Source organism: Henckelia pumila, chromosome 4 (genome assembly GCF_033568475.1).
Source record: "Henckelia pumila isolate YLH828 chromosome 4, ASM3356847v2, whole genome shotgun sequence".
Lineage (NCBI taxonomy): Eukaryota > Viridiplantae > Streptophyta > Magnoliopsida > Lamiales > Gesneriaceae > Henckelia > Henckelia pumila.
This window is the reverse complement of record NC_133123.1, coordinates 33058195-33130283: the sequence shown is the minus strand read 5'-3', so window position 1 is coordinate 33130283 and position 72089 is coordinate 33058195. Positions and strand designations below refer to the sequence as shown.

Here is a 72089-nt window from a genome sequence, read left to right as displayed (position 1 = left end):
TTATAGTCCTAATCAGGATTCTGAACCTTTTCAGGCTTATGATCAGTGGGGAAATGTTATTTGCCATGGCGATAAAGGAGTAATAAGAGAGGGGCACAAGAGTTTTCCGAGTGGACATACTTCATGTAAGCAGTAAAAATCGATTGATAGCATGTTCATATTTTCTATGACAAGAAATTTTACCTTTATGACCATTTTTTTTTTTGGAACATGATTGCTAATTGGCGCCGTCTTGGAATCTGACATGCAGGTTCTTTTGCGGGCTTGAGCTTCTTATCCCTGTATTTATCTGGGAAGATAAAGTTGTTTGATCGGCAAGGGCACGTCGCAAAACTCTGCCTAGTTGTGCTACCTCTACTTGCTGCATCTCTTGTTGGCATTTCTCGAGTAGATGATTATTGGCATCATTGGCAGGACGTGTTTGCCGGAGGTCTACTAGGTCTGTCTGTTCATTTTTTCTTTATTAAGCAACTGAAGAGTAAATAATATTCTACATTGGTTCTTAGCTTATTGAGTCCAATGGTGCTTTGCGACAACCTTTTCAAAAGTTAGAGCTCATGGTAGATCATCCAAACAATAGCATAATTCGCCCAAGCACGTTACGTGGTGATTAAGAATATATATGCTGGTCGAAAATTAGACAACAAAAAGCTGCCTAGGCCCAACTTGATAAAATTTATGAGAATTATGTTCTAGCTATCTTTAGAATGCTATATCTTGGCTCTGATGTGATGCTGAAGCGACTTTTCCAGAAATACGCTCATGAATGGTGGTTCGAACAATAAGTTTTATATTAACACAGGAATGCTTTTATTTGTAGGTTTGGTAGTGGCAACACTTTGCTATTTGCAGTTCTTCCCACCACCGTATCATGTCGATGGTATCTTCTTCATCTTGAGAACTAGTCTAGTAATTTGATCTTATAGCGATATGCAAGTTTTTGGCATGAATGGCTGCTTATGTTAATTGTTATCATGATTGAATCGCGACACTTGTTTGATGAATCGTAGGTTCCAGAACCTATGCGTATCTGCAAATGATGGAAGATTTGGGTGCAAATACTGCTGCGCAGACAGGGGAGACCGAGATTGAAATCCAGCCGAGTGAAGGCACTTCTGGCGAATTCATCGAAGATGTTGAATCCGGAAGGAGATAATTTAGCTTATCATGACTATAATTTTTTCGACTACGTTTTATGTAAATAAAATTTAAATACATGTAAATATGCCTCTGATCTCAGTCTTATTTTAGATAAAATTTGATAGGCTTCAGAAGCGGACTCAACTGTATAGTTGTCTATACAATAGCTGTTTGTTTGTTTATCACCTATCCTGCTATACTGCACAAGGCAAAAGATTCGTGTAGGTTCGAAAATCGTCGATGGATCGGAGCACTCGATACTATCCTTCGGGCAGTGCCTGAAGAGTGCATCTAAGAACCTAAATTTTTTTCATTCGAGATGTTCGACTAAATCCAACAGATCATCTGAACACTTCATATTTTAAAACCGTTTAATGTGTGTAATTCAACTAGAAAAGGAATTCAAGGATCGACTAAATCCGATGTACTAGCATCGACTAAATCCGATAGATCATCTAAATAAATAGTTCTGGTATTGGTTAATATATGTAATTCATCAGATGTAGCATAAATAAAACAGTTTTATCAGCGATCATTGAGCCTTTTACTATCCGGTCCTTAAGAACAAGGACACCTACTAGTTATTCTAAAAAAATGAACAAGGACACGTATTTTAGATGGAAATATTTCGTTAAATTGACTATCCTTTTTTTTTTTTTTGGATGAAAATAAATATATTTTGAAACGCTGCCATTTGCCCATTCAACCGTTTAAATTTAAATATTGTCAAATTGATCCAAAGATGTGGTTGACACGTAAATTAGTCGATCCATTAAATATTTATTGCTTAGGCCGTTACACTTGCTAAGTCGAGCTAACGATTTGGAGAGGGAAATTGTTTGGCAGTAAGATAATATATATCCACTAAATTTAGTAATAGACTCAAATCGTTTTATGTACCCGTGTCCATTTATAAGCTTTGCGTGCTAGTATAGTAGTAATATTTTATTTATTTAAATATGGCATTTCTGATATTTCTAAATTAATGCTTTTTTTTATATTTTTTGTTATGGGTAATAAACTATATAAAAGTTGTAAAATAAAAAAATTAAAATATAAATAAAGGCCGGATTGAAGATTTAAAAAGAAAAAAAATCATTTCAGGAAAATAAAAATATTAATAAATAAAATTATATCATGAAAATATAATTGTAATTTCAAATAAAGATTCACCAGATCAATAAAACATAATTAGTATACGACATCAAATTTGATTAAATATAGTAAGATGTAAAATAAGAAATACAAAAACTCTTGTGAGATTGTTTTATAAGTTAATTTTGTGAGACAGATCTCCAACTTGACAAATCACATAGAAAATCTTATTTTTTGTGTCAAATACATTAAATTTTTATTGCATTTATGGCTTAGGTCCGTCAATCCATCTCACATATAGATGAGTAATATTGTTTCACAAAAAGTCTACTCAATAATAAATACTTTGAATTGCACGCGTACGTGCTTGTGCAATCCATTTTTGCGTAAACATTGCATCGTTGTGTGCTTGTATAATCCATTTTTTATTACATAATTATAAAAAAATAAAATTAAAATTAAATAATTTTTAAAAAACAAAGAATACATATGATCAACATACTAATTTGGTGTGGTCTCACACTTAATACAATAAAATAGATAGAGTAGATGATAGATTTTAATTTCAATTAAAATTTAAAATATTAGAATTTAACTTTAATAAACAATAATTAGTTGTTCGAAAATAATATTAATAAATAAATAATAGCTTGTATGAACCTAAGCGAGAGAAAAAAAATAGCAAATATATTTTGTGCTAATAGTGAAACCAATCATATATCATGAATTCATATCATATTTTCAATATTTGTATCGATTTTCATTCAAGAAAAAACATGGGAGCCCAAAGAATATAAACAACTATTTTTTCTGACAGAGACTGATAGTGCATTTGAGTTTAGGTATTATAAGGACTAAACATCAATTTATCCTAAAAGATTTAGAAGTTATATTGAATATTTAGAAAAAAATTTAATTTTGATATTCTACATTAAAAACATACTCTATTGTTTTCCAAAAAAAAAAAATACTCTATTGAATTTGTGAACACGGCATATCAATATCTTTATGTGTCAAATAATGTTATTATTTTTTTATATATTATATAATATTATCTAATTATTGAGACTCTCTATGACGCACTGCCTTCTAGAAGTCTACGCCTTGCGCCTTGTGCTTTTTGAACACAATTTGTCAATATCAGCAATAACATTAATTTACATGTCCCTGGAACCACAGGTGTTCACATTAATAAATAATTCAGAATCAACGCCAAGCTTTTTAAAAAATTTGCTCGTTGTGTGCTGGAAATTTTGATTAAAATTAACTTATAATGTTAGTATCAGAACGAGTTTGACCAGTCAATCCGTCAACCTTAGTTTGAACGAACTTGTTATTTCAAGGATTCAAAGCTTGGATTATTATCAAGGTTTTTGACATGATCATTTTAGCTATATCGTATGTTTGGTAATATTTTGAGTTAAGGTAATGTTTTGTACAGTTTTTAAGAAGTACTTTTCAGCTTTTTTTTAACAAAATTTTGAATTTTTAGTTAAGAAAAAGCTGAAAGTAATTTTTAGAAGCTAAAATAGATTACAAAACTATTTAACTTGAATAGATGAATTTGATTCGAATAGATAGGTTTGATCCGGGAAAGAATTTGAGAGATACATTTCAGATAAAACTTTGTTGACATCGTGTAACTTGATATATAAAGGACTTGAAATGCAGTTCAATTTTATCAATTAAAGCAAGTCAATAATTTTGAAATCGATCTCTCAAATATTATATCAGTCCAAGCACAATTAGTACAAACTAATTTTTTCAACAACCAGTACAAAAAAAAAAAAAAAAAACATTTATACGCTAGGAAGAACAATCGATTTGCTGGAGTGTCATCATAAAATCTGCAATCGGTATCGAATCGCCGACGCACCGTAATTTAAAATCTTCCAACGAAATGATGCAGATCATAGAGTATTTATGGTTCTTTTAAAAAGTTTAGAATCTGTTTTCTAATTTTTTTTTTCCATATTTAGTTTGATTTGATATTATAGACCACTCAATAATTTATTTCATTTTAAGCTGTACAAACCCACAAATTTCTATGCTTGGGGTCCACTAGCCCATCTTATTTAGTTATTTATATACAATCTTCTAGAAACAGTACTTTTTTAAAGTTAAATTTGTTCCTTAGTCAACATTACATGGCCAATTACGTCAGACTAAAGAATGGAAATAGAGAAAAGTGGAACGACCCGCATTGTATTATGAGAAAACGCATTCGGCTAGAGACTGTTATTTTTATTTTTTATATCCATCCATTATTGTCATGTCTTACGTATTTAAATTATATATATAATTAGTAAAAGTTACATGTGATGCATGTGTTAACATTTTTTTATTATCGATAAGAATTATTAAATAAATTAGACGAGAAGAAATTAACATGTATCTAATTAATGATTTTCATGATATTTAGTCAATAGTAAAATTCAGTGTTTATATATATGATATGAATATGTTGTTGTGTTTTTTATTTATTGTTTTGGATTAAACGTGACTCCGTTTGAATTAATCTATTTCAATACTGATGTGTAGTTTAATTCAAATATATATATTTTAATAACGTTTGAAAATGTAATATTTCTAATATATTAATATGAACTCATGATTTAATTATTTGACACAATAGGTCCTTACACAAATTTTACGAACGCCGTTGTTTTGAGCTGAACCTTTCCTATTCTTAGTCATAAAGAGATGTAGTGAGTAATGCTAATAAATAATTTTTGTAAATATTTATTTATAAAAAAATAAAAATTTTACCTTCAAAACACGTACTTCTAAATTACATAAAACTATAACTGATTTATTAATCTCCATCTTTTGTAAAAATATTCTTTCTTTAATTGCAAAATTATCTCATAAAAAATAATATATTGTTATAATTTTTAGATTTTATGAGGAGGAAAAATATTTAAATTTTTTAATTTCAACTTTTTACATATATGATATGTGTGTTGATGTGTTCTTTAATTATTATTTTGAATAAATTTGACTTCATTTGAATTGATTTATTTCAATATCGGCATGTAATATAATTAGTATATATATATTAATAACGTTTACAAATATGATATTTTTATATGTATATAGACTCGTGATATAATTATTTAATTCAATAGGTTATTACTCAAATTAAAATACATAAGGTTTTTTGTTGAAAAAATATGTTCATTCCATCTACAAACAAATAACAAACAAAATATTTGGTGTTCAATATTTTAGGAAACTGAATTATTATTTTAATTAAAATATTTGTGAAATTGTTTTTTAAAATTTTTGTGAAAAAGATTTTTTCACTTTATCTAACGAAAAATAAAAACCAAAATATTTTGGTATTTTAATCTTTTTGAAAACTGAATTCTTAACTAATATGCACACACTTTGTCAACTCTGACATTATCATAATAATTGATTTTACAAAAACATCATCATAGATTTTAACAAAGTGTGTACAAACTAATGACAAATTAGAAAATACACAATGAAAAACTTTGATTTTGGTTCACATTTTTATAATTGGTATATAGATATAGATGGTATAGATTATAATATAATGAACCTATCTTATTCTAAGTACTCCTATTTTTTAATCTATTAACTTGTCCATGTTTTGATTTGGTCCATTGATTTTTTAAATTTAGTTTTGGTACACTAACTTTTATTTTTCAGTGATTTTGGTCCAACTGCACACGTGTAAGTTAGACATTGACATACGTTAGCATTTTCCGACGTGTGCCAAGGTCGAACAGACACGTATGCGCAGTTGGACCAAAATCACTAAAAATTAAAAGTTAATGTACCAAATCAAAATTTAAAAAATTAATTAACCAAAACCAAAACATGAATAACTTAATGAATAAAAAAAATATTTCCCCTAAATAAAATACATGTTGGAGTTCCGTTCAAATCAATAATAATTTAAAATACGAATCAAACAATATCCGAAGAACCTAGAAAAACTCGTGAAACGTCTTCGGTCACACACCAATGTCATACTCGAAGCTTTAATTTGTGACCAAACTTTAAAAAATTAAGTAGTCTCTAATTACGAAGTTCTAAATTGGTTACCGATATTCGTGGAAATCAAGACAAAAAAATTACGCAATTAATTATTATTTACTTAGAAAATTCTATTACCGGCTTTATTGACCAGTTGACCATGGCTCACCCCACCCCCGAAAGCTACATTATTTTCCAACCTCCATATAAACCCCGAAAACTTCACCTCAAATCTCATCATCTCAAAAAGAAAAAATTAAAATAACCCACAAAAAACATCAACACAAATCCAGCCAAGGAGGAATGGAAATAATCCCATTGACGAAAAGCCTGAGCAGGCAATGGAGAAGAAGAGGATACAGTCGGTTATCCCCAACGAGAAGAAGCCTGAAAACAGCAAGATTTGGTGGGAATGTGAAGCGTTCATGGAAGGTGAGAATCGCACGTAAACTGCGCCTGGTGCGACTCGTTTCGCCGTTGAAACTGTGGCACAGGTTCAAGAATGCGTACACGAACATGATGCTGAGTTTGGCCAACACCTCGCACACAGCCAACAGCGGGAATTTGTTCGGACAGAAGAGAATCCCCAAAGCTCGTGATAATCTTAAGCCCACTTATTCCACAACTGAGTTCGAAAACAGATTGGTCCTTGAGATATATAAATCCATGGTGGCTTCTCTCGAGTTGGGCTACAACAAGTAGTTTTTTTTTTTTATATATATATACACTTCCAAGGGTTTTGTTTTATATGTCTAGTTTCGTGCATGATTCGTTCGAGAACTCCTGTTGAACATGGAGGATGCCTGAGTTCGATCAAGGCCGAAAATCGGCCGATGCTAATCGAAGATCGATCATCTTGTTTTTTAATTCGATCGTAGTAGTTTATTTAAAAACTTGTATCTTCCCTTCTAAGCATGTGAAATTTTTGTGTATATAAATTATGTAATTTGTTTATAATATGTAACATTCTGTCAATAAATCTTTCATATTGTTGGAACAACGGAACCTAGGGCGGATCTAGGAATTTTATTAAGGAAGGACAGTCGAACAGAACTAAAGAATATATATATATATATATTTATATATACTATCATTACATAACAACAGTTAAATATAATAATGAAATTTAAATAATATTGTTAGATTTTAAATTTAACTTACAATTTACCGTTTATAACATGAATTTTTTCTGAAAATAATTAATAATAATAACTTCATTCGACAAATTACATAATATATATTTTTCAATATAAGAAATTAATATTCGTAATAATTTTCACAGAAAAAAAATTTTCTTTTCACTGCAGTTGTTGCGACTGATAAAATCAAAGTCAAACTCAGAAACTTATAAGCTAACTATTCTTGCTTCAACAATTTGTTTTTAGGTTTAAAAACTTTAAAACCCAGTTGTGTATAGGTTTAAAAATTTAGCGTCTGGACTTTAATTTTTTTTAAGATTATGAGCCACAAATTTTCGTGCCACTTTGCACACATTAACAATGAAGCTTAACTTAATTTTTTTAGTCTCTATTGTATTTTCGTATTTGGTTCCTAATTTATGTTCATAATTATAATTTTATTTTAAATTTAAGAATATTATAATAATTTTATAAAAAACAATTAAGGTGGTGGGTGGGGGGGGGGGGCGCCTTACTGGAGCCGCCCGGACGGACCCCGATATCATTCCATTTATTAACTCATGATCATTTTTTTGATCTACCAATGTGGAATTTTGGTTGATATCCCAACAATCCTCCCCTCAAACGAAGTCACACCATTATTCACATGGTCCGGACCTCCCCTCAATCCATCCTCCAATCGAGGCTACTCCACTTCACTGCATTGAGACACACGCCTTACATGAATTCCTGAGAGTATACTCGCATGTCTTGAATAGCATATGAAGGAGACGTCTCATGTTGACAGACTTAAAAATGTCACCCCTCGAGAGCTTAACATGGATCTTACCGGGAACCTCACCTCCTTCGTTTAATTTCGAGGCCTAACATGAATTCTTGAGAGCCTCACCCCTCGAAAGCTTAACACGGATCTTACCGGGAGTCTCACCTCCTTCGTTTAATTTCGAGGATTCCACCGACATTGGTTCGATCAGACCATGGCTCTGATACCACTTGTTGGAACAACGGAACCCGATATCTCACATTGGTATGATATTGTCCACTTTGGGCATAAGCTCTCATGATTTTACTTTTGGAACCACCCAAAAGACCGCATACCAATAGAGATATCATTCCATTTATTAATCCATGATCATTTTCTTGATCTACTAATGTGGAACTTAGATTGATATCCCAACACATATTAATCGTCTTCGAAAAGTAATCATCTTTAAAATATGATGAGAGCTAGTCATAATTATATGTATTCAGAACTATGGTGCGGAGAAATTCAAATATTTTTTTGGTGATGTTTGTTGCTTAATGTTCAAACTTCAACTTCAGCCAATGTATACTTGTAAGAGACGTATTGCTGTTAAAGCTAACTTTATCAAGCTGCTAATTTGGCTTTTTCCATTACATTGAACAAATCAAAAATTACTTTCCAATATTAGTTTTTTGGGAAAATGTAAACTTTATTTCTAATTTATATTTTATTTTCTTATCTCAGAAAGACTTCAATTTTTAACTTGTCTATTTGTTTTTATTGTTGTAGTAGTCTATTAACTTTTTAAAGTTTGTTTTAACATACCAACTTTTAGTTTGAGACTATTTTGGTTCAATTGCTGACGCGATAGCTTAACGTGTTAGCATTTTCTATGTTAGCTAATACTTTTTGGTGTATATAAACAATTGGACCAAAATAGACGAAAATTAAAAGTTAGTGTATCAAAACTAAAATTTTAAAATTTTAATAAACCAAAAAATAAATAAGTTAATGGAATTTTTTTTTTTTTAAATATTTTGCCTTGGTTTTTCTTCTTCTTCTTTTTTTTTTTTTTTTTTTTTTAAGATCCTTGGTTTTTCTTCTTGGAAGCGAATAATGTCAGAGAAGCCATACGTTTCATTTATATCAATATAAATTGTAAGATGTATATTCAGATCATTAAAAATGAACACTGTACGTTTTATAAAAATGAACACTGTACGTTTTATAAGGTATATTTGTCGTCAGCCATTTTGGTATTTCATATTATTAAATTTTAGACTTAGTCCATTATTTTTGTTTTTGACAATTTTTTATTTTTGTTTTTTTATATGACACTGGTGTGGTATCACCATGTCAATACCAGACAAAAAAAATATTACAATTGTAAAAAAAATAAACATACATGCCTAATATTGAAATTTGAAATTTTAAATTTGATGGTGTAGAAAAGTAAAACCAGAAAGAAGAAAATAGGAGTATATAGGAACAAGATTATAAATTTTTTTCTAATTAAAATTCTTAAACCATATATGAATATGAAGGACCAAAATATATGGATTGCCACCCACTTATCGAGTCCAAACTAGTCCATACAAGCCACTGGGCCATATTACAGTTATAATGGGCCTATTCATAATTCATCAATCAAATCAAAAGGTCCAACAAATTCATTCCAGTCCAAACTAGTCCATGCAAGCTTGGATTATATTATTTTATTTTAAAAATTACTAATAGATTCCTCCAAACTTATAGAGTTAGTTAGAGTTGTGCTTAAGAAGCAACAATTGTGGTGATATGATTGAGGAAGGGTTTGCTTAGGCTGGTTAAGAAAACATTTTTCTATCCACCTTACAATCATTATATTTAACTAAATACCACTTTGTACACCATATCTTCACACTAAGTAACATTCCATTTTTACAAATGATCTCACAAATTTAAATAATGATCAAACATACTTCTTAGAATTTCAAAATTAACCCATTTCATAAATGTTTGATCGAGCATCGAACCGATTCAATAAATTTTATCGTATATGGATTTATTTTACTGGTTTTAATTTAACTTATTTTTTATTTACAATTTGGTTTACACTTAGAGTTAGAAATTATTAATCAAATAAATTTATTTTAGGCCGTGGGACGGATTGATCCTATGAACTTAACAAATTTTATGTATAATTTGATGAGTTAAGATGTTCCAGCCCGTAACGTATGCAACTCATAGTTAGCCAAGATGCTATTTTCGATGATTTGAGAAATTGAGCTCCCATCTCTACATATAATTGTGTGTGTATTATAATTGTACAATGTGTTTTTGGCAAATAAAAATTTTATTTATTCTTTTAAAAAATGAAAGAAAAAATCTAAATCGAAACCACCTATGATTAACAAATTTCAACGGCTGTGATTGTTTTAACACATCTTCCCAAAGGCTTTATATTCTCCCGCCAATTCAACCATCTCCTCTAGAAGTGTATCCCTCTCCTTCAAAAAATTTGGGATTTCGGCGAATTCTCGAGCATGTAGGCGATTTCTGCGGAAATCTGCGTAATTGGAGGTTTGTTGCTGGAAATCTCTACTGAAATGCAGAAGGAGAATACTCTGTACGATGATTTCGCGAACTCCGCCGCCGGAAAATCGTCCGACTCGTCCTCCGCCGTTACGGCGCCGATGCATTTCTCTCGGAGCAATCCGTTTATGTCTCCTAGATCGACGACTTTCCTGAACCTCAATAACTCCTATTCGACGCTATTTCGGAACTACGGTCCGCAATCTCTCTCCGACGCGGTCCCCTTTGACGCCGCCCTAGCCTCCGCCGATCGTCATGTGCGCAGTTCCAGCAGTATCATGGAGTTCCAACAGCTCTACAACCGCTACACACTCTGTATCGGCCAGCTCCAAGATTCGATCGAGGAGGTTGACGCACTCCGCCGCGAGAATGACTCTCTCCGCATCTGCAACACAGATCTCGGCCGTCGTCTCGCTCTACTCACCTCTCGTGATCGCCTATTCTCTGACTTAAACTGCCTTAACATCTCCTCTCCCGTTGTCAATTCTCCTGCAGCTAGCATAGCCGTTCCTCAACCTCATATTGAACACAATCACATCGAGCAGAAGAGTACCGAAAGAGTCTCTCTTCCGAAGAGCATTGCGGTGCGCTCCAGTGGATATCTGAAGATGAATCGCCCGGGTCAAGAGACGACTCGCCAGAAATCTGTTGGCCAATCCAGTCTTGAATCGGTGAGTTACTATGCCTCCAATTTTGTATTCGGCTCATTCCACGTGAACTGATTTTTGATTGTGACCTCACTTCTCACATTTCTCATTGGTATTATTCATTTTTTGATTGTCAGTATTATTGCATCTGTAATTTCATAGCCAAATTTGCAAAGAACACAAACACCAACACACACACAAAGGGTGCTATAAATTCAATGCTCTATGCAAATAATCTTCCTTATTGCTGGACTGAAAATGAGTTACTATGTTTATTGTTTCGATTTTGTTGAAATCAATCTCAATTAGTTAATAACTTGGCATGTGATGTATGCATGTTATCGAAACTGTGGTCTTGATCACGTGTAAAATTGGGAGCAGCAACGAGTATATGTCCCAGGGTTCAAAAAAGAAGAGGAAGCGCTAGAATTCGAGGTGTACAACCAGGGGATGTTCAAAACAGAGCTTTGCAACAAATGGCAGGAGACTGGGGCATGTCCCTACGGGGAGAACTGCCAATTCGCTCATGGAATCAAGGAATTACGCCCGGTGATCAGGCATCCACGCTACAAAACTGAGGTCTGCCGCATGGTGCTTACTGGAGACATCTGCCCATATGGTCATCGCTGCCACTTCCGCCACTCTCTCACGGAGCAGGAGCGGCTCATGCCAGCGGCATCACCACAATGATCGACGAAAATTCAGCAAAGAATTCCGGGTTTGGTGTTTTGGCTGTTTTCTTGCATAATTTTGACACGAATATTTGATAGTGTTTAGCTATTATGAATAGTACATACACAATAAGAACGAAAGGATACTGGATATATTGATACTGCTGTGATGTATTGATGTACAACTGTTGATAACACTCGGATATAAATGTTTGATACAAGGTCAAATTTTGTAGGCCAAGTTTGGTCGTGTAACTTCATGCATTTCACAGACTCTTTTGTTTACTGTATAGCTTGAATTCGTGTTTACATATGAGAGGAAATTAGAATACTATGTATGTTGTGATTTTAACTCTAATCTTTGTATAGTTTGAGTCAAATATTGAATGAAACAAACTGTGTAATCAGCTAATGTTTCAATCTTCGCACCAAATGGTGTCTTGGAGTTCGATATTATAGATATTAGATAGCAAACGTGCAATTTCCTCGTACAACTGCTAAAGCGATTACGTTCAAAAAGTGATCACACCCATGGGGTCTCATGTGAGATAAAACGTGGTTTTATATTTCTATCAGCTCGTCTTCTCCAATTTGTTCGCAACAACCGGTTGGTGGATGTTCCTGGCCAACTGGATTCGGCTGCAACTAGGAAAGCAACAGGGGTACCCACGATTAACGTAGAGGGTTTTGGTACCTAAGTTGAAAAAAAAGATTCAATTGTTACTTGTTAGTAGTGTCTGGGAATGCTTCCAACAAGTATTTTTGACTTTTTCCTTCACAAAATTTTCAAGAAGTATTCCCAAACAATATCTTAAATTCTTCGACACACTTCTGTATTAGAGTAATTCCAGTTGGGTAACATAAAAATTCACAAAAAGGGAAGTATTGTTGATTTTGATGATGTTTTTATTCTTGAAACGTTAAGACTCCGTTTGAATATGTACTTATAAAACGTTTTTATAAAAATATTTTTTAAAAACTTTTTATAAAATATTTTTAAAGTTATTTTAAGAATAAATATGTGTTTGAACAACTATTCAATAAAACATTTTAACATTTCAAAAGTTATGTTTTTCATAAAAAAAGTTATGTTTTTCATCTTTGCCTTTCATGGTTCCTTGGTAAAAACATCTAAAAACATCTTTCAAGTGTTCTTCAAAAGCTATACTTGGAGAACATTTTTTAAAAAATAGTTTTCAAAAACATTTTACCAAACATTTATCCAAACACATACTTTAAGTTTTTTTTACTTATAAAATACTAAAAACGTTTTTAAAGTACATGTACAGATGGAACCTAGTTGTTTTAAGTTAGAAAAATTTGATGATTTACTATTGGAATATAATCTGCGCTGGTACAAGATTAGAGAATCTAAGAATGTCAAAAAAATAATAATAAAGAGAAAAGGAATTGAAATAATTCAAATAAATTTATTCAATTTACAATATCTTCTAAATGTAGCTCAATAACATTCATATAATCACATTTTAATTTCTCAAAACAAAAACATAAATAGAAATAGAAAAAATTTGTATTTTCCTCCCCGTGGGAGAGATTATAAAAATTTTATCTTGAGAAATCACAGCAGCGACAAAGTGAATAAAAAACTACAGCATAAAAAAATAAAAACAACCATGTAACGACTAAATAATAATAATAATATAAAAGAAAACCACACAAAAAAAAAGAAAAAAGAAAAAATGGCAACAATGGCGGACTAACAAATATATCTTGGATGGAAATAACCACTCCCACGACACATTTACGCTTTATTCTTGATGAGCTCTTATCTTGAAGGGTTATAATGGGTATGGGCCGTTTTACAAATACTGACTGTCGATGGTTTATAGCTCATCTGATACCAATATCTCAAGTTTGGGACGAAGTCTCAGGTTCGAGACCCACAACTCAAAAAAATAAAAATAAAACAAATACCGACTATATAAGGGTCTAAAAATAACATGAGAGATTTTAGGATGTATATTCGTATTAATCAATCCCGATTCTCGATTATTCCATGCTAAAAAAAATCATTTATACGCAAAGGGAAAAAAAATAAAAATCACTTGCAAATCAAGGTTGTGTAGTGTTTAGGAGTACTTCGATAATAAACTTTTCAGAAACTCTCTAAACACTACCTAAATGATATCCTTATAATAGGCTTCTCACATGGGATTATGTTGTATTCTCGTTTGGGGTTTACGGTTCATTTCAACCTACCTTTACAAACACTACCTCATGATATATCTAAGGATCCTCATTTAACAATACATGTGGGGTCCACTAAAAAATAATGGACCCCACATTTATTGATGAATGAGAACCATTAGATGTATGTCAAAGCAGTACCTGTATAGGTAGGATCTAACTTACCGGGGTTTACATCGTCAAATGAAAATAACTTTATAATAATTGCATTTGTACCAAATTAATTTACACCACACGAGAGATATGAAAGTCATTGGGATTGGATTTTTTAGTTTAGTTTTAAAAAATAATATATAAAGGAAACTTATATTTCCGAAAAAAAACATTATACATAAAAGTACAAAGTTTTCCGTATATGATAGTATGTGGAGTGTTATTCTCACTCCTAAAATTATTTCTCCCACTCCATTACTAATATTTTTCTATCTTTACTTACAAATTTACCCTTAATTACTCATTTTTTATTTGACTAAAATGTCATTAATTAATTTCCTATTCTATTTACAAGATTTCAATCATACCATTTCTAATTTTCTCTTTCTTCGTCTTCTTTCCTTTATTATTATTATTTTTTTAAAGTACACCATCCATCTCTTAAAAAAACATTATCCAAGATTTTGAAGTTATTGTTTACTGAAACTTTATTTTATATAAGTAAAGTAATATATGAAAATATTACAATAATATTACAATAATCCACTCATATACCTATCAAAATATAAATTTTAAATTAAAAATAAAAAATCAATTTAAACGGGAAAAAACGTTCCAACTAAAAATCTGAAAAATAAATAAAACTTCTTGCTCAAAAATTGGACTAATTCAGAATTTTAAAAAAAATAAAAATTGGATTAATTCTTTAAAAAATTTTAGCATGCGAGTATACGAAATATCTAAGTCTATCACATAATTTCACACATATCATTCATTAAGTTGAATTTTAAACATAAATCTCATATACCACCAAAAATTTTGTATAATATTTTGTGAAAAAAATTGCAATGTCTTTTATTATATGAGAATTGAATCTCATTCCAAGAAATTATATTGAAAGCAAAAAATATATAAAATAAAAGTCTCGAAGAGAAAATATATAATTATCGTTCACATGAAATTGTATAAATCGTAATAATAATTTCCTTTGATTTTTTTTTTTGAAATAATCAATTTAATTGTTTGATCTAATTTATCGATAATGTCTATATTTGGAAGCGATAATTTTTTTCCCACTGTAAATTATATACTATATTTATTTTTAAAAAAACAAGTGACAGAAAGTGTAAATAATTAGAAACCGTGAAATTAAAATCTTGAAAATTGACTAGGAAAAGTTAATGGCTATTATAATTATGATGGTAACTAAGTGGGGGAAAATTTGTAAGTCGAGAAATTATATAAATAATACAAATGAAGTGTGAAAAACAATTTTTGAAGTGAGAATAACACTCTCTCGATCGTATATATGAAACAATACACAACGGTAGAATTGCATCATTGGTGTCATAGATATTGAGAAAGGAATGCGGATTCATGCTCCTTGATTCGAATATCGTGATTGATATTTCGAAATAAATGTAGTCATGAATGTAATGAAATTATATAAATAAATAATTATATATATCTACATTGAAAATGAGAATATTTTTTTTTAAAAAAGTTGTATCTAGAGCTTAACTTGTTAATTTATTAAAAATCAGATATTCACGTAAACATCTGAATTTTTTTTTTTTTCCAAAAAATAATGCTACAAGTTGGATTCTCTTATATCCTAAGATGCAGCGGAACAAATCTGTATATTTTTGTAACAAACATGCATCTCCAATTAGAAAGATCTTAAAATATTATATGTTCAATTAAGGTAACTAATTTGCATGCATGTTTCACTTTCTACTTTGATCATCTATGATATCCAAATTGTGTCTTACTTTTATACTTTTCACTTTATGTAATCTTTGTCATTTTTGACTTGAAGTTTTGACATACATGCTAATACACATCGATATTAAAATAATCTCCTACCGATGCAACAATATTAATTAGTGTCAAACCTACGGTAAAAATAAACCCAACTTTTTTTTAAAAAAAAATACTAAAATCTGACAATATATAATACAACTACACACGAATTTAAGAAGCACTACTGATTGATTAATTGATTAATAATGATGGAAGAACAGTATTTGTTTTCCAAATCAAGAAATGCACGGCCAAATTAAACATTTTGGCAGTGTATGCATGACAAGTTCCGAATAAAATTCGACCCTTTTATGGCAAGTTGCTCGACTTTTTATATGGACAGTCAATTTTGTATTGGCCATGCCTGAATAAAAGCAGATACTACTTTTGCTAAATTAATATTCCAATCATCTTCGATATCAACGGTGGAAAGTACCACGTAAAAGCACTCAGAATTAGTGCTACAAAATTTATATCAAATTCAAGTTTTTTTTTTTTTTGGGGACAAAATTATGAAACTCACTGCTCAGTGCTCACATACCTTTCTTGATAGATAAATATGAAATAAGTGTGTTTAAATTAATGTGCAAATCCATCATGAATCTTTATGTGAAAATTTTATAAGTAGTTGAATAGTTGTAATTTTTTTTTAAAATTCAAAGTTAAATTTATTATTATAACTAGCTACTTAAGCTACAATTAACAGTGTGACGCAAGAGCTAAATCTCATCAAATTCTCAATCAGTATATCCTATATGTCACTCCAATAATAAATCATGCATATTGTATACATGCATGTGAATTTGTTTTTATTTTTATATATATATATAATAGAAATTTAACGACAATTTGGATAATTTAAATTAAATAGAAAATTGCATTTTTTCCCCATGTTAATGATATTTATATGTTTTTGTAGTTATTTATCATTGTTGTATAAAAAACGACAGTATGGCAATTAATTGCATTTGCAGAGAGCTAGGTAACTAAATATGAGGACATACTCTATATATATGATACTGAAAATGTCGGTCTCATATACTTAGGCACGCTTAAAATAGTATTAGATTAGATTAGATTAGATTAGATTAGATTAGATTAGATATTAAAAGTGTCATTGTGACTTGTGATATATATATATATATATATATATATATATATATATATAAGTCGAGGCATATATAAATGATACAAATATTTTCAAGAATAATTTTTAGATGTTCTTTTAGAAGCATGCATGTTAAACAAATATATTCTACAATTGACTGAGAGGCATGAGCTTGCATCATAGGGGCTACGGGCATGGACGGAGCTAAGTGATGGGAGTTGGTCGTTGCACCAGCCTTTTTCAACTTTATTTCATCTATAATATATTATCTTGTAAATTTACAACTAAGAGTTATTTTTTAAAATGGTTTTATAGGCTATTTTGTAGTGGAAAAAAATTAGATAGATTATCATATATAACAAAAAATGGTGAGAATTGTTTTGGCAAGTAGCTTTAGTGATTGACATACGAAAAAATCTTTATAATCCAATTTTTCTTATCAAGTTGGGAAACGAAATATTTGACTTAACAAAGATTTTATATATAGCTGATATTAACATTAATATACAATAGTGGTGGCTTATATACATCGATATATATAATTCATTAAGAGCAAACCTCATACAATGATACCAAAGTAAGTTCACCCATCCCATCAGAATTTAGTATCAATTCAGCACAAAAACTCATGTGACGGTCTCACAGATCAATATTGTACTTATTTGGATTATCCATAAAAATATATTATTTCTTATGTCAAAAGTATTATTTGTTAGTTAATTTAAATGGGTAGAGTTGACCCAATTTAGAACAACAATTTTGGTCGGTGTTATGGAAAATTTGTAGTTATTATATTCCATAGAGTTACCGGCCCAAGGTCAGAAAAATTTCAAAAATAATCTTACCATTCCATTACAAATTGTTCATTAATGCTGAAAAAACCTGTCTAATCTCAATTTTTTTAGGAATATATATATATATTATGAATATTTTTACATGGAACGTTTCAATTTTAGTAGTGTACATTTGAGTCCTAGATAATATATATGGTTACATATACAGCATAATATTTCTTAATTGTTTTTTGTTTTTTCTCCTTTTCTATTTTACACAATTTTGGTGATTTAATTTCAACAAAATCAGTGGACCAAAATTGCAATAAAGCAAATATATAAAGATCACGAAAATCGAAAACTTTCATGTTTCGTTCGTATAGCCTTATATTTGTCTACACCTAATGAAATGAATGGACATGGCCCTTGCATGATTCTTTAGAGGAAGGTGCATGAGACATCAAAACCCCCAACCCCATGTATAGAAAGAATGTTTGAATAAATTGTGTAGGATACAAGAATCTTGATTATCGGAAGATGATACATGTATGGAAACTAGCTAGTGGAAGAAAAGGGTGACGACAAGTAGAAAAAATGAGACCCACCTCACATGAAATGTGGCAAAGAGATGATTAAATATAAAAGTTTTTAACGCATTATGTAATGTCCTCCAATTAAATGGTTAGAAAACCCTAATATCCAACGAAAAAGACTTGTCGTACCACCATAGTGTGGTGTGTTTGGGGTAAAGAACCCAAAGAAAATACCATATTGATGAGATGATAAGGCATTTGTGATGAGGGATTCTTCTAGTCCATGCTCGTAGGCCCAACGCTTGAAAACAAATTTCCTCGATTCGAATTTCTTTTTCTCTATTATTTGTTTGTCCCTGCTCCAAATTCCGCATATATGTTCCCCCCACTATTTCTATTTGTCTCAGTCATCCAGGTCAAAAAAATTGAGCCAAATCGAGTCCGGAGAATTTCTCCCTCACTTGGTGTTTTCCTTTTTCTGCACAAGTTCTCTTGAACAGTTACATCGATCCATCCTTTTTCTTTCGGAAACAAAAAATATTAAGTTTTAAAAAAAAGACTCATCACTTGTACATTTCGAGTATTTTAAAAATTTTGCCATTGAAGTTTAGTGGCTTTTTGAGAATATTTTCTGGTAACTTTGAACAATTTATTTCCGAGTGAGCAAACATATATATGTATGTTTTGATTTTATTTGGCTTAATTAGCTAAACAAGAAAATTGGCAGATAGAAACTAGGGTTGTCCCCCCAAAAATAATTTGCACAAGTTTTTGGTATTTTTCTAGAAAAAATTGCAGATAGAAACTATGGTTTCCCCAGATCTTGTCTTGTAAAAGAATATTAATTAATGAGCACACACACACACACACACACACACACACACACACACACACACATATATATATATATATATATATATATATATGTATATGTATATATGTATATATGTGTATATATATATATATAAATATTTCTACTTGCTTCATTTAAATTTCCCAAGCCATATATATATATATATATATGTAATATTTGGCGTTACAAAATCAATTGATTTATTAGCTGGAAAAAAAAAAAATTCTATCTTGAAATTATTGATGGATATTTTTTTTAGCTCAAGTGGTCTATTTTGAGTAACTTGTCGATCATGTCGAGTAAAACCAAAATCCAACTCCCCAACTATCTCATTAAATTTGAAAACGCGAACATTCTTAAATGAGTGCTAATTAAATAGAGAAATATATATGATTGTGGTCCTAGCGTTGGCCACAAAAACACAAAGCATGTTTGCTGGTAGTATAACCTCTCCATTGATATTCGACACGTTAAATTTCTAATTGATTTTAGCCATTCCGTACATTGAGACCTAAACCATGTTATTAATTAGTCCCCTACTCACGTGAACTCGAGTAGTACATGTTTAGATAAGTGAGATCGTAAACTTCAAATTCTCCGTTTAATTACATGTTTATTTAGCATTTCACATTGATTAAGATGAATTTCAAATTCACTTAATAATGATATCATTTGAAATTTATTTTATTTTGTATTTATATCACTGATATGTAAATAATAAAATTATAATCGAAATCCATGTATATCAAATCCGTAAATTCAAACGCTAACTCGAGGTAAAACTCATATATAATCGCATGTCTTCAAAGCAAGAATGGAAGCAAAAGCCTCAACCACTTTCCCTTTTATCATCGAGCCGAATTTATTGACTCTAAATCAAATCATGCTCTGTGATTTCCAGCCGTATACGGATAAGACAAGCATATATATATATATATACAAATAATATTTAATCCTAAGAGCCGAAATCAGGGAATATGTGGTCTTAACAGTACCCATACATCCAATTGTGCTCAATGATAAGCCTAAGCTCCAGCTGCGCTGAGAAAGTGATGATTCTTGCCCGCAACCAAACATATTTGAAAGCTAAGGTTCTTATTCTCAATTATATTGATCTACTGTCCCGGATTTATATATATATTTAATCTTTTCTTGCCTGCATATTATATATATATATATATATATATTATAATATTGGTTGGATCGTGCCCACAAATCTAATGCTCTTAAAGGCTGGATCTTTCTCAGTTTCTTGGTTTGTCAAAGCATGTTTATGCTGAATTTAATAATGCTAATAAAAAGCCAAATGCCGGGGTTTCTTTATTATCCAAATCAAAGAAGTAAGCACGTACAATTTTTTTTTCCTCTATAAATACTACTGGTTTCTGGGGTTTATTCCAAATTAATCATACAAACATACTATATATAATATATGGTCACTCTTCAATTCTGCTCTCTAGAAAAAAAAAAGTTTCGGGCCTTCTTCATTTCACTTACTTCTTCGATGTCACCGCGCTTATTTTGGCCTGTAGATTTCACTGTTTGATCTATTGTTAATTTTCTTTGTAAGGAGTGATTTTAATTTGTATGGAGAATTAGTGTTGATCTTTGTATATATATATATATATATATATATATATATATATATATGTTAAAAAGTGGTGGCTGTGAGAGAGTTGTTGACAGAAGATAGAGAGCACCGATGACGAATTTGCGAGGCAGTCCGCATCTTTCTCCTTTGTGCTCTCTAGTCTTCTGTCATCATGCGCCCCTCCAAGCCCCTTTTATGTTTCCATATAAAAAAAACATATAATTTCCGCCGTTTTTGCACAATTAATATCGTACTCAAACACTTCATTTTTTTCCTTTTTTTTTTTTTTCTTTTTGTGGCCTTTTTACTCAGTTATATGACCTGAAGACTAACATATGTATGTATGTGAAGCACTTGTGTTTTCAGGTTCTGGGCAAAGTGTAGTAATTAACGAGTACACTGCGATGAAAAATGCGGCTACGGCTACGGATTTCTGCCCTAAAACAAGAGGTTCTGTGGCGAAGTAAACTTGATGAACTAATAGGTACTGTTTCCATCTTAACGTGTTCCTATATTATATGTTTGATACAGAAATTTCATGAATATATACTGGAGTTCTTGTGTTTCTTTAATAAGCTGTTTCTATTGAGAAAATGTTTACAAAGCACGGACATGATTTGAATGCTTCAATTACATAAACGGATTTGTGAGATTAAATTTTTTTTTTTTTATTTTGATTTGTCAGTGTCTTTATATAATGCCTACAAAATGTTCTGGATATTATGTGGCCGGAGATACAAAGTTACTATCTTGAACGCATTTTGTAAAAGATTTTTTCTTGATATTTTTTTGAAAAATATTGTGTCCATTTTGTGAAAAATATATATAGCATTCACTAAATGTCGATATGATGATGAATAATTTGATCTTGATTCACTCTTTAATGTGAGGCGTGTTTAATTTGTTTTAATTTTAGGGCAATTTGCATTTGTCGCCCGCTTAAAACCTTGTATATTAAATCTAGGAAGAACTACGTTTTTCGTTATGTTATTATATAATTTGCTTCATTTTTGTCCAATTGTTAACGGTGATTGTATTTTCAATCATTTAACTTGCAATGTTTGTTTTCATTTTGATCATGTGTTATGGTAACTTTTTATTTTTTGTCCTTCACATTGTAATTATTTTCATTTTTTATCAGTCATTAAAGGATCGAAAATGAAAGAAATAAAATTTAAAGGATAAAAAAATGAAAACAATATACACCAAGACTACAAATGAAAATTTACGATAACACGCATGACCAAAAATTGAAAAAAAATATATATATGCAAGTTAATGACTTGAAAATACATATTCACTATTAATAAGATCAAAAGTGAAAAAAGTGAAAATAACAGGTCTAAAAATGTTGTATCCCTTAAATCTAAAATCTTTTACGACATGGCGTTTATAGAAATCAGGTTTTTTTTATCGCATTTGAAGGGCGTTTTACATCTGATTTTCAAATTCACAGGGTTTTAAAGATCATAATCTTCAAATGAGGAGCTGCATTTTTTGTTTGTCGAATATATAAGCTGAGCTAAATGCTATTTTGCCTAATTTTACAAAATGAATAATCTTCTGCCTATTAGATCCTCTTTGGATATATTGATGCTATAGTCTTATAGTATATTTTAAGTTAAACATTAATACATTGGAGGAAGTTGATTACACGAATGAAAGTTGATATATGGACTAGTACTATCGGTGTCGGAATCTGCTGGTGTGTTTAATTCTTATATATATATATATATATATATATTAATATATACTAATGTAGAAACCTCAACATTTAATTTACACTCAGTATTTCACATTCTATATGTTATTTTATGTCAAGTTCCATGTTTATATATAGACGAATGACAAATCTTATAAAAATAAATTTAACATAGAAAATATGATAATCTATGTAATTAATACATACCACACAATAGAATATGATCATATATGCAACGTGAAGTTTGGATCGTGATACGCGATCGGTAGGTGCAACTACAAGTCCATGCATGAAATATTGTTCCAACAAACAATTTTCATAAATTTATTGTGTAATATAAATAACAAAATTTGATCTTTTAATTTTTCTCTTCATTAATCCTGCAAATTAAGTATTACAATCAAGTTACTAAAACCGTATATATAACAATTATGGCACAGTACCATAGTCCATAGGGATCCTCCAGTACCACCACCTCCGGCTACATCTGCACCGGCGGCACCACCACTCCTTGACCAGCTGCTGCTACGTCTTCCGGTGTTAGTGGTATAACGCCCACCGCCACCAAGCTACGATCAACATCCTACTCCTTCAGGACCAGCAAAATGTATCTAAAATAATCAAATAACATAAAATTAAAGCTCTTTTTTTTTTTTAGCCTAATATAGTTTTTAAGCCTTAAATATTGTAGAAGTCCAAAATAACTTATTGGGTCAATCAATAGAGTTGGATTCCTTAAAATTCAGATAAATATTAAAACTATTTTTTGAACTTATATGCTTAATACTTAGTGTAATGTTTTTTGGGTCTTCTTAATTACATGGCCTGAGGCGGAGGCCTCTTGGGCCATCCCTTAGGTCCGGGCATGGTCCCCACCCGCCTTACGATGATCTGCACTAGAAATTATTATTATTATGTAAAACGATGGCTTTTAGAGACTCAAATAATTGATATGTAACGTTCAATATGTTATCATTTACTTAAGCAATTAATTAGTACTGTTTCTATTTATTGTCTATTTTTAATTTGTGATCTCTTGAATTCAATGTCTTGGATGCTGATTTCATAAAGCAGACGATTTAAGAAAATAAATTTACTTTTTATTTATTTTTATTTTTTGAAATCGTTTGAAGTACATAATTATGAGTTACAAAATTACTCAAGATAAGAATTTAGCTCTTCCTCATGGAAAAAAAATATAATATGAGTCTAGCTAGCTAGCTAGGTAATTCTCATGTATTGGAGCATACAAATATAAAAGAAAAACGGATAAATTCATCATCAGCAATTGACACATCTTATACATTTTAATTTGCTTATCCTGAAAAGATATGAATAAAAAATTCGAGAAAATGAATTTTATTATCCACTCATTTTTTCTTAATTTTGAGTTTTGGTCCGATCAGTATTTAAAGTTTTGTTTTTAGGAAGTAAGTCTAACTATTTTTTTTGGCTTTTAGTCCTATTTTGTAAGTGCGCTGAAGTGACAAATGTTGATGTGATGCAAGTTGACTCGTCCGGCACTACATTAACAATTGAACCAAAATAATTGGATGTAGGAGTTAATGCATCAAAACTAAATTTTATTGAGTTAATGAATTAAAACCCAAAATATTATTAAGTGGAAAAAAAAAATTAGTTTTAGCTTCCCCATTGGATAGACTTAATTGACATGGACTGGTTCCTCAATGGTTTTCTATCAAACCACCAAGTCATGCATATTGATTTTTGGGAAAAATTAATGATTTTTGTAAATCTGAAAATGAAAAAAAAAATTATGTCAAGGGAGACATAAGATATAAGAACTTGTGTATACAATCAATAAGGAAAAAGTATTAAATGGATTCAAATTTGACCACTCATTTTTAGGGCTGGCATAACAAACTTAAAATACCGAATTTTCGAGATATCGTACCGAAATTGTTTTGATATACAAATATTTTTTCGGTATACGGAATTTTTTTTCGATATCTATACGGTATCAATATGAATTTTTTCTATATCAAAATTTTCGGAATTTTAGTATCGGTACCGGTATGAATTTTTTTTCATACCGATATTTTTTATACGATATACCGAAAACCTACCTCTACAATAATTTCTGTTGAGAATAACAATAAAAAGTTTTAATACATAAATGTTTTTTTATATGTAGTGTCTTTTGCACGCGATACGTGCAAATAAATAAATTGTTTTGAATACATAATTTTTTTTGTTAATTAATTTTCATGTTATTTTCAAACATGGTGAATTATTATTCAAAATTTTAGGATATATAACTATCTAATCTAAAAATTTTAAAATATGAATAAAGATATGATTGAAGTTAAATTTATAGATAGAGATATACAATATTGAATATTCAAAAGAAATGATATTATTAAGAGTGAATAGTGATAGACTTTCTAATCTAAAAATTTAAAAATAGAGATAAATATAGTATTGAATATTAAAAAATAAATGATATTTTAGGAAAATTAAAAAAAAAAATTACCAAGAAATTATAGATAAGTATCAAATTTTTTTTAAGTAAAAAAGAAAACAATGGGCATTAGTCCAAATTTATTTTAGGGTGATCACCAAATTGATTGAAAAGTTATTTAGGGTGAAGATTTTAATTAAATAGTAAGATATTTAATAGTTAGATTAAGATAACAATATTTATTAATTTAAAAATTCTAAAAAAATAGATAAAATATGATAAACAATAGTAGACAAGTGATGAGATATTGCGCCCGTTTGGGAACAATAGTTTTTTATTAAAAAAAGTATTTTTTAAAGTTGGCTTTTTAAAATGCTTTTTTAAATAAAAGTTGTAGTATTTTTGTGTTTAGATAAAAAAAAAATAAAAAGCACTTATTTAATTGATGAATGTGTTTGGATGAATATTATTTGTGTTTGGATAAACAAATGAAAAGCACTTATCTAGAAATAAAATTATAAAAGCACTTAAAAAAGCCACATTTTTTGGCTTCTAATAAAGCCCCAATTATAGCTTAAGTTCTTTTTAAAGCACTTAGGACCCGTTTGCTTTTGAAAGACTTTTTAAAAAATAAATGCTTTTTTAAGTTGGCTTTTAAAAGTGTTTTTTTTAAGTAAAAGCTAAATTAATTTTGTGTTTGGATAAATAGATTGAAATCACTTTTTATAAATTAAAAGCCTTTGAAAAGCTACAAATATTAGTTTTTAAAAAAGCACTTATTTTGACTTAAATAAGTGCTTTTAAAAGCACTTTAAAATTATCCAAACACATTTACAACAACAAAAGCATTTTTTTTTTTAAAAAAAACACTTTTTCTCTTTGGCTTATTAAACCAAATGGGCTCTAAGCTCATTCAAACATTAAAATAATCGCAAAAGTGTTTTTTTTAAAAAAAATTATTTTTCTTAAATTATCTAGTCATCTAGTGTTTTCAAACGGGCTCATTATTAGAAATTACTTTGAGAAGATCTAAACAGATATTGCAATAAAATTAATTAAAATTAACACCCACCAAATTAATTGAAAATTAGGCCCATAGAATTCCAAAAGAACTGAAAGAAAACTATGTCAATAGAATTCTAAAAGCTTTTTCATCCGGAACTATACGATCATACGATCCTGCATATGTGAGTGTCACATTGATGTCAAATTTTTGTAATGTTGGAATTATCAAAATTTTAAAAAAAGATCTATTAAATTATGATTGAAATTTGATAATATAAATAATCAAAATCACAAATCAAAAAGATACAAATTGACATAACCAAATTGCAACTTCCCCTCTTTTATGTTTTTTTATTGTTTTATCGAATCACTTGATTCTTTGGACATTCAATATTTCTTGCATATCAGATCCAACTACAATAAATACTAAAATAATTACATATTTGTTCTTTGTGTCACCTACATTTTATTAAAATCTAAGAGGATAAATTAGTTATTATAAATTTCTGCAAAGATATTTGACGGAAAATATAGCATTATTATAAGATCGATCTACCTGGGTCAGATGAACTCAATCTGGGATGGAGTTGTCTTCTCAAATATTCTGTGTCTTGCTTCCGTTGCCTACAAAATTCAACTACTTAATTTAATTAATAGAACATTTAAGGCTTTGTCTGTCCATGTGCTAGATCCAAGGGCCTATATTTTTTTTTTCATTTGAGATGATCTCATTTAAAATAATATCATATCAAATGCTAAAAATAATGGATCGTTGGATCCCATTTGGGCACTACCCCAATGAGATAGCATAGACAAGACCAACATTTAATATACAAGCCTTATCCACTTCTTTCCTTGTATGGCCCTATAGGGTTTTGTACATGCTCAGCGTGTCCCTCATGATTGGTTCAAATCAATGGTTCCACGTGGGGTCCCTTGATTTGAATCAATCAGAACCTGCCACGCCACCCACATGACACTACCTTGTGAATAGCATCGACACTTCCGCGGCTTCGCCATATAGATTGACTAGTAAGCAACACCCAATTCCTCCGTTATTTTTCCCGTGTGTCGTATATTTATATATTTTAATTTCAGATTTCTTTATTTAGATTGGAAGATAACAGAGCAAAGGGAAAAAGTTTTGGTAAGTCATCAATTTTCAATCATTTTGTTTATTCTAGTTCACGTAGACTTGTTCTGACTGATATTTAGTTTAGGGTAAAAACAAAAATTAAAAATTAAAATTAAAAAAATAAAAATAAAAATAAAATAAAAAAATATTTTTCTTAAAATTTTTCCGTTTGGTTACAAAAATCATTTTTAAAAAGCACTAAATAAATATTTTTTTAAAAGCTAAAATTTTTAGCTTTTTGGGCTTTTGCTTCTAACTATATTTAAAATTTTAAATAAAAACAGTTTTTCAACAGTATTCCAAACACCAAAATGGATTCTGCTTTTTAAAATTAATACACTTAAAAAAATTGAACTTATTTAATTTTTTAAAAAAAAATTTCAACTTCTGTATCCAAACAATTTCAACTTCTGTATTCAAACTGACCCTCAGTAGATGACCGACTGATAACCGAAGTAAATAGACGATCTAATGACTGATTTTTTGGTATATTGGAAATTATTGAATGAATAAATGGGCTTGAAAGCCTTGTACCAAAAGTTTGTAAGAAATGAGAAATGAGCTTGAAAGCTTGTCTCAAAAGTTTGAATTGCTTGTCCCAAAAATTTGAATTGTGGTGAATAATTTGGAGGGAAACAATATTCCACATTGGAAGATTTCCAATGTATTGTTCCCATTATATAGTCCAACTTTGGACTATGGGATTGGGCCCTTAGGGCACCGATGTTTTGAAAAAGGGCAAGACGCTAATTGATGCAACTAACACGCGCGCGGCCGGTCGGCGAGGCGAGGTCTTCTGATCCGATTATTCTTTTTGGATAAAATTTATTTAAAATAATATTTTATTATTTTATTGAGTGCGCCCGAGCGGTAAATTATTACCGCTCGAGCGCAGCACCTCACATGCGGGACAGAAACTTGGCAGAAGTTGGGCGCCCGAGCGGTAATTTATTACCGCTCGAGCGCATCGTTCAAAGTAGACCTGGCCACAGGCCGGGTCCGGGTCGGCAATAGGCCGACCCTTAACCGGCCCGCCCGTGGCCGGTTCCGGTCCGGGTCTCGGAACCGCCGGTCCGGGTCCAGTTAACCGGCGGTTCCGATTCCGGGTCGACCCTTATTTTAAAAAAAAAAATAAAATTTGTACAATTGAACTTTAAAAAGTCTATCAAATATTTCATTATCTCAATAAAAAAACTATTATATGTATTAAATAAAAATATATTATATTTCAATTTTTAACATCTTAAAATATTACATTTATTCAATAAAAAATATATGACATTTCAACTTTCAACATTGTATATTAAAAACTCTATCTAGTTCAATAAAAAAATATTATATTTATTAAATAAAAAAAATATTACATTTCAACTTTTCACATCTTATATTAAAAATTTTATATCTATCAATAAAAAATTTATTATATTTATTCAATAAAAATATATATTATATTTCAACATCTTGTATTAAAAACTATATCTATCTCAATTAAAAACTCTATTTATCTCAATAAAAAATATATTACATTTCAACTTTAAATATCATGTATAAAAAATATTATTACATTTATTTATATTTAATCACATTCAATTAACAAATAAACACTTGGCCTAGTGACAAGAATGAGATCCCAAACTCATTTGATTTTGGGTTCAAATCTCACCCATGTGTGGGTATCAAATATATGTTATTTACATTATTATTTAAAATTAAAATAATATTTTAAAAAGATAAACCCGATGGGTCAACCCGGCCAACCCGAAGGGTCGGACCCACCGGGTTGAACCGGCCAACCCGCCGGGTCGGTGGTTTTCTAAAAGGAAAATCGGGACCGGACCGCCTAGTGGCCGGTTCGGTCCCGGTTCCCCGTTGACCCGGTTAACCGGCCCGTTGACCACGAGCCGGTTTCGGTCCGGGTCCGGGCCCATCCCGGCCCTTGGCCAGGTCTAGTTCAAAGTGGCTTGCGCTCGGGCGGTAATGCGCGCGACACCGAAAGTGCGAGACAGAAGGTTGGCTAAAAGTTGGCCGCTCGAGCGGTAGAATATTACCGCCCGAGCGCACCTTCTGTGCTTTAAAAAGTCACGACTTTTTCTGGGCTTTTTCTATCATGGGTTGCATCCTTACGCCTTAAAACGTGTTGTTTCCTGTATAAGACTATATATATGTTGGTTATAACACAGAAAAGAGATATAGAAACATCTGATAACGTATACATCAGATTTCTGATTTCTGAAATATCTCTCCCTCACTTTCTCAAAGAAAAATTGAAAAACTTATTTTCGTTCGCTGAATTTCGTGATATTTGTAGTGCTGCTATATCACGATCGTTAGTCGTTGTATCTTAGAGACGATTGCCGCCAACGTTGAGCATTGTTAACGGGAAATTTCGTCTTGCGGATAGAGAGATTATCTCACCTCGACTAGTTGTTGTTGCCGTTGCTGCTGTTGTTGTACACGTTTTCAGAATTCGAAGTACACCCTTGTAACAATCGCAGGACGAAATTTTGTATTTCTCGGATTCTGAAGATGTCTACCGTTTCATTCACTCCGCTCGCTTCCGCCCCCGCACATGGAGAAAAGCCACCTAAGTTTTTTGGTGCCGACTTCAAACGTTAGCAGCAGAAAATGCTGTTCTATCTGACAACACTCAATTTGTTTAGATTCTTGAAGGAGGATCCCCCTGTCGTCATTGATGACGATTCTGACACTCAAAGGAGGACCGCAGTTGATGCATGGAACCACATCGATTTTCTGTGCAGAAACTATATTCTGAATGGCCTTGATGACACTCTCTATAGTGTCTACTCCTCTGTCAAGACGACCAAGGAACTCTAGGATTCCTTGGAGAAGAAATACAAAACGGAAGACGCAGGTATAAAGAAGTTCGTGGTTGGCAAATTTCTGTACTTCAAGATGATAGACTCAAAAACTGTAATGAGTCAAGTGCAAGAGATACAAATCATCTTGCATGACTTATTGGCCAAAGGGATGGAAATCAATGAACCATTCCAAGTCGCATCTATCATTGAGAAGTTGCCTCCAATGTGGAAAGACTTCAAAAACTACCTTAAGCACAAACGTAAGGAGTTGAAACTTGAAGATCTTATAGTGCGACTTCGCATTGAGGAGAACAACAGAAATACCGAGGCCAAGTCACATAAAAAGATGGAAACCGAGGCCAAAGCAAATCTGGCGGAGTCTAGTACGAATCAAAAGAGGAAGCGCCCCCATGATGGGAAGCAAAAGGGGAAGACGAAGAAATTCCAAGGAAGTTGCTACAACTGTGGCAAACCAAATCACATGGCAAGGGATTGCCGAATTTCAAAGAAAAACAACACAAATCAGAAACGAAATCAATCAAACTTGGTTGAACAAAGGTATGTACCTTTAGCAATTTCTGATATTGATTTAAGTGCCGTTATTTGTGAGACCAACATGGTGGATGATCCGAGAGGATGGTGGATTGATACCGGCTCTACGAGTCACATTTGTGCCGATAAAGATATGTATTCCACCTATGCCACCGTTGGGGATCGAAAGTTGTTCATGGGAAACTCCGCAACATCTGAAGTTGTGGGAGTAGGAAACGTGGTGTTGAAGATGACCTCGGGCAAAGAGGTGACGCTCAAGAATGTGCTGCATGTGCCAGACATTCGGAAGAACTTAGTTTCGGGTTCTCTTTTGAGCAAGGATGTATTTAGAATGGTATTTGAATCTGATAAATTTGTATTAACTAAATCTGGTGTATTTGTTGGCAAAGAGTACCAAGATAGTGGTCTCTTTAAACTGAATGTAATGAATGTTTCCCGCCTTGAGGCGAAGAATAAAGTTATTAGTTCTGCTTACTTGACTGAAAGTTATGAATTATGGCATGAATGATTAGGACATGTTAACTTCAATACGTTGCAACGTGTAGTACCCCGTAACCGAAATTGGTAATTAAGAGATTAATTATGTTAATTAAACCAATTTGGTATCTGAAGGATCGGAAGCTCCGAAGGTGAGATCGGAAGCTCCGATCAGGATCGGAAGCTCCGATCGTTATTACGTCATGCATGACGTGTGGCAGGATCGGAAACTCCGATCGCCCTATCCGAAGTCAACTAGTGAGATTTTGACATGTGGCAGATAAGGATGTTCGGAAGCTCCGATGGCAGGATCGGACGTTCCGATCAAGGATCGGAAGTTCCGATTGAGGATCGGAGGTTCCGATCAATGCCTATAAATATAAGGTCCGAGGCATTCATTTCCTGCCAATTCCGAATTCTCTCCTTCGCCCTCGTGGTCCTATTTTAAGACTTTGGGTACTCTTATTCTAGAGTTGGAGTAGGATATTTGTTTTAGTATAGTCAGACAGTGTCTGACATAGTAGCGGAGCAGTGCTCGTGTTGTAGAGCCGTGCTCGAGGCTGTGGATTCGCAGCAGGGGAGTGCCCTAGTTGCGGGATAGTCGCCATCACTGGGCTGACGACGGACGCAGATATAGCTATGATCTCCTTAAATTATTTAGGAGTATGCAATAGCTTAGTTAAGGCTTTTAGAGCTTATTGAATGATGCATGGGTATTTGCATTGTAGACTTGATGATAGGCTTGGAACCTAGAGTGGGACTACTAGGACTGCCTTAGAAAGGTACGTAAGTACTGACTGAGATTTCCAGCTGATATGCATGCTTATATGTTGCATTTATGTGTTTGCATGTTATTATTGTTATGCGGCATGTGCATATCATCTTGTGCCTGTACATCTGTATATCTTTCGAGATGAGCCAGTTAGGGTTGCTCAGCCCTGTTAGGACGTTTGATATCGAGTACCCTTAGGTACTGATACCTCGAGGACTCCGTGGTCCGCGTCCGGGATTCGAGAATGAGTGGTCGCACACAGTGGTTAGCTACCTCGATGTGACGAGCTTATATCCCAGGCGCCAGTTTGAGCAGTTTGTATACAGTTATCCCAGATATGGATACCCGGTCATTTGCATGCATCATATTTGTATGTTTATCCGTGCTTTCGTATTGAGCTTAGAGCTCACGTCCAGTATTTTCTGTGTATCTGGATACCCTATTCGATGGGGCAGGTATAGGTGCAGGATTGAGCACCAGGATCCTGGAGTAGCCAGTGACCTTGAAGACAGCAGGATTAGCTGTAGGTTTTATTTAAAGTAATTCGATTGGGTTGTATAAATCGAGTTTGATTAGCCGGTTGTATTCTGCCGGTCTACTTGTATTTAGTCTTCCGCAGCAATTTGATTTAATGCATGCTTAATTATGCTCTTAACTCTGATTAGGTATTGGATCCGGGTCGGGTCGCTACATTTATGGTATCAGAGCACTGCATGCAAGGGACTTAGGAAATTGATAATAAGACTTCTTGATTATCCTTGTAGGATTGATTGAGGCTAGCGAAAGAAGATTTGGTTCTTCATTGCCAAGGTTTGCGGCAGAAGTTTTTACTATAAGGAATGCAACAGTGATGAGAACACCAGTAGTAGCATATCGATAGATAGACTGACTGCTGTGGACGGTTCATCATTCGATGCATTGGGATGTTGATCGAAGAACATATGGATTCCAGCCAGGGAAGACTGGAAGAGAAGATAGGTTATATCGCGTCAGACACCTCTGAGGGCTTTTTGGAACGAATGGTGTTTAGTAATCCATGTGGTTCCACTCCTTGAAGATTCTCCACTCGTAGTTGGAGAGATTGTCAGATAGACCTTCACCAGAGAATGCCTCGAATGCCTAAAGCATGACAGGTTTCGAGAGTGAGGTCTTTAACCTCGTGCAGAACATGGTTTTGCCGGTATTCTTGTATCGATGCTTTTGGTAGGCATACGGAAAACTTCATGTTCAAAAGCATGATTTAGATACAAGAAGAACGCTGATGGTAGATCGTGAGCAGAAGAAGTCGACTGACATGCACTGACGCAGAGCATAGCTGGTTAGCTAACACGTGCCATTTCTCCGGAGTTCTTCGCTGGAGGACATGTAGAGAGACTTGGACGGGAGTATGCTTGTATCGATGCGTGTGTCGATTGGAAGCTTCATGCTCAAGGAACGAAGACAAGTAAGATGATTTTAAATACAATATTGAAGTATTTGTAAATAGTATTTCAGTTGTAATATATCATCAGAATTTGGTTGTATCATTTCAAGTTATTGGATGTACATGTTGTTGTAATTTCGGGATACTGTAATGATATTACATGGGATTGTAATAAAGAAATTGTACAAACTTGAAGTAATGATACATGTGTTACTTATTCAGCAATTCGTGATTAATTGCAAGTAATTTTATAAAGTTTGGCCTGGAATTAGTTGACTAATCAACTAGGATAGCTCATGGATTTTGAGTAAGTCAACGGTAATGGATTCACATGGGGTTAGTCTAGGTGTTTTCCTAGGGCTGACCTAATTAGTCGTTTGACTGAGTTAGTGCCATTGATGAGGTAATTCATCTGGGAGCATGGAAATATCGATCTTGTTTGGAATTTTGAGTTTTTGTTCTAAGTTGTTTCCTTAGGACAGTAGTCTGATTGACCTGCATAGGTTGAGACTTCGTGATGATGGGATTTCATCGGAATACCAAGTCGGGTATATGCCGAGAGTTGTGGACTAGGACCATGACTAGACATGATGGAGCGCGACCCTATGCCAGTGTTACTCTGGGAGTCTTTCGTACTTCGGAGAATGCCTGGAAGCCTTCGTGCTTCAGGATTTGGCGGTGGGAAGGCTACTTAGTCTAGAGTTTTGGTAACAGTCACGACGGGGTATGACATTGGATTGGATGCCTGGTTAGGTGTCAGCGGTTTAGATATCGTCTGACTGTCGTCAGAGATATTGGTTTGCAGTTTTGTCACAAGGACCAGTCTTGGAGGGATTTTCCTTGACGAGTACGTACTCTGAACAGATAGTTTTAGTCTATTGGATACTGCTAGACTAGTGGATCTAGTCGGGGTTTAGATGCTCTTGTGATAGGGGCTATCCAGGAGTTTTGGTTTGTGAAATTCCTGAAACATTTGACTCGGAGATGAGTAGTTTTCAGCATTAATGGTTTCCTTCAGTGATAGATTATATCCGATGCTAAGGATTGTACATGACTATTTGAGGCGTGAGGATAGCGTGATTTATGCCAGTGTACACTTGGTGGTGATTTTAGGTGGGACACCGCGGCAAGTAACCTCAGTCTCGATTTGTTGCAGTCTTAGCAAGAGATATAGTTATCAGGAGCAAGTTTAGCGACAGTTGGTAGTGAGTCAGTATCGATGCGAGATTGGTACTGGTGACTACTAATAGCTATTGTCTGACTTTGTCAGAGATAGGTGAGTTGAATCAGCTGTGATTCTTTTGATTCCAAGTATTTGGGATATGCGAACGTATGGCCGTGAGATCATGATTATTGATCGAGCCATGTGAGATTTCAAAATGACCAAGACCTGGCGGATGGTTGCCATAATTTGGTTGGTACTGACAAGTTGTGTGATAGTCACAACTTATCGACGAGGTCGATTGGTTGAGCAGATCAGTAATTAAGATATCATGAACCGAGAGATACTTGGGACGATACTATAAGCCGTCGTGCTTATGAGTTTGGATCCTTTAAGTAAATGTTTCGGAATATTAAGAGAATTATTTGCATTCAGGATTCTCGGGTGGTTGAGATTTTCGGAGTGCAGTCGTTTGGACTTTCAAGTTCAATAGATCACGGTAGGTGATTGCATGTTTTGACTTTGGTAAGTCATGGCTAGTTCGATAAATCGGGTAAAGTTATCAGTGGTAAGCAGAGACATTCGGATTTAGTGACGTTTCAGGAAGAGTATCTTCTCGGTAAGAGAAGACATAAATGATCTGAACATTGCTTGGTATTAGCAATGGTTGACCCAGTTTTGGAAATAGAATTGTTCCATGCTATTGGATTACAGTTTTGGGAACTGTTAGCCGAATACTTGTTTAGGCATTTTCAGCAGTTTTCTCGGAGGATTTTCGTTAAATTGTGATTCGACGAGTGTTGCGGAATTCAATGAGCATTAGCAGGCCGATATCAGTTGTTTGTTCGTGGGATTATACGACAGCTGAGACTGTGTTCAGAGTCTAGCGAGATTGTTGTCGGTGATTTCCCAGTACGTTCTGATGTGCTATGCCATTGAGGTGTTGGGATCGACCGAGATCGATCGGGTAAATTCGTTGGTTTACCGCATGTGTCGTGGATTGCATGAAGGGTTGAGGTGAACTAGTTTTGTTCATCTTGGTAGCAAGTCAAGTGTGACTTGGGATTTTTATCTATGGTTGGATAACCAGTGTTGCGAATTCAATTGATATCTCGAGTAACGAGATAGTGGTGATCTTTAATCTAGACTACTAATGTTGTAAATGTTGCGGTCCCATCTATGGGTTCAGAATTATAGTGGTGACATTCTTTGAGAATATTAGTCAGCATCGAAGAAAATAAGTACGGAATGTAAGTCTGTCGATGCTAGGAACTTTCGGGATTAGTTGTATCTGGTCTTCTCGTTAGTACGAACTGATTCTAGCAAGAGGGATAGTCAGTATCAAGTGGTATACTTGACGAGGAACTATCACTGCTAAGGTTCGTAGGAACAGTGGGTATTCGAAGAACAGTCGAGAGCACTCTATTGATCGTAAGGCTCGGTTATACATCCAAAAGATCGTTCTACTTCATGGATGCCGGTGGGCATTGTCAGCGATCGAGACCCAGGTTTACTTCCATATTCTGGGGGAGTGTCCAGCGTGCTACGAGCACTGCTTTCAGTTTAAATACTGAATATCATCCAGAGACAGATGGTCAGATGGAGAGCGCTATCCATACCTTGGAGGACATGTTTTGGGCGTGTACTATGGATTTTTGGTTCAGTTTAGCCAGATCAGTTGTCATTGATTAAGTTCGCGTACAACAATAGGTACCATCATAGCATTGGGAGGACACTTGTTGAGGCATTGTACGGGCGACTTGTCATACTCCATTCTTCTAGAAAGAAGTGGGGGAGATAGTATTTCTGAGAATGTCACTTTTTCGTAAGATTCTCAGATTTTGTCTTAAAGGCAAATTGTCTCCCAGGTTTATCGGTCCGTTTGAGATCTTGGAGAACATTGGCGATTTCGCTTATAGACTAGCTTTGCCATCACATCTTTCCAGTATTCACGACGTGTTCCACGTATCACTGTTGCGACGGTACGTGGCGGATGAGTCTCATATTCTGCAGCGGTCTGAGGTTCAAGTGAGCAAGGATTTGACCTATGCTGAGAAACCTATTCGTATCCTGGATTATAAGGATAAGGTTTTACGGAACAAAGTCATTCCTTTGGTTTTAGTTCAGTGGCAGCGCCGAGGCACTGAGGAAGCTACTTGGGAGCTTGAAGAAAGGATGCGTGAAGACCATCCTGAGTTGTTTTGATTTCAGTTTTGAGTTGTATTCGGTTGTAACGTTTGAATTGAATAAGAAATGTTTCTGTACCTTGTATTGCATTCGGTACTTAAGATCTATTTTCGAGGACGAAATATCTTAAGTGGGTAAGAATGTAGTACCCCGTAACCGAAATTGGTAATTAAGAGATTAATTATGTTAATTAAACCAATTTGATATCTGAAGGATCGGAAGCTCCGAAGGTGAGATCGAAAGCTCCGATCGTTATTACGTCATGCATGACGTGTGGCAGGATCGGAAACTTCGATCGGGATCGGAAGCTCCGATCGCCCTATCCGAAGTCAACCAGTGAGATTTTGACATGTGGCAGATAAGGATGTTCGGAAGCTCCGATGGCAGGATCGGACGTTCCGATCAAGGATCGGAAGTTCCGATCGAGGATCGGAGGTTCCGATCAATGCCTATAAATATAAGGTCCGAGGCATTCATTTCCTGCCAATTCCGAATTCTCTCCTTCGCCCTCGTGGTCCTATTTTAAGACTTTGGGTACTCTTATTCTAGAGTTGGAGTAGGATATTTGTTTTAGGATAGTCAGACAGTGTCTGACATAGTAGCGGAGCAGTGCTCGTGTTGTAGAGCCGTGTTCGAGGCTGTGGATTCGCAGCAGGGGAGTGCCCTAGTTGCGGGATAGTCTCCATCAGTGGGCTGACGACGGACGCATGTATAGCTATGGTCTCCTTAAATTATTTAGGAGTATGCAATAGCTTAGTTAAGGCTTTTAGAGCTTATTGAATGATGCATGGGTATTTGCATTGTAGACTTGATGATAGGCTTGGAACCTAGAGTGGGACTACTAGGACTGCCTTAGAAAGGTACGTAACTACTGACTGAGATTGCCAGCGGATATGCATGCTTATATGTTGCATTTATGTGTTTGCATGTTATTATTGTTATGCTGCATGTGCATATCATCTTGTGCCTATACATCTGTATATCTTTCGAGATGAGCCAGTTAGGGTTGCTCAGCCCTGTTAGGACGTTTGATATCGAGTACCCTTAGGTACTGATACCTCAAGGACTCCGTGGTCCGCGTGTTTGAGCAGTGGTTAGCTACCCCGATGTGACGAGCTTATATCTCAGGCGCCAGTTTGAGCAGTTTGTATACAGTTATCCCAGATATGGATACCCGATCATTTGCATGCATCATATTTGTATGTTTATCCGTGCTTTCATATTGAGAGCTCACGTCCAGTATTTTCTGTGTATCTGGATACCCTATTCGATGGGGCAGGTATAGGTGCAGGATTGAGCACCATGAGCCTGGAGTAGCCAGTGACCTTGAAGACAGCAGGATTAGCTGTAGGTTTTATTTAAAGTAATTCGATTGGGTTGTATAAATCGAGTTTGATTAGCCGGTTGTATTCTGCCGGTCTACTTGTATTTAGTCTTCCGCAGCAATTTGATTTAATGCATGCTTAATTATGCTCTTAACTCTAATTAGGTAGTGGATCCGGGTCGGGTCGCTACACAACAACTTGCAAATTTAAATGTAATACGTACGTTTAAAAGAAATCCACAAAACAAGTGTGAGATTTGTGTTGAAGCGAAAATGGTTAAAGCTCCATTTCATAATGTCACGAGAAGTACTACGCCACTTGAATTAATACATACTGATGTATGTGATTTAAAAATGGTACAAACACGAGGTAGAAATAAGTACTTTATAACATTCATTGATGACTGCACCAGATTTTGTTACGTATATTTATTGAAAAGCAAAGATGAAGCAATTGAAGCTTTCAAGAAATATAAGACTGAGATTGAAAATCAACGAAGTTCAAAGATTAAAAATGATTCAAAGTGATCGAGGTGGAGAGTATGTAGCTTCTTTTGAAGAATTTTGCTCAACTTCGGGCATCATTCATCAAACGACAGCCCCTTACTCACCTCAATCCAATGGCGTTGCAGAACGCAAAAATCGAACATTAAAGGAAATGTTGAATGCGTTGTTAATAAATTCTGACTTACCTCAAAATATGTGGGGTGAAGCGATTCTCTCAGCAACTCACATTCTAAACCAGATTCCAATCAAAGGAAAAGATGAAACACCATATGAACAGTGAAAAGGTTATAAACCTTCTTACCAATACCTCAAAGTGTGGGGGTGTTTGGCTAAAGTAGAAGTACCTAAGCCAAAACAAATAAAAATTGGGCCTAAAACGGTGGACTGCATATTTATTGGTTATGCATACAATAGTAGTGCATATCGATTCATAGTGCATAAGTCAACAATTCCTGATGTAAATGAAGGCACAATCATGGAATCAAGGAATGATGTATTCTTTGAAAATATATTTTCTTGTAAAGAAAGGAAAGAAATAAGTTCGAACAAGCGAACTTATGAAAATACAATTGAAACTCCACAAACCAAAGAAAAACCAAGACGCAGCAAGCGTGCACGAGTTGAAAAGTCGTTTGGTCCTGATTTTCTAACATACATGTTAGATAATGAACCAAGAAATCTTCAAGAGGCTTTAGCAAATCCCGAGGCTCCTTTTTGGAAGGAAGCCATACAAAATGAAATAGATTTCATCATGCATAATCATACGTGGGAGTTGGTTGATCTCCCTCCGGGATGTAAATCTTTAGGATCCAAGTGGATTCTTAAAATGAAATACAAAGAAGATGGATCTATAGATAAATATAAAGATCGACTCGTGGTTCAAGGTTTTAGACAAAAGGAGGGATATGATTTCTTCGATACCTACTATCCGGTTTCTAGAATAACATCCATTCGTGTTCTCATAGCTATTGCAGCTTTGCATGATCTTGAGATACATCAAATGGATGTTAAAACAGCGTTTTTGAATGGAGAGTTGGATGAAGAAATATATATATATATAAAACAACCAGAAGGGTTTATTGTACCCGGAAAAGAAGGAAATGTGTGTAAACTTGTCAAGTCGTTGTATGGACTCAAACAAGCACCTAAACAGTGGCATCAAAAGTTTGACACTGCAATGTTATCAAATGGTTTCACAATAAATGAATGTGACAAATGTGTCTATATTAAAGGTACTACAAATGCATATGTAATTGTTTGCCTTTATGTAAATGATATGTTAATCATGGGAATCAACCATCAATTGATTGTGAAAACTAAGAAGATGTTGAGACAACATTTTGATATGAAGGATTTGGGATTGTGTGATATAATTATAGGGATTAAAGTCTCTAGACTTCCTGCTGGAATTATGTTATCTCAAATTCATTATGTAGAAAAGGTTTTTGAACGATTTAATGCCACAAATCGTCCTTCGGCTAGAACACCTATGGAATTGGGTACACATTTAGCCAGAAATAGAGGAGAACCTGCTTCACAAGTGGAATATGCAAGGGTGATAGGAAGTTTAATGTACTTAACTAACTGTACCCATCCTGATCTTGCATATACTGTAAACAAACTGAGTCGGTTCATAAGTAATCCAAGTGAGGATCATTGGAAAGCATTAATGAGAGTGATTGGATATTTGAAATACACTTCGAGTTATGGAATAGTGTATACAAAATATCCTGTAGTCCTAAAAGGATATTGTGATGCAAATTGGATTTCTGACACGAAAGACTCCAAATCTACGAGTGGATATGTGTTCACAATCGGTGGAGGAGCGGTGCCATGGAGATCCTCTAAACAAACTTGTATAGCTCGGTCGACTATGGAGTCCGAGTTCGTTGCTCTAGATAAAGCTGGAGAAGAAGCCGAGTGACTTCGTAACTTTCTAGAAGATATTCCATGTTGGAATAAACCGGTGTCTTCCATTACGATTCATTGTGACAGTCAGTCAGCAATATAAAAAACACAAAGTAGTATGTACAATGGTAAATTTCGACATATTCGTCGGAGACATAATACCATAAGACAATTGATCTCGAATGGGGTTATTTCGGTTGACTATGTGAAGTCAAAGGAAAACCTTGCGGATCCGCTTACAAAAAGTATAAATAGAGATCAAATGTACAAACTACTTGGAGGAATGGGTTTAAAATCCACAAATTAAAATATTTATAGCGGTAACCCAACCTTGAGAATTGGAGATCCCAAGACCTTGGTTCAATGGGACAACTAAGTTATAAATGTTAGTTTGAGTATTTGGAATAATTACTCACTCATTCCTGTAATATCCAAGTATAAATGACCTGCAAAATGTGGTGAGGTTAAGTTTTCTTTTAATGATTCCTATACCTATGAGGTGGAGTAACGCAGGATACTCTTGATAGGATCACCTATATAAGTACAAAGTATTGACCGCTTTGATTGTAACACTTATGAATCTAAGATACGATCCAGGGCCGAAATAGACACAACGTGAGAACAAAATAAGTAAGAGTATTGTTATGTAAGTACTATTGTCTTGGTTTACATAAACGGTTGACTAGTTTAAGACATCGCGTCACTATGCAACTATTAAATCCGATAGTATTTTACTAAGGTAGGTTCAAAGCCACAAGCTACCTATCCTGATGTAAAAATATCTCATAAAAACTTTCTAGTGAGAATGATAATGTACGTGAAATTCATTCATGTGGGGGATTGTTGGAAATTATTGAATGAATAAATGGGCTTGAAAGCCTTGTACCAAAAGTTTGTAAGAAATGAGAAATGAGCTTGAAAGCTTGTCTCAAAAGTTTGAATTGCTTGTCCCAAAAATTTGAATTGTGGTGAATAATTTGGAGGGAAACAATATCCCACATTGGAAGATTTCCAATGTATTGTTCACATTATATAGTCTAACTTTGGACTATGGGATTGGGCCCTTAGGGCACCGATGTTTTGTAAAGGGGCAAGACGCTAATTGATGCAACTAACACACGCGCGCGGCCGGCCGGTGAGGCGAGGTCTTCTGATCCGATTATCTTTTTTGGATAAAATTTATTTAAAATAATATTTTATTATTTTATTGAGTGCGCTCGAGCGGTAAATTATTACCGCTCGAGCGCAGCACCTCACATGCGGGACAGAAACTTGGCAGAAGTTGGGCGCCCGAGCGGTAACATCGTTCAAAGTGGCTTGCGCCCGGGCGGTAATGCGCGCGACACCAAAAGTGCGAGACAGAAGGTTGGCTAAAAGTTGGCCGCTCGAGCGGTAGAATATTACCGCCCGAGCGCACCTTCTGTGCTCTGAAAAGTCACGACTCTTTCTGGGCTTTTTCTGTCATGGGTTGCATCCTTACGCCTTAAAACGTGTTGTTTCGTGTATAAGACTATATATACGTTGGTTATAACACAGAAAAGAGATATAGAAACATTTGATAACGTATACATCAGATTTCTGATTTCTGAAATATCTCTCCCTCACTTTCTCAAAGAAAAATTGAAAAACTTATTTTCGTTCGCTGAAGTTCGTGATATTTGTAGTGCTACTATATCACGATCGTTAGTCGTTGTATCTTAGAGACGATTGCCGCCAACGTTGAGCACTGTTAACGGGCAATTCGTTTTGCGGATAGAGAGATTCTCTCGCCTCGACTAGTTGCTGTTGCGGTTGCTGCTACTGTTGTTGTACACGTTTTCAGAATTCGAAGTACACCCTTGTAACATGGTATTCAGTAGATATATATCTACCGATTGCAAACGTACGTAGTCTAACATAGGTTGTTTCTTAAAAAAAAAAAAAAATAGACATCAAACTTAAAAGAGCGTTATCTAATTACCTGTTTGTCCCAATCAGTGAGGTATGTGACAATTGAAAACAAGAAGCATTGCACTGCTGCTCCAATCACCAATCCAATCCAAAGTCCTTTCCCATTTAAATGCAGCACAAATCCCATTACCAAGGCCACTGGAATCCCCACCAGGTAGTATGATCCAAGATTCACATATGCCCCTATTTGCTGCCAGCCCCCACCCCTTGCTACTCCTAAATAACAAGCACACATGAAACAATTATATACTCTTGCAATTTATCTGTACAATTCCATTAAACACAGTTTTTTTTTTTATGAGATTCTTGTTGTTTATGTTTTAACAAGGAGGTGACAGAGATTAAAATGGATCATTACCAGAGAGGATTGCCTGTAAGCTATCCATGACGATGGAGAGGGAGATAAGAGGAGCCATTCTTTGAATATACAGAATCAATTCTTCTTCTCTGGTGAATACAAATCCCAATACTCGACCACAAATGGAAATAGCGATTGCTGCCAAGATGAACTCTGTAACTGCAAGAATTAGCGCAGTTTGTAGAGCCACTCGAGCTGCTTGAGGATTCCCTGCCCCGAGTTCATTTGAAATCCGAGTGCTGCAACGTACGTGCTTAATCAGTGGAAGCATTATGATATCCAAACGATATATCGGAATTTTTCGTGCTTCATAGGTTTCTAGCTATGCATTAGAACAAGGAGACATATAATATCAATACCTTGCAGCCGCGCCAAAAGAATAAGGTATGTTAAAATGCAAGGAAGTGATTGTCATGCTGCTTCAATGGGAAATGGTTAGCATGGATAAACTCCGAAATTTGAAGAACAAAAGTTTAAAACAATGATTGAGAATTAATTACCATATAGATAGAACAGACATTTCAAGTTGTGGATTTTGCAATAGGCCAGAAAACATGCTCACTATCTCAAATGACCACCACTCCAAACTGTCAAAATCATTGCCATTCAAAAATCAAATACCATATAACTAAATACAAAATAAATGAAGAGTTGAGATAAAAGAGATTTGACATAGATGATTTTTTAAACTAACCTGACCATTCTGATACCTATGAACTGGATACTGGTCGAATAAATTCATTTATGTATTTTTGAAGTTTTTTTCTTTTTTCTTTTTCTTTTTTTTTTTTTTTTGCAATTTTAACTTTTATTTTATTGGAGTGCTGATGTAACATCATACATGTATATTGCGGTGACATGTTATTTTTAAAAAAAACAAATAATATGCATCGTTAAGTTCTTAACAATAGTAATTACCAAACCATGGTAGCAGAAGGTATAGCGTATTGAAAGAAGTCCTTGAAAGAGCCGAAAACATCCTTGGAGAAGGATGCACGAGTCTGGCTACAAACACAAGAATACTTCACGTAAAACCCGAGGAAAATCACGTTTATCCAGTATGATAACCCGATCGAAACCGCAGCTCCGGTGTTGCCTAGCTTTAACTTGAACACAAAAGCCCAACAAAGAGGAAGATTGATCAACAAAGTCGCGACCGAGCTCACAAGCATTGGAAGGATCAAGCTCTGAGTCTGCAGATATCGAGTCAGAGACTGAAGGATCGCGTATGGGAAGAGAGATGGGATTAGCCAAACCGCGAATTTTCCGGCTTCCTCCGAGATCAAATGGTCTTGGCCCATGAATTCCAACAGTTTTTGTGTGTAAATCCATAGTAGAGAAACTGGTAAACAGACCATAAAGAGGCATACAACGGCCGCATAGGCGTAGGTTCCCACTTGGCTGTATTGCTCGGCTCCATATGCCTGCCCACATAGAGTTTCCAGTGCACTGGCCATTCCAAACTGTATGGAGAAATCTCAAAAATTGCAATATTAATATTTTGTCTCGTTACGATTTTAGTCCTTTTTTTTTTAAGCTTGAGAGTTGCGAAACAAGAATTTAATAAGAGCTTACAACAACACTGAATCCTGTGACGTTGCAAAAAGTGATGGCAATGGATGCACTGGACAGGGAGAGCTCACTGAGATGTCCCAACATGAACATCGGGGACAGGCGGAGGACGAACTGCGACACCGTGACCACTATCATCGGCCACGCGATGAAATTCACCCGGTTCGCCTCTCTTAGGAATTTTCCTCGGGAACTTATCATATTTCCAAAAAAATTTTGAGTCGATTGTTCGAGGGAAGTGTATTCAACTCTGGGAAAATCTGAAAAAAGAAGCTTCCATGGCTGCCATAGAAATCTTGCTTCAGTTGTGATCCGATCAGTGTTTTCCATGGTTAATTAATTGTACGTGCTCAAAGATAGGAAAAGTATATTGTTTTATGTTGTGATGTAGAGGAGCACAAAACAATGTTAATGTATTGAATACTTTTTTACGTGCGATATTGGATTGTGAGTCGGTGAAAAGAGAAGACACCAAGACTAAAATAAATAATATGATAATCTCGTAAAGGCTACTATTATGATTTATGACATTTGATATCTTACAAAAGGGCTGGGCACTTCACAAATTAAACGTTCTTTAGGTGACGGCCGGGCTACTATTACTAATTTAATGAGAGGTAATTAATTTTTATTTGGAATTAAACATATATTTTTAATTAAATTTTTAAATATATTATTATATTTTCAAAATGAGAAAATTATATTTTGATCATGTAGATTATATGTTTTATATTTGATCATATTGTGGGTTAATTTTTATGGTTTTAGTACGCTAGTTTGTATTTTTTCGATTTAAATTATTTTTGTCGGAGTTGATGTACTTTGAAATTATGTATCACCGAAAAATATTGGTGTGACATTAACATTATATTGGACATGTTAATATAAGTTTTAGACAAAAATTCTTATAAAACCGTAGTCAATTTTATGATACAAATCTTTTTATACATATGAAATATACCTAATATTCATCCCATCTTTCCTTCCACCTAAATAAACAAATTAACTATATACCAGCTGCCCACTAATTCGGTAGGGATTCGGCTTAATTAAGGCTGTCCAATTCATGAATATTTACCATGACGAAATATATATATATATATATAATCCCAGAAATTAATTGTAGTTAACATAACTAAATGGCGCAGTGCAAGTTATCTAAGCTTCTCTCTATTGAAAATGGCTCGAACCAGCCTCTTCCAGCTTTCATATGATTGATTGTTGCTTCAAAATCAAACAAATTAAACCAATTATGAGAATGAAGAGATGAGATCGTTTTTTAAAAGATAAATAAATAATTCTTTTTATTAACTATTCTTAACTATCCCGCTAATAACCTGTTTGGCATGAATATTTTTATTTTTAGTTATCTGATTATCTATTATAAAAGCATATTTTTAAATAGTTTACTTACAAATATTTCATAAAATACTAAATATATTTCATAAACAAATCACAATCGTCATTCTTATTTCCCCCCCAAATTTTTAAATCCTTTAGTATAAATTTATTTCAGTTCATCTTATATAATTTTTTTTTAAAAAAAAATATCGCGGCCAAATTTTCCTTAAATCGGTAAGATGTAAGAGCAATGCTACATGTACAACCAAATTTGTACATCAATTTGTACAACACAAAAAATTCAATACAAAAATTTCATTTATCAAAATCTCATTATAAATTGAATGTAAAATATCGCGATTTAATAGCAAAATCTCACGATATATTTGTTATAAATATCGTTGTACACGATATATGTTGTACCTCTAGCATTATTCAAGATGTAATATCTCAGCGGTTCATCTAACTATGGACATTCATTAATACGTTAGAATTCATTAATATTTCATTAGACCTCACATCTATATATTATTAAAACTAGCAACCTAACACAAAATAAAATACGAAGTTGGATCAATTTGTATCTCTACTTACTTGTATAGAGATGCATATGGTTTTGTAATTAATATGGGTATTTGGTATTTTTATGTCAACCATAGGGCTATCTTGCAATTTTTATAAACCATGAGGTATTTCGATAATTTTGCTAAACTTATAGGGGCGATTTGACAATTTCTATAATGACTCACCAAATTTAGTTGGCATACCAAAATTTGTCTCTATTATCCACAATTCACCGCCACCGTACAAATGCCGAAAAAAAAGTGTCATACCACCTTATCGTGGGGTTTTTTAACTGTCTATCATATATTTATAAAAAATGTGTTCAAAATATTCTATTTTTATCGTAACACGCCCTTGTGATTGACGTGTTACAAAGCAAGTCTAGCCTCCTCTGAAGGTGTGACAAGAAAAATTGTCAGCATAGTAATAAAATAATTTAAAAATAATAATTGCTAACAGTGTTTTTGGATTTCTAAAAAAATAAGATTTAGAATTAGAATTAGAATTAGAATTAATTGGATTTGGAACTGAATTTTAAATATATGAAATTGGAATTTCATTTTGGTGTTTGGAAAAAAAGTTAAAATATATTTTAGAATTTGATGGTATAAATTTTATATAAATGATATTTTGTAAAAAAAATTTGAAGAAAACTTAAAATTTATAATCAACATATATATATTTATTATTAACATATATTTATTATTTTTATAAACCCAAATCCCATGAAATCCCATGAAATCCGACCAATTTTGTAAGGATTTCAGTTAGTTAAATGAAATCTCATGAAATCCCATCAAATACTAATTTCGTTTTGAAATCTCATTTTGCCAAACACTAAAATTAACGGTATTTTCAATTTCAAATCCCACCAAATCCAATGCAATTCCGTTATTCTAAACACAGTGTAAGTCACGCTTTCTGAGAAGGCGAGACTAATTATTTTTTAAATAAAAACAAAGTCACGCTTTTTTAAAAGGCGTGACTAATAATTTTTTTAAAATTAATTTTTCTCCTCGTCTCGAAGTTCGTGGTAGACCAGTCAGAGGCTGTTCTTACAGTTGGTTTAGTTCAACCTACCTTAAGGGTATTATCTTAATAGGAGATCTAATAATTCATTATTTGTCATGTCAACTCTATAATATTAATTATGCATATGTGTTGATATGTGGACCCTTGGATAAATCAATAAATTATATAAAAATTTGGAGAAATTTTTTTATTGATCATACTTCAACGTTGGTATTCATACATGCAAAAATTATATATCCAGGTAAAAAAGTTTCAATATATAATCGTTTGTTTTGTATTTTCACTAAATTATTTTAGTTTTATTTTTTTCAATTTGAAGGCTTGTATAAAAATCACATTTTCAATTTCTGTTAATTTTTTTGCTTTTCTTGCGTTGATAAATCTCATGCATTGAAAAGTTGAACATTCAGGTAAAAAAAAAATTCAGTATGAACTCTTTTGTTTTATATTTTCACCTGTTGAAAATATATTATATATTTTTTAAAGTTGAATGTTGAAGGTTGAATGTTGAATGTTGAAAATTAGTGTATGATCATGTAGATTATTATGTATTAATTTTTGGATAATCTTCAAATGAGATCTATAAATAGGTCTCTCCATTTGTGTAGAAAATCACAATTTAAGAGAGAAAAATTTTATAAAATGCAGAGTTTGATATATTTTTGAGTTTTGAAGTTTTTACTTTTAATTATATTTTTTCACATCATCAAACTTTTTAGCTTAATTTTTTTGTTTATATTCTCACTTGAAGCTACGAAGAAAAATCACATTTTCAATTTTTATATAAATTTTATGCGTTAACTTTCTTCGAGGTATGGGTTCATATAAAACTTAAGTTAGCATTTAAATTTTGAATATTTGTGGTATGTTGAAATATTATTCATACTAGCATAATCGCACACACGTGTTGCGTGTGTATAAAATCATATGATATATTTAATATTGTATGTTATGTATAAATATTATTTTTTCGATAATATTTAAATTTTTTTTTTTATAAAATAATATAAAAATAAATTTAAAATTTATTTGTCAATTTATCTTATCTATAATGTACCGTAAACTGTTAAAAACACCGTACCGATGGCGCACACTTAATATAATAGTACAGATATTATTAAAATATCAATAATTAAATACACCCGTAAAATGCTGCAGAATTACAGGATATATCAATCCGAACCAAACCGAATCCAGACTGTTTATCCCGTTCAATCCACAACCAATTAAATTGGTTTTGTATAATTAAACTAAATCCAACAAAGTTGAATCGGATTGTATTCCCATCCAGTGAAGCAATGTTGAATTGGGGCATTCATATACACTCATAGACATTGTAATCAAAGAAAACTATCATGGGAATTTGGTATGGTCCATTTCTCCAAATGCTTAAAGCATGCAGGAAATGAACTTTCTCCTTCTCCGTGCGATTCAGGATACAATCTCCTTACAGAATCTAGTCCAAGAAGTCCTGTACAGTTTACCACAGTTAACATAGCCACTACGCAAACTATCAAAACACAAGGGAGCGAGATATCAATTGTTCTTGCTATTCATTAACCAAATGATCAGAAAAATATCACTTGCAAACGACTTGGGAACAGAACACAATCGATATTCATATTCAAGAACGTAGCCACTACACAAACAATCAAAACAAGACACATTTTGAATCTGAGATTCATATCAATACCAACGTGCAATGGCGAGCTTACACACATGCAACGCCAATTGAGTTGGTGTAGGATCTTGTATACATATCTCGCCATCTACAGTATTATCAATATAAAATTGTAATCCACCCTTCCAAGTTCTTTAGATTTCATGGGATGCCAGAAAACAAGTTGATAAAGATGAATTTGAACTTGTGACATTAGCCACGCCTGGCTTGGCCGATCAGTTTCTATGCTGCATTCTCCCACTCTCAGCACCAGCATAGGGATCAATTGTAACATTTATGACAGTAGGTTTCCTTGCAGAAAAGGATTCATCAAGTGCTGATCTTAGTTCATCAGGTGTACCTACAAGATAGCCTTTTCCTCCAAAGGCTTCGATGAGAATGTGATATGCTGCACCAGGAACAAAAGAAGTGGGTGCCGGATCATCCTTGTGTGGTCCGGTGATTTCTTCTGGGTTTCTACGGTCACCTCCATAAACTCCACCATTGTTGAAAACAATGACCACCACAGGCAACTGATAACGAACCAATGTCTGTACATGTACATAGAAGCACACACCACGAGTTACTATTACGCTAAAAATGCACGTAATGAATTCCTAAAATTGTCATGTAATTGAGTCGAACAGAGGGAATGTGATGTTGGATTTTTGCGTGAAACACAAGACCTGAAACCTGGTGGAGCTCGAAATAGTAGAGTGCGCTAAGTAAACAAAGCAGATTTATATTTTAGATCGTTGAGCTGCAATGGTTAAAAACAATCAAATTCCAGCATACGTACAATTGGAATGTTTTATGCTGCTGATCATACTGAACTGAAATGAACTGAAAATCCCAAGTTGAAACACTCATAAACTCTGACACACCAATGAGGAGGAAGCTAAAGCAGAGATGGAGCCAAAGAAGGGGCGGTGGATCACCCACCACCCTCAACTCCTCCAAGCCTCTTTCTCTTACCCCTGTTGCATTAAGAAATATTTATTTTTTAAAGTAGTTTTAGGCTTTTAGCACCCTTCCCCACCTCCTTTACTTTAGTCAAAATCCTCCACATTCCCACTAATTCTTAAATACGGGTTTTTAAATTTAATAATTTAATTTTCTTATAAAAAAAGTCTCAGTCCACCCAATCCATAGATACAATTTTTCAATAAATTTTTTTTACTATCAATATTTATTTTTCCAGTGTTTTGGCAACAATGAAATTTTTCACTTCCCTAATGAAATATTATGACTCCGTCTCTGCTAAGTGTAAGCCAACAATCAAGATACATGTTGAATTTTAACTTTTCAGGTTTTTATCTCATCAAGCTTCATTAATGTACTTTGTAGTAATTAGTATATTTTTTTTAATATTTGAGTTAGTCCGGTCTTGTTTCAGTAATATAATTCCGGTATTCCGGTTTTTCTTCCTATACCCTTTATAACGGAAATATGACTTTGAAACAATGAAGGAAAAAGTCTCACATGCATTTCACAATGTCCAAAAAAATAAAACACAATGGATTTCAAATCTATCGCATACATGTTTATAGAGTACTTCATTTTAATTAGTATGAATTCTAAGTTCACCCAACAACAATGTCATTTGAAATCCATTATAACTTATGTAACTAGTGTGTATATAAGCAAGGTGTGAATTAAGATTTGATATATCGTTTAAACAATTAAACTATAATCTATAATCGAATTCCATAGATTTCAAATTAATCTCCCCAAGTGCACCATAAGATGTTTAATAAAGCCTCTTAAAACTGGGTCTTCATGCCAAACGGGAACACTTTTATCCCCTTTAACAAGAATTGGAACCCGTGTCATATAGGAGCATATCCATGATTTTTTTTAAAAGAAATTTTTTTTGTCCAAAGTGGAAGACTCACCCTCTCCTTGTTCAACCACTAGTGTCAACAGATCATGTGGTCAGGTTAACCAACAGGTTGCAGAAGCCATTAAACATTAGCAGCATAAGATAGTCATTATCCTAATCAAGTACGAGAAGGAATGGTCACACATCTAAGCTACACAAACTTCTTATATACAAGGCATATATATTCACATTTGGTTTTCGGAATTTAAAAAAAAAGAAAAAAAAACAACAAAAAAACTCATGTAACAGCATTTCGCAATAACAAAATCTTAATAGTCAATGAAACTTAAATAAAATCCCCACCCTGTGACTCATAAAAATCAGAATGCAGGTCAAGTGAAGTCAGTAAAGCATTGCCACGGAAAGACACTTAGAAATTAGCTAATGAAGTCATAAGATGTGTTTCTTCTGTTACTGATCAATAGAATCCAAAGAAACATTGCAGCAAATTCCCAAATTACTAAAATGAAAATAAATTACCTCAACTTCCATCGCACTGAATCCGAATCCAGAGTCCCCCTCCACAGCCACCACAAGCCGATCAGGCTCTGCCACTGCAGCAGCAATGCAATATCCAAGGCCGACCCCCATTGTCCCCCAAGTCCCAGCATCCAACCTAGTTCTTGGCTCTGTTTGCACCAGAACTGCACGTCCAACATCCATTGTGTTGGCTCCTTCAGACACCAATATTGGTGCCGGACTGCCCAGGCCCGAAATCGCATCCCGAATTATCCTCATCGGTGTCATAAAATTAAACGGCACCACGTCTTTCGCCAACTGCGCCTCCATTTTCGCCACATTGTCCTTAGCCTTGCGCTGTATGTCCCCAACCCAAGGATGATTCTTTCCCAGAACAAAGGGATCATCCTTAATCTCCTTATGAATCATCTCCACCACATCTTTTGCATCCCCCACAATACCCAACGACGGATTCCTCAATTCAATCTCCTCTTTACAAACATCAACAAGTATAAACTTAACATCCGTAGACCACCTCGGCGGCTCTCCAAAGTGCAGCAGCCAGTTAAGCCTCGCGCCAACCACCAATGCCACGTCACATTTCCCAATAGCAAGAGACCTTGCAGCAGTAGCCGCAAGCTCGTGTGTATCCGGCAGCAACCCTTTCCCCATGGGAGTCGGCAAAAATGGAATTCCTGTACTTTCCACTAATTTCGTCAGCTCATTTTCAGCTTTAGCATAAGCTGCCCCCTTCCCAAAAACAATCAAGGGTCTGTCCGCTTTCCTCAACAACTCCACTGCCTTCTGAATTTCGGAATGATTAACCTTTGGCTTCAAGATCAAATCTTTGTCCCTTGAATTCAGAGCTTCGGTAATCAACCTTTCTGCCTCGGATTCCTCAACCGTCTGATGGAGAACATCGGACGGAATATCCAAATAAGTCCCACCAGGTCGACCCGCTACAGCCCAATCAATCACACTGAAAACAGAATTGGGAATTTTGCTTATATCAGTAGCCTTTGCGGAGAATTTGGAAAAGGGTTTCACGGCAGCAATTTGATCTAGCTCCTGGAAGTCTCCTCTTCCGATACAACTCTGATCAGAGGAGCCGGAGATCAAAACCATAGGCCAGGCGTTAATCTGGGCATTCGATAATCCAGCCAAGCCATGAACACAGCCAGGGCCAGACACCGTGAGGAGTACACCAGGACGCCCGCTAAGGTAGCCGTACGCAGAGGCAGCGTAGCCCGCCGACTGCTCGTTATGGAAGGCGATGAATCGAACACCCAGAGCCACGGCACGATTAGCAAGTGTGGTAACCGGTATACCCACAACTCCAAACATCTTATCAACGCCGGCGCGTGCCAGACTCAGGGCCGCAAGAGTATTTCCATCCACCATAGTCGATGGGATTTTGTGCTCAGTGTCGGCCATTTCAATGGCTGTAGTTTCGCCCAAAATAAAGATCACAACAGGGCAATTGAGGTAAACGGAAGGAGGAAAAAGAAAAACCCAAAAGGAAGGAGTTTGATCAGAGGAAGAGGGGAATGAAATCGATAATTTATAGCAGAGCTTGCGACTACCCCAGATGAAATGAGACGAGTGAACAGAGATTCACAGTATACTACGTGTGAAGCTAAGGACGATTTGGCGTCTGCGTGGCCAGGTCGGTGATCGAAGCAAATTTGGTTTCGGGAAATAACATTTGGTACCTGATTTATCAGAATATTATGTTTCCGTACCATTGGCTTTTTTTTTTGGAACCCCTTCCCAAAGATATCTATCATTTATTGCGAATGATTCTTGCTTTATCTAATATTTTGTTTAATTATCAGTCGAAAATCTAGATTTCGGTAAAAAAAAAAAAGAAAATCAAATAAATAAAAAGATACAAACGCAAAACAAATAGTTCAATCACAACATAACTTTGATGATATAAAAAAAACAAAAAACAAAAAACATCATCATAATTCATGACTTTAAGGTTAGAATACTTTGGAAAAATTGGAGGGACAATAAAAGCTCAGGGGGGAATGTGAAATTGCACCAATATAAGAGGGTGCTCGGGTAATTAACTATGTAATTAATATCACGTGTTCTTCCCACAAATCCATCCCCACAATCGAGGGTTCGAGTTGATGCTCTAAGCTCCTTATAAAAACATGACTTTTTCGTGCCAAAAAAAACGCATGGTTTCCGTATCACGCCAATATAGAATAAAATATATATTTTTAAAGTATGAAATATATTAGAGTTTCACACATAAACGTTAAAAATCACGTTTCTGTTTATATTTTTAAAAAAAAAAAATTAGAAAATGAGAAGCCAAAATAAAAACATGTTCGAACTATAGCTTCTCTTTCAATAATAAAAAAGTCAGAATTTTTTTAAAAAACTTTTGCATCCAGTAGACAATTATTTCAAGTTAATTGTTCTGGTAAAAGAATTAGTGAAGTAAGTAAGCGTTTGATAAATGATAAGAATTTCGAATTCTTATATCATCATTCTTTTGGATGAATCTGTCGTATGAAAATTTCTTATTGTTGTTTATTCGATTAGAGTGAGTCCTGAGGTTTTAATTATAAACCAAAAGCATGATGATTACTTTATTAAAAATTTTTAAATCTATTATTTTTTTTAGTTTGAAGAATAAGTTCGTACAGATTGGTTTCACCCAATATATCATTTCAAAATATGAATTCAGATAAACTATAAATCCGTAGTTCCACTCTAATTTCAGATTAATTGATAGGTGAAAAATCAAGTGTATTGAACTCTGGCTCCAAATCGTAGATGAGATTCTAGCATATGAGTAATACTCAAATCATGCATCCAAAGGTTCGTATTTTTACACATAGGTGTAATTAATTATATATTTTTGATGTGACAAATCATGAGACGTTAGATTTATCAATGAGGTATTACCCACATGTTAGCTTAAAATCTGCCAAATCATGCATAGTCTTTGCAAAATCTATTGAGGTAACTTCTTCTTTTTATTATTATTATTTTATATTTTTATTTTTTAGGAATTCTATTGAGATAACTTTTAAAAAAATCATGAATTTTAGTGGAATATATTCTAAACTTTCCCCTGAATCAATTCATTCCACACAAATTACGTTCGGAAAACAAATTTTAGATTTTTTTAAAAAAGATTTGGAAAAAAATAATATATATTAAATCTTTGACTCAAAATCTGTATCAAATTAGGGGATATGTCGATGCTACCCCTCGGGTGGGGTATGGACGATCCGGATCCGAGCCGTCCGATTTGGCTTCAGGGCGACAGATTCCAAATTAGGACACCATGTTATTTTAAATTGGCCCTCGGTCTCATGCCTCAATAAATATTAGTATAAGATACCCGTTTAAAAAAAATGACTCTTAGAACCGTTTTATAAGAGTTTTTGTCTAAATATTATTATAAATTTTTTTTTGAAAATAATTTGTTTTTGACGAAGAACATTTTCAAGCAGATAAATTTTACTATTTTTTTATACCAATTGGTTTTTTTTAAGAAAGCAAATACTACGTACTAATTTAAATTACAAACTTGGGCATAATCCAAGTTTTGTTTGGAGAAGCATCTGGAGTTCACGGGTGTTGCTAGAAAAAGGAATTCGATGAAAAATTGGAGATGGAAGACATATTAGAGTCTGGGAAGAGCCGTGGCTAAGAGACTCAACAAATAAGAAGCTGGAATCATTGCCTATTGCAGAACTATCAAATTTAAGAGTGAATGAGCTTATGGCGACAGGCCAAAAGGAATTGGATATTGAATTATTGCAAGAACTGTTCAATGAAAGAGATGTAGAAAAAATTAAGAGTATACCTTTGGGAGTTTCCAATAAAGAAGATAGAATCATATGACATCATTCGGACAGTGGATGTTACAGTCAAAACTGGTTATTATCTGGCATGCTCTCTGGAGATGAATGAAGAAGTACAAGCCAAAAGAGACTGGAATTTGTTTTGGGAGCTTAAAATTCCGCTGAAGGTAAAAAATTTTATTTGGAGACTCGCGAGAAATTGCATACCGGTTAAGGAACAGCCGCAAAAAAGATGGATACCGGTCCCTTTGGTATGTGATATATGTAATGAAGAATAGAAAATAGATGGCATCTCTTTATATGTTGCCCATTTGCACAAGAATGTTGGAGACATGCAAAGTTACAAGATAAAGTGGAAGCTGGTGCAAATACAGTAGAATCATTTGTGCAAATCTTCTTCCAACTATTGGCAGCACTAAAAGACTATGAAAGAGTAAAATTTTGTATGATGTTGTGGAGTATTTGGAGACAAAGAAATGATAAATTGTGGAGTAATAGCAGCATCAATTCAAGACAGACATATCACATGACAATGGATAATTTGTGTGATTGGGTAGGGGCCAAACAACTACGGCATGATATCAACAATAATTCAAATCCAGAGACCACATGCAAATTATGGCATAAACCAGATAAAACTTTCCTTAACTACAACGTGGATGCGGCTTTCTTCAAGGAGGAACACAAGATTGGGATCGGATGCCTAGTGAGAGATGAGGAAGGAAAGGTGCTGATATGCAGAACTAAAGTTATGCATGGAGTGGCAGATGTGAAAGAAGGAGAAGCAATGGGACTTCTTGAAGCAATATTATGGGTTCAAAGCTTGGGATGGAAAAAAGTGTGCTTTGAAATTGATGCCAAGGGAGTAGTGGAAGCAGTAACATCATCGCATTATGACGTTTATGAATTTAGTTCGATAGTTTAAAAATGCAGGGATATTATCAATAGAGAGCGATATTTCTCTACTGTATTTACCAAGAGACAAACTAATGAATGTGTGGTCATGCGTTAGCAAAAACATTTCGTTCATACGCTAGTCCCATGATTTGGAACGAACCTCGGTCTTTTATTTCTTATTGTTTGAATCACATTTGTAATGATCTTAATCTTTGTTATTACAACCAATGAAAATCTTCCACGTTGCAGTGACTCTGCTGCACCAAAAACCCTTCCTCTTGAGTTTCTTCTCAACCTCGAACGACATCGCAATTAGCCGTTCGATTTTCAGGTTATTTCTCTCTCTCTCTCTCTCTCTCTTCGTGCACCAATACAGAGATTTCATTCCAACATTTTAGGGTTCGCCTTTTTTTTTTCCCTTTGTGATTCAAAATTGCACAACATATTCAGGAATCAGTTCGTTTTTCTCCCCAAGCGACACTTGCATTGTTCTGAAATTAGTGAGATTTTTGCACTCATATAGTTTTCAATCGCGTTATTGTGTTTGTAGTTCTTGACTGCGTGCCAGTGACTATATAGACTGCTACCATAGGGATTTGGTTTTTTTTTTCTTCCCAATTTTGATTTATTTCTGAGGAGCTGTTGCGGTATTATGTTATTTACTGCTACGTGAACAAGAGCAGAAAAAAAAAGCTGGAAGTGGTGGCAAGATGGGGATTGGGAGCGCTGTATTATTTTCAGTGTTGCAAGATTCCATTCGTTCTATGATACTTCTGAGTATAAAATTTGAAATTTTAGCTATAGATTGAATTTTTTTACTGTTCAGTTACTGATTGATGTGTTAGTGAAGCAGTGATATTTGAAATTTATGGCTTATGGTTCATCTCTTAACTATTGCAGTTGAGGCAGGAATAAAATGATTAAAAGGCGATTTTACAGGTTCGAACATGGTGATAGGGATGCCCCTTCTGACTCTTCTTCTTCCGACTCTGAGGTGGAGGCAGAGGCAGAGGCCACTGACGGAACAGAAGTTGACGATGAAGAAGACAATGAGGTTGGAGAAGTTGGAGTGAAGGAAAACGTGTCATCTTCTTCAGGTATACTTGGCCCGGTTGTCAAATTTGTATGGGCATTGTTGTGTTTTTAAGTCTTCAGAGAAGCAAGATTGTGATGACATGTTATGAGATTTATAACAAGCTTTTATGGACTTTTTTGCATTCTGCATTTTACTAGTACTTGAGCGATTGAATAATATAAGATGCTTCTTGACAAATTTTTAAAATTATTTAAAAGTTGTGAATCATGTCTGTTGGATTTATTAATTTTGCTTGATCCCTTCCAGGTTGGACACACCAGGTTAATCTTGACTCATCAGGTTGGACACATTTATTTTTCAATTTTTTGTCTACTTTTATTGTCTTGATCTCTTGGATCAATTCCTTAACCTATTCAATTTCAGAAGTAACTTTATTTAGGTTCAACAGGTGTTTGGTTAAGCTTTTATTTTCCAGTTTGGCTGTGCTTGTGCTTGTGCTTGTGCTTGTGCTTTTTCATTTTCTTGTCTCACCTGTATTGCTATCCATGATAATAATCACTTGCTCAGGTAATTGGCTTTGAAATTTCTTTTTTTTTTTTTTTTTTCGGTCTCTTCAATAAATGTATGCGAAGAACTACTACATGAAGATTGTTGCCATTTATACTACCATGCTTAGGGCTAGTTTGGATGCAAAAATACTTAGCTTAAGAAGTGCTTGGTCTTTTTAAAGAAAAGAATGAAGCTGTTAGTGTATGGATAGAGTAGTGAAATGAGCTTTTATTAATATTTTGAAAAGAGAAACCAGAAGCATAAAATTTTCGTCCTCTGATTCTATCATTTTTCTAGTGCTTTTCTTTGAAGTGTTCTAGCAAAAAAATAACATTTTCGAAATGCATTGCTTCAAAAAAAATTTTGGTGACACACACTCATACATTATAATTCTAGTTAAAGTTGGATGCATATTTGAGTGGCTCTTGGGCTGTGATGAAAAAGTTGATAACTTTCTTGTTCCTTTTCTGTATGCCTTCATCCTATATGACAGAAAAAAACTTGGGAATGATAGTTTGTTAGTTCATTTTTCTGTAACTGCAAAATCTTTTGTCAATCATGAATTCATCATGTGAAGGAAAATATTTGACCATGTGCAGCTGATTAGGTAGCATAGGAATAAGTTTAACTTGGACAATGAAAACTAAATAAGAGTTCAACCTGATTCTAAGTTTATGACGACAATGAGTTCTCCTTAAATTAGTTTCCATCACTCCTATGCAGATTCTTTGCATAGACATTTTGCGCTCTGTCGGAAACTTACATGAATTTGTCTTATTAAAGACAAAAGTTCAGAACATCAAAACTCTTGATGTCATTTGTGAATATTGATTGGATTGTTGCTCTTCGTAGGTTTACCTACAAGCGACGATGACATGACTACTGAAAATGGCAAACAGAGTATGGTTGGAAGTCTTTCCAGACATGAGGGCAGTACTAATCTCGTTGACAACAGGGATAAACCTGAAAAGAATGATACCGAATTTGATATGGCAGATTGTGTCTTGAAATGTAAATCAGTGTTCAAGTGCAGACTATGCCCTAGGATAGTATGCTTGTCAGAGGAGACTCTAAAGGCCCATCTCAACTCCAAGGCAAGTATACATTCAACTCTGTCAAGGTTCAAACTCATATAGCTAAATAAATGTCTTAATGTTTCTATTGAATCTTTGAGGTTGAATAACCATGTTAAGTTGAGAAATGTTATCCGTTGTGTTCTAGAACTTCTTCATATCTTCAAGAGGATTACAGTTTCTGAATAAAATTATTTTTGCTTCTCCTAGATGACCATCATCATCACTACTTGAATTACTTCATTTTTTTCAAAGCATAATGCAGCATCATGATTCATGAATCTGTCTTTCTTGTTGACATCACATACTTGTGATGTTTTACACATGCTGTTAGTGCTGATAACATACTTCATGTCCACAACAGAGACATGCTCGTTCTATGAAATTACAGAGAGAAGGAAGGCTTAAGCTTATGCTGAACGATGATGGGAAAATTGAGGGCGAAACTGAACTTGAGAACAATGATACAAATACGGTTTCTGGACAGGTATTTTAGGTTTTCCTCCATTTCTGAGTGATCTTCAATTTTTCTTCTTCACCTTATTCACCTAGTTGGAGTTAATGACCTTAACAGGTGTCTTTCAAGCCTAAAAAGAAAGGGAAAGGAAGATTCAAGCCGAAGAAGAGATTCAGACAGGTAAAACAAACTCTACAACGTACTTGATTCAATTGTGTTCAGTTTTGGATTCTCAAGTTCGAGTAGACAACTTTATTTCTATAAATTTCAGGGAGAAAAAGGGTCTCGGAGAACAAAGCGATCAGATGATTCTAGAGGAAAAAGACGGAAGAACAATAGTTGAAGAACTCAATTATGTCATCAAATTTTGCCATGAAGATTTTGAAAAGTTACAAACAAAAAGTGTTACTTAACAATTACAACTTACAGCCCTTGATGTAATTTGACATCCTCGTTTTGTTTTTTTGTTTTGTTTATTTTTTGGGTGTTGATCCTGTTTTTACTTTTTACTAAGCAGACTATGCTAGACATATACTTGTAATCTCGATCGTAAGATCATTTGCACGCCAGCTATGGCACTTGGTAGCTCATAACAAGGCTGATTTAGACAACCATAATTATCGTGCATTCCAAACCTTCTGAAACACGGTAGTTTCTCATGATATTCTTAGGTTGTTCCCATTATTTGTTGTATCCTGTAACAAACATAATTTTTGGTTAAATGGATGCACGTTCTTGTTTATCCAACGTTTACATCAAGTTTTGTCCAATATTTAAATCAAGTTCTGTAACAAATATAACCATAATTCATTATTTTGATCATATATATCATCGACCATCTTTTATCATCACACCCCAACGAATCAAACAGCATCTCTGTGTATGTTATATTATAGAGTTATTTGCACCAAACACCCCTGTGAAATATTGAAAATGTACATTTCTCCCTGTGAAATTTTAATAGGCATCTTCAACTCTAACCTTTTAAAAAATTAGCACACTCGCCCCTTCAGATGAGTGATTGTTGCGCACGCGCCCCTTATGCGACTGGGCAAAGATTTTGATTTTTTTTTGCACCAAATACCCCTGTGAAATACTTCCTCCGTCCCAATTATAATGTCCATATTTTTTTTTTGTTTGTACCAAATATATAGTCATATACCATATTTAGTAATACTTTTTTACACTTCTTTACTAATATACACCTATTAACTATACCTTGAAAATTGTGCAATCATTTTTTAATACATTAAATAGGGATAAAATAGGAAGTTTATATAAAATTTACTTTCCCAATAAATTTTTCTTAATTCGTGTGAAAACTAAAACAAGACAACATATATGGGACGGAGGGAGTACTAAGAATGCATATTTGACCCCTGTGAAAATAATTTTTAAATCCATTCAACCCATAATACATAATTTTTATTAAACTTTAATTATAAAATATTTAGCAAACATTTTTTGTTTTATTAATTTTGTTTTTAATTTTTAATTTATTATGATTATATAATTATTTTCTAAAAAATATTATTATTTTATCTTGTTATCATTATTTTATTAAACTTTCTTCTTGTTTTCAACTTTTCCATTAAACATGCATTTATAAACAAGTATTTAAATAATTTCAAGTACCAAAATATTGAACTAAACCAATAAGTTTAAACATATTGCTCTTTCGATTTAGGACTATATATTATTGAACCAAAATTTAAATTTTTCGAGAATATGCATTGCACAATTTGTAATAAATAATAAAAAAAATAACATGCTTATATAATTCTAAATCGAAAAAGTAAAAATCATAAACTTATCATTTAGTTCAATGTTTTGGTATTTTTAGATATTTAAATCCTTATTTATGAATCATGTTTAATGGAAAAGTTGAAAATACGAAGTGATTTGATAAAATAATGATAACGAGATAAAGTAATAATTTTTTTAGAAATAAATTAATTAAAAATTATAAATTTAAATTAAAAATTAAAAATAAATAAAATTAAAAATGTTTGAAAAATATTTTATAATTAGATCTTAATAAATATTGTGTATTATTATTTAATGCAAATTCTGCAATGCATTTTAAAAAATTAGATTTTGGTTCAAGAATCTGTAATCCTAAATTGAAAATTAATATGCATGAAATTATCATTTTGATTTAATATTTTGGTATTTTTAGATATTTAAATCTCGTTTATGAATGTATTTTTAATTGAGAAGTTGGAAACAAGAAGAAAGTTTAATAAAATAATGATAACAAGATAAAATAATAATATTTTTTAAAAAATAATTATATAATCATAATAAATTAAAAATTAAAAATAAAATTAATAAAATGAAAAGTGTTTGCTAAATATTTTATAATTAGATTTTAATAAAATATGTGTATTATGGGTTGAATAGAATTTAAAAATTATTTTTACATGAGTCAAATATGCATTTTTAATATTTCACATGGGTATTTGGTGCAAAAAAAATATCAAAATCTTTGTCCAGTCGCATGAGGGGCGCATGCGCAACAATCACTCATCTGAAGGGGTGAGTGTGCTAATTTTTTAAAAGGCCAGGGTTGAAGATGCCTATTAAAATTTCACAGAGAAAAAGTGTGCATTTTTAATATTTCACAGGGGTATTTGGTGCAAATAACTCTTATATTATATATGACATCTTAGTAGTAATAAATGGAAATTAAGAGGAAGATAAGAGCAAAAACACGAAAATTTACATGAAAGTTGGCTCAAATCAAGCGCTGAAAAATCATGATTTATACGAAGCATTCGCCAAAAATTGCCAAGTATTTCATAATGCATTGTTTAAAACAAATTGTTTAAATGGTCCTTTTCCCCAATATAATATAATACTGACGTTTTAGCGTGTTTAATTTAAGGGTAAATTATTTTAAATTTCTCACTACCAAACTTCTCTTTAACTTAACTCCCTACCCACCTTTTTCTTTATTTTCACTCCCTAGTGGTCCCCATTTTTGAATTAAAATTAAATAAAACTTATCCTTTGTACGTGGCTTTGTTATACCTATCGAACCAGTCCCGGCCATGCAAGACTATCAGTTACGCAAGGTTTCCAGCCGATATACTCCGGATTAAGGGTCCAACATGCTTCCGTAAGATAAATTGAATTTAAATACCTCTTTGACCATAATGTCGTCGGGTCATACCTGCCGAGTTTTATGAATTACTCCTCACACCCCAACCACGCAGTCGCAACAGATGGTTTCTGCACAAGCTCCTTCAACGACACCCAGCACAGCCTTAATTCGTTTTCTACCTTAAGACGTATGGTATATAAATTTAATTATAAAATATGAGCATGAAGAACGAGAGATTTAGAAAATTTATTCAGACATAATATTATTACATAAATCAACTCCTTTGAAGAGGAGAAGACAACTTGTTTAGCTACTCATAGTAGCCTTATTCTTGAAATACATAAAAGAAAACTTAATACAATAGAAAGAGAAATATTACAACAATTTATTTGTAAGAAAACTGAAGGGAATGATCGATATCTTCAGCTTTCTCAAATGCCTATATTTATAGTTGTAGTTCCACTCGTTTCACCGAGAAATTTCAGGGAATCTCACAATTGTCTTGTATTTCTTTATGCCATTATTGATAGCATCTTTTACTAGTGGAGGAGGCAGCTGTCTTGAATTTTTTATGTCATTATTGATGGCATCTTTTACTAGTGGAGGAATCACATGTCTGTCACTTTCTTGTGGCTTTATTCTCCTCACATGTCTGCTTTATTGTTGTCCGGGCATCTTTTGCTTTTGAAGTAGGCCCCTGTGAAAACGCATTTTTGGTGGTCCTTGTCCACCTTTGCTTGTCTTGGAAAAATTCTTTCGATCCGTTCGGGGTCTAAAGGTTTTTCCAAATTCTAGCTCCTTCTGATTTGGGCATTCTGGGCAGATATTCTCTGACCATCGTCCAATATGAGCCATGTTACAGAATTTTCGGCGAGTTTCTTTACTCCCCGGCAGCTTGTTGTTCCACAAAAGATTTCTCTTCTTTTCGAAGAGTTTTTCCGCAAATTCTGTAGTTTTTCCTGTCATTGTGTTTAACAGGAACGATCCATTCACAGAATTCTGATAAAATTTGAATGAAAACTTGACTTTATCCATCTCAGTAAGACATACCCAAATACCCCATGCCCTTCTGGTTGAGATCTCATTTTCCCCGAAAGTGGACACCAAGGGTATTTCTTCAGTTTTAGGATCCTTGATAAATTTATGACTGTTTATATCAAGTCTCCTCAGCTTGATAAAATGAAAGGGTTCGTGTGATCCTTTCACTGTTGGTTCTGGAGCTGCACTGAAAAAGTATAACTCAAGCACATCTCCTCTGGACAAATGATCATTATTTGCCCATGTTTCTTGGAATGCTTCCTGGATCCATTTTGGTAACTGTGATATCTTCGGGAAGCTTGGTGATGTTGTATAAACTGAGGCCAAAGCCCCAAATTCATACCACAGTTTTACATCTTTAGTATTGACATTGTTTTTTAGCCAAACCCTTGGATATATTCCTGCAACATCAATCCTGCAAGTGTTCGGGTTGATTTCACTCCTTGTATTCAATTTTTCCCACCTTTGTTGATAAACCTGGAATGGAGAAATAATAGATGGATTAGTATCAATCTTAGATTTGCCCTTGCCAGTGTTGGGCCTAATATTGATCTCTTCCTCTTTTACCCCAGAGGCGGAGGGTTGACATGATGAGTCATCCTCATCAATTGTTGCTTCATCCAGATCATCAAAGGCTGATGATAGATTAGCACTTGTTTCTTGAGTTTTAAATTCCTCAGCATCTTGTTTCACAACCGGTAGTTTTATTTTTTGTTCTTGTAAAACCAATGGTTTTAGCATATCTTGTTTATGAGAAACCAATGGTTTCTCTATAGCCTTCATAATTGGCCCTTGAATAGCAGTCTATAGTTGTGTTTGAGCTTGCATACATCCTGTAATTCGATTAGATACTTTGATCCGATCAGCTTGTTGTAATCTGCCGGCCATTTCAGCATTAATGGCTAACTGGTTGAACTCGTTTTGAAGCAACCCAAGGTGTTCCCTGAGATGCCTCTGCATTTTCATGATAGAATCCACGTCACTGCCTTCCATCTCTTGTTAAGAAATCTGCAAGAATATTTTCATGAGATTTAATAATAAAAATATCAAAAATATAATTTTGACATAATGCTTGTCATCTTAATAACCTAGCTTTCTCAAGTTTAGATTCAATCTTATTTTTTAGGAAAGCTTTTACCTGGGTGTTATCAACCTTCAGAGTGAATTTTTTAGCAAGTAAAAATAATGGTCATTTTTCAAAATCCCTTTTAACTGCATAAAATTCCTTCTCGTTGATATGCCATCTAATGGCCTCAGATTCTGAAAAAAGACCGCTACAGTATCTGCATGGTATTTCCCCATTTGGAGTGATCTTGGTAAGGACTGCTGCCCACCAATCGTCACTGGCATCCGTAAATAATACCAAATCATCTTCATCTACGGGTATAGCCATTTTTGGGAGATTCTTACATATCTCTTTTAATTGGTTTATTCCTTTAGTATGGTCATCGGTCCATATAAACCTAGCATCCTTTTTTAACAAAGAACTGAACACCTTTCTGTATATTGCTAGATTGTTAATGAACATCCCTGCAAAATTAACTACTCCAAGAAAACTCTGGAGTTGTTTTACATCTTTGAGTTTATCTGGAAAATTTTTTACCTTTTCCACAATATGGGGTTATATAATTATTCCAGTTTCATCAATATCAATACCGAGGAATTCAATTTTCCTCGTTGCTATGACTGCTTTCTTTTCAGATAAAACCAGTCCTTCTTATTTACAAATTTTAGAGAAAATCTCTAAGTGTTTAACGTGTTCGTCTATATTTTTTGATGCTATAATAATATCATCAATATAAACAAACATAAAGTTGAGAAGGCTGTGAATTTCTTACTTCCTTCTTCCATTCGAATCTGGTAAAATCCAGACTTACAATCAAATTTTGAGAACACTCTAGCATTTCGTACACAGCTAATTAGGTGTTCTCTACTAGGTATGAAGTACCCATCAAACTCCAGGATTTTATTAATATCTTGGTAGTTAATAACTAGCCTGGGTTTCCCTCTTTTTATTTCACCATGATTTCTAACCAGAAAACCTGGGCTGCTATATGGTGAAACTCCTTCTTTGATTAAACCAAGGTCCAAATGTTCCTTGATAATTATTCTCATATCCCTTTGATCTGTTATGTTCATCGGGATAGGCTTATATCTGACGAATTCATACTCTTTGCCTTCCTTTAGAGTAAGACTGGCTTTGAGTTGATTTCTATCCCACCATGCCAAAGGATGCTCGTTGTAACTTTCTTTGAGCCTTTTTTTGACATCTTCAAGGGATACTTTATTCTCTAACTCTATATCTCTGTGATTTATAGTTACCTTGAGAAACTCCATATCCTCTTTTTGGAGTTCTTGTTCTGTTGTTAATTTCAACATGGTTTCTCCAAACCTTCTTGGATCTTTTATTTTTGGGTGAAAAATTTGTCCTTTATCACCACGCTGGCTGCGAAATATTATCGGCAATTGTCGATAAAAAGCAACCTTGAGTCTTTGAACGATAATTTTATGATCACAAATTGTAGTGAACATAAGTCTTCTTGACTCATTGTCTTGTGTGTACTTCTTAAACATTTGTAAGAAGTTATTTCCTAACAGGATATCAGCTCCTGTATCATGAAAATAGATTGGTGGTGTTTTTACCTTGTACCAAGGTGTTTGACCTGCACCTCCCATAAGGATCTCTGCTTGTTTTATTCCTTTGCAAAGAATTAAAATTCTTCGAGAGAAATCTCGTCCAGCAATTTTTGGCAATTCCTCTTCACATTCTTCAGGGAAGACTCCTCTTTTTGTTGTACAAATTCCTGCTCCCGAGTCAATATAAGCTGCAAAATACTCAGCCTTATATTGTTCATATAACATCCCTATCGGAATGTATATGGAGAAAGGATTTGTTGTCATTTTTTAAAGGGATTACTAAATGGCCCCGCCATTTTTAACAGACCGTGTTGTAACTCAGTAATCCGATTAAGACTATTTACCTTTAGTTTCCCTAAGGCCTCAGAAGGTAGAGTATGGTTACTCCTTTCTACTTCTTCAATGCGTTCTAGTAAATAATGTTCATGACTTACTAATTTCAACTGTTGCTTCTTCCTCTGTCTGTGAACAGTGTTCTCGAATCTGATTAAGGGATTGTCCCTTATCCAATTCTCTTGGTTTTCCATTTCGTAGAATTCTTATTGACACCAAGTCTTTTCTTTTGCCATGAACTCTATTCCTTTTTCAAGTCGTTTTCATGGTTTATGGTCCTCCAGAAATTCTAGACCAAGAATGAGTTGATCCATTTCTTTTCCTGGAATTCCCCAGATTTGAACTTCCAATTCTCCAATATTTATCACTCCTTGGTAAGTTCCTTTTTCTTGTTGTTCCAAATAGTAAATCGAGTTACAAGGGAACAAGTTCCGATGACTTGTAATTTCGAATATTATTTTCACTTCTTTCCATCCTTCTGGAGATCTAAGTTTTCCTATTATAGAAAACTCTTTTTCTTCAGGTGGAATTTCTTGAATAGGAGATTTGTCCCATCTCCTGCTTGTCATTCTGTCTCCTTGGAAAGATAACCTTCGGGGTTCTATTTTAAGGTCTCTGTATAGAACCGGTCTGTCTTGAATTTGAATGTATGTTTCCTGAATTAGAGGAAACTCGATTCTTTTCGGGTATATTGCTTGAGCAACTTTCCCAAAGATCTCTGGAATTTCAATGAAATCATTTCTAATAAATAATTCAGAATGATGAGTATTAGAAAGAGCATATGAAATTTGATACGTAATAGAATATGGCCTATTACCTTCTTTCATTAGTTTTTTTTCCTTGATGTTTTGATGCAAAGTCAAGGCTCGACTAAAATCTCTATCAGCTAAATTGTAGGCTATTCTTGGATAAATAACTCCCACAATTTTTCCTGCACATAAATTTCCCGAGATAGTTCCTAGAACCGCATCTTGTATATTCCCCATTCTTTTATCGCATACTACGATATCTATGGGTGAATCTATTTCCTCTTTAAAAGTAGCCTTGATCATAATCTGGATTGCTCCAATATGAATCCAAGACATTGTCTTTGCTACTTCTGCTTTTAATTTCTGTAATTCTTCTCGAATTTCTTCAAAGGGTATTAACTGCATTTCAATTTGATTACTGGTTAGTTCCATAGGGATCGCCATTTCCCTTCTGAATACCTTATAAATCAAATTATGTCTTCTTTGTCTTAGCCCTAGGTTTCCTAAACTCTTTCAACCTGTCCTGCCGAAAATCCTTGGTACTTCTGTAATGTTGGATTTTCTCTCATAATTCTTTGTACCATATTATGAGATATCGTGGTTTGACTAAAGAACCCAGCCAAACTTTCATGTGTTTCATGGCGAAACACTTTCTCTTTACTCTGATTCTGATTCTGATTCATCTTCAGAAACTTCTTGACTAAACAATATCTCTTCTTCGTATATGCTTTCATCTGAGGGGATATCCTCAAATTGATATACTTGGACTAGATCTTGAAAGAAGACCGCATCATCCATATCTGGTGTTACTTCAAAGAGTTTAACTCCTTTTTTCTCGTTTTCTGGACAATTTGTAGATATATGTCCTCTTGCTCCACATGTCCAGCAGTTGCAATCCTTGAAAATTTTTTGTATGAGTTCTTCTGAAAGTTCTTCTTGATGGTGTTCTTCTCCTACTTTGTGATGAGCCTGTTGCTGGGGATGTTCTTGTAGGTCTACTTCTTCTACCTAATCTATAGGCTTTGGCCTTTTGTTTGGACCAAAATGTTCTTGGTTTCCAAGAACTTTTCATTCTTTTATTATAGGGATTATTTCTGAATTTCTTCCTTTTAAATCCCTGTGATCTGTTTCCAATTATCGTTGGAAGATCATTTTCTCTACAACACAAAGGTGTACGCTTATCTATACCCTTTATTTTCTTGTAGTTCTTCTGTAATGCTGCCATATGGCACCATTCTGCTAATTTTCCTTTCAAAAAGGAGGCACGTCTTGCCAATGTATCAAGATTTCCTGGAACATATTTTTTAATCAGCATTTCTCTCCAGGGACTTGGCATTTTTGCAAAAAATAGCTGAATAGCTATATTTCCCTCGACTCCCGAATTCCATCTGTATTTAGTGAATAACATAATGTATTCATCAACTAAGTAGATATCATGTAACTCGAGGCTATAAAGAGTTTGAGTATATCTTCTCTTTTTCTCTGTATCTTTATTATTGAAATAGTCTACCCCTATGAATTGTGCTTTAAATAGGGTGGCCATTCTTTCTCCAATCTCGCTGAGGGATTCTCCTGCTAAGATTGATTTCTTAGTTTCTGGCATAGTCATCTCCCATGCAATCTTAACAGATCCCATTAGACTCATTTCTAGAAGTTTAATGAATCCTTCTTTATTGAGATCTAATGTTCCTGCTGTTATTCTCATAGCTGACGTCCAATCATCTATAAGATCTTCTCTGTTTTTGAAGTCCAAAACATCAAGGTTTAACATAACCCCGTAAGAATGTATTGGATCTAAAACAGTTTTTCCGTAAGTAGTTTGATGGAGTGGGATTTTACTCCTTCTCGATCTGGTTCCTGCTGGATCTGAATTTTCTCCAACCTGGAACTCACTATGTGTGTAGTGACCCGCACCGTGATCACCTACTAATCAAAACTTAAGCATTCAATTAATTAATAAAATAATCTTAATCAGAGTAACTGCGAAATTAAAGTAAGTCAAATACCAGGTACACAAAACCTGGTGGTCAACCCCGCTATCCAGCCTTGGTCACCACCTAACCTCCCTGTCTCCGGGAGAACTACCTGCATCTGCCCCATGGAATAGGGAATCCAGCCAACAGAAAATAACCGAAAGTGAGCCTAACATGCTCAGTACGAGAGTATGAGTATACGGTGTTATGTGTGCATGTATGCAAGTGAACTGGGTACCAAGACTCTCAGGTCAAGAAACAAGCTCATAGACCGGGCCCAGGGTATATAGCATGTTGCGCCGTCGCATCAGGAGGTGGCTCATATACCCAATGGATAATGGTGACCTGATACTAGTACATGTGTCCAACCATAAAGGTGACCTGACACAAGACTTACGTATCCAACCATCCACAAACTCGTAGGGTGAGCGCCCTACTACAGGATACCTCTAAGGTAAAAGCTCAATATGCTCATGTATGCAACATACAGTCATGACATGCTGTATATATAAAGGCATATAAAACATGCAATCACATAATCCATGCAAACACATAATACATGCATACTCAATCTGGATATCTCGAATAATACTTCCGTACCTTACTAAGGCAGATCCTAAAAGCTCTCCTTCTAGGTCCTAGCCTACCATGCAGCACTACATCATAAATAACCATGCATTACCTAGCATGCCAAACATCACCTACTAGGCTCTAAAAGCCTTAATTAAACTATAGCCTACTCCCTATTTACTATAGGGAACCAAAGCCATACCTTCGTCTGTCGTCAGCCCGCTGATGTCGCATGCCCCAAAGTCTGGGCATAGCCTAGCTACGACTCCTAGATGCCTCGCCAGAGCTTCGCCGCCTGGCTGCTACTGCGGACACTTTCCGCTATAAAATAAACTATTTCCTACTCCAACTCTTAAAGAAAGAGTCCCGAAGCCCTTAAATAAAGCGATTACCGGGAGAGGAGAGGGAAAATTGCACTTAAAAATGAGGGATTCGGACCCTTATTTATAGGCCACGATCGGAAGCTCCGATCGGTGCATGTTTGCCACATTTTGGACGACCGAGATCGGAAGCTCCGATCGCAGGATCGGAAGCTCTGATCTCCTGCATCTGGCCACGTGTTTCAATCTCCTTGACACCTGTTTCTGGTTGAGATCGGAAGCTCCGTTCTCGAATCGGAAGCTCCGTTCTCGGATCGGAAGCTCCGTTCTTGGATCGGAAGCTCCTATCTCGGATCGGAAGCTCCGATCTGCCCGGTAGCTCCGAACTGTTTCTCATGCTTCCGAACTGGTTTTGGTCCTTCGGGACCCTCGGGACCTACCCCACTATTTTCGGACGTTCCGGATCTGATTTTCCACTTATTTTAACTAAATAAGGACTCCTTAAACATGTTTTGACACTTTTAAAATTATATGTCATTTTCTAACATGTTTAAAATCACTTAATCTTGTAAAATAGAACCGGGCTACTACATTCTCCCCCTAATTAAGATATTTCGTCCTCGAACAATCTTAAGTACTCAATGCAGTAAAATATTGAATAAACATCTTTTATTCAAACTGATTCATTTTACAAGTTACAACCTAAAAATACAACAATTCAAAATAACTCTGGATAATCTGTACGCATACGACTCTCAAGTTCCCAAGTGTCCTCCTCAATGCCTCGACGCTGCCACTGAACTAGAACAAGAGGAATGGTCTTGTTGTGTAACACCTTATCCTTATGACCTATGATACGCAAAGGTCTCTCCACGTATGTCAAATCCGAGTCCAACTGTACCTCAGACGGCTGTAAGATATGAGACTCATCCGCCACATACCATCGTAACATTGAAACATGGAACACGTCATGGATTTTTGACAAATACGGTGGTAACGCCAACCTGTAAGCCAGATCTCCAACACTTTCCAGAATTTCAAATGGACCAATGAACTTAGGAGATAGCTTACCTTTGTGACCGAATCTAAAAATCCTGCGAAATGGTGAGACTTTCAGGAATACTTTCTCACCTACCTCAAACTGTAAAGGTCTTCTCTTGACATTCGCATAACTAGCTTGTTGATCCTGCGCAATCTTAATTCTCTTCTTGATCTGTCCAACAATATCAACAGCCTGCTGGACTAACTCTGGTCCCTCAACCTATCGCTCCCCCACTTCCCCCCAGAACAGTGGAGTACGACATCGTCGCCCGTACAACACCTCAAACGGAGCCATCCTAATACTGCGATGGTAACTGTTGTTGTACGCGAACTCAATCAATGGCAACTGATCTTGCTATGCTGGACCAAAATCCATAGAACATGGTGCAGATCTCAAAGGAAAAACAGTTGAAGAAGATGTTGAAGGCTTTCTGGAAATTTCTCACGAAGAACACAGTGTTGTTCCGGATGTTGCAACACCAAACACAACACTGATTCCCCCAGAAACTGGCCATGAAGAAAATTCTCAAAATAATGAGGAAACTGAGGTATCTACAGAAAAGAACATTTCAAGCAAGATACAAAAGAATCATCCATCATCACAGATTATTGGAGATGTTCATGGAACAAGACAAACCCAAGCTAAGGACAAAGTTGACTATCGTAAGATGGTTGGGTTAGTATGCATGAGTTCTGTATACTCACAGGTAATGCATTCTTGTTTTGTCTCCAATATTGAACCTAAGAATGTCATTGATGCTTTGAATGATGAATTTTGGGTAAATGTCATGCATGAGGAACTTGAGCAATTTGTCCGAAATGATGTATGGTTTTTAGTTCCACCTCCTGATCATGGTAATTTCATTGGTACAAAATGGATTTTCAAAAATAAAACCGATGAATCAGGAAACAACATTAGGAACAAAGCAAGGTTGGTTGCACAAGGGTATACGCAGGTTGAGGGGGTTGATTTTGATGAGACATTCGCTCCTGTTGCCCACATTAAGTCAGTCCGACTATTGCTAGCAATTTCATGTCATATGGGTATAAAACTTTACCAAATTGATGTGAAGAGTGCATTTTTTAATGGTATTTTAAATGAGGAAGTGTATGTGAAGCAACCCAAAGGCTTTGAGGATCCACACCACTTGGATCATGTTTACAAGTTGAAGAAGACACTCTATGGCTTGAAGCAAGCACCACGAGCATGGTATGGTAGGTTG

The 72089-nt window shown here is 34.2% G+C and overlaps 7 protein-coding genes and 1 long non-coding RNA gene across 13 annotated transcripts in view; 6 read left to right on the top strand and 2 right to left on the bottom strand.

The window, feature by feature from the left end:
* Positions 1 to 1289, top strand: part of LOC140863507 (putative lipid phosphate phosphatase 3, chloroplastic) — a 4037-nt gene extending 2748 nt beyond the window's left edge. For both annotated transcript variants that reach the window (XM_073266972.1, XM_073266973.1), the window contains exons 6-9: positions 35 to 125; positions 251 to 439; positions 821 to 880; positions 1011 to 1289. In XM_073266972.1, the coding sequence (XP_073123073.1) occupies positions 35 to 125; positions 251 to 439; positions 821 to 880; positions 1011 to 1156 (486 nt within the window). In that variant the 3' untranslated portion in view covers positions 1157 to 1289. The remainder of the gene's footprint in view (positions 1 to 34; positions 126 to 250; positions 440 to 820; positions 881 to 1010) is intronic.
* A 5257-nt stretch (positions 1290 to 6546) lies between these two features.
* Positions 6547 to 6945, top strand: LOC140860793 (uncharacterized). The gene has a single exon (XM_073263799.1). It carries the CDS (start codon positions 6547 to 6549, stop codon positions 6943 to 6945), a length of 399 nt encoding a protein of 132 aa, XP_073119900.1.
* A 3676-nt stretch (positions 6946 to 10621) lies between these two features.
* On the top strand, positions 10622 to 12163 carry LOC140866879 (zinc finger CCCH domain-containing protein 14-like). Its single transcript, XM_073271943.1, has 2 exons — positions 10622 to 11372; positions 11730 to 12163. The coding sequence occupies exons 1-2, from the start codon at positions 10716 to 10718 to the stop codon at positions 12036 to 12038; spliced, it is 966 nt and encodes a 321-aa protein (XP_073128044.1). The 5' UTR covers positions 10622 to 10715; the 3' UTR covers positions 12039 to 12163.
* An 8252-nt stretch (positions 12164 to 20415) lies between these two features.
* LOC140866761 (uncharacterized) lies at positions 20416 to 23708 on the top strand. Its single transcript, XR_012144969.1, has 3 exons — positions 20416 to 20541; positions 21393 to 21525; positions 23184 to 23708. It is a non-coding gene; the product is annotated as an uncharacterized lncRNA (long non-coding RNA).
* A 2806-nt stretch (positions 23709 to 26514) lies between these two features.
* Positions 26515 to 44648, bottom strand: LOC140894614 (protein DETOXIFICATION 14-like). 2 transcript variants are annotated; one of them, XM_073303175.1, is made up of 7 exons: positions 44320 to 44648; positions 43663 to 44207; positions 43245 to 43331; positions 43104 to 43160; positions 42745 to 42983; positions 42397 to 42602; positions 26515 to 26807 (listed from the first exon to the last, which is right to left on the bottom strand). In XM_073303175.1, exons 1-7 carry the CDS (start codon positions 44644 to 44646, stop codon positions 26766 to 26768), a joined length of 1503 nt encoding a protein of 500 aa, XP_073159276.1. In that variant the 5' UTR covers positions 44647 to 44648; the 3' UTR covers positions 26515 to 26765. The 2 variants fall into 2 exon arrangements, with proteins under 2 accessions (XP_073159276.1, XP_073159275.1); XM_073303174.1 differs by having other exon boundaries at positions 26515 to 26794.
* A 4135-nt stretch (positions 44649 to 48783) lies between these two features.
* LOC140894613 (2-hydroxyacyl-CoA lyase) lies at positions 48784 to 52850 on the bottom strand. Its single transcript, XM_073303173.1, has 2 exons — positions 51276 to 52850; positions 48784 to 49464 (listed from the first exon to the last, which is right to left on the bottom strand). The coding sequence occupies exons 1-2, from the start codon at positions 52686 to 52688 to the stop codon at positions 49150 to 49152; spliced, it is 1728 nt and encodes a 575-aa protein (XP_073159274.1). The 5' UTR covers positions 52689 to 52850; the 3' UTR covers positions 48784 to 49149.
* A 2769-nt stretch (positions 52851 to 55619) lies between these two features.
* Positions 55620 to 56012, top strand: LOC140860792 (uncharacterized). The gene has a single exon (XM_073263798.1). The coding sequence runs from the start codon at positions 55620 to 55622 to the stop codon at positions 56010 to 56012; it is 393 nt and encodes a 130-aa protein (XP_073119899.1).
* A 179-nt stretch (positions 56013 to 56191) lies between these two features.
* Positions 56192 to 59744, top strand: LOC140866303 (uncharacterized). 4 transcript variants are annotated; one of them, XM_073271273.1, is made up of 7 exons: positions 56192 to 56315; positions 56885 to 57081; positions 57327 to 57359; positions 58422 to 58663; positions 59007 to 59129; positions 59217 to 59279; positions 59371 to 59742. In XM_073271273.1, exons 2-7 carry the CDS (start codon positions 56901 to 56903, stop codon positions 59440 to 59442), a joined length of 714 nt encoding a protein of 237 aa, XP_073127374.1. In that variant the 5' UTR covers positions 56192 to 56315; positions 56885 to 56900; the 3' UTR covers positions 59443 to 59742. The 4 variants fall into 4 exon arrangements, with proteins under 4 accessions (XP_073127374.1, XP_073127377.1, XP_073127375.1 ...); XM_073271274.1 differs by lacking the exon at positions 56192 to 56315 and adding an exon at positions 56358 to 56484 and having other exon boundaries at positions 59371 to 59743; XM_073271275.1 differs by lacking the exon at positions 56192 to 56315 and adding an exon at positions 56360 to 56383 and having other exon boundaries at positions 59371 to 59743.
* The last annotated feature ends 12345 nt before the right edge of the window (positions 59745 to 72089 follow it).

Coding starts and splice junctions, on each gene's coding strand:
- LOC140860793 (XM_073263799.1), top strand. CDS start 6,547: ATGGAAATAATCCCATTGACGAAAAGCCTGAGCAGGCAATGGAGAAGA.
- LOC140866879 (XM_073271943.1), top strand. CDS start 10,716: ATGCAGAAGGAGAATACTCTGTACGATGATTTCGCGAACTCCGCCGCC. Junction 11,373..11,729: donor GCCAATCCAGTCTTGAATCG/GTGAGTTACTAT, acceptor AATTGGGAGCAG/CAACGAGTATATGTCCCAGG.
- LOC140894614 (XM_073303174.1), bottom strand. CDS start 44,646: ATGGAAAACACTGATCGGATCACAACTGAAGCAAGATTTCTATGGCAG. Junction 43,161..43,244: donor ATGTCTGTTCTATCTATATG/GTAATTAATTCT, acceptor CCATTGAAGCAG/CATGACAATCACTTCCTTGC. Junction 42,603..42,744: donor CTTACAGGCAATCCTCTCTG/GTAATGATCCAT, acceptor CTTGTTATTTAG/GAGTAGCAAGGGGTGGGGGC.
- LOC140894613 (XM_073303173.1), bottom strand. CDS start 52,688: ATGGCCGACACTGAGCACAAAATCCCATCGACTATGGTGGATGGAAAT. Junction 49,465..51,275: donor TCAGTGCGATGGAAGTTGAG/GTAATTTATTTT, acceptor GTACATGTACAG/ACATTGGTTCGTTATCAGTT.
- LOC140860792 (XM_073263798.1), top strand. CDS start 55,620: ATGGATAATTTGTGTGATTGGGTAGGGGCCAAACAACTACGGCATGAT.
- LOC140866303 (XM_073271274.1), top strand. CDS start 56,901: ATGATTAAAAGGCGATTTTACAGGTTCGAACATGGTGATAGGGATGCC. Junction 59,130..59,216: donor CAAATACGGTTTCTGGACAG/GTATTTTAGGTT, acceptor TGACCTTAACAG/GTGTCTTTCAAGCCTAAAAA. Junction 59,280..59,370: donor CGAAGAAGAGATTCAGACAG/GTAAAACAAACT, acceptor TATAAATTTCAG/GGAGAAAAAGGGTCTCGGAG.